The following is a 60997-nucleotide window of genomic DNA, read 5'->3' as shown; positions in this document are numbered from 1 at the left end:
AGAGGGGGGATGGCAGGAAGCGGAGCAAAGGTCGCACACACACACACACACACACACACAGAGAGAGAGAGACACACACACACACACACATACACACACACACACACACACACACACACAAACAGTAACACACACACACAGAGAGAGAGAGAGAGACACACACACACACAGAGAGAGAGACACACACACACACACCACACACACAGAGAGAGAGACACACACACACCACACACACACACACACACACACACACACACACACACACACACACACACAACACACACACACACACACACTGACCCATTTCTGAGCTCCTGGTCGGGGGTCCTGCAGGTCCTGCTTGTCCGGAGGTCTTGGACAGGCGGGTGGAGTTTAACTGCTTTATCATCAGCTCTCAGCCAATGGGAGAGGAGAGGGGGCGGGGTCAGATGAGGGGGGGCGGAGTCAGAGCGCTGCATGTTAACCCTATGTAGTGCTCAAATATCCAACAGACAGTGAACACACCACCCTGGACTTTCATCAATGAGAGAGGGACGGAGGGAGGAAGGAAAGGGAGGGAGGAAGGGAGGAAGGGAGGAACGAAGAAAGGAAGGGAGGGAGGTAGGAAGGAAGGAAGGGAGGAAGGTAGGGAGGAAGGAAGAAAGGAAGGGAGGGAGGTAGGAAGGAAGGAAGGGAGGAAGGAAGGAAGGAAAGGAGGGAAGGAAGGAAGGGAGGGAGGGAGGGAGGGAGGAAGAAAGGAAGGAAGGAAAGAAGGGAGGGAGGGAGGAAGGGAGGAAGGGAAGAAGGGAGGGAGGGAGGAAGGAAAGAAGGGAGGGAGGAAAGAAGGGTGGGAGGGAGGAAGGAAGAAAGGACAGATGGAAGGAAAGGAGGGAAGGAAGGAATGGAGGGAGGTAGGAAGGTAGGAAGGGAGGGAGGGAGGAAGGAAGAAAGGGAGGGAGGGAGGAATGAAGAAAGGAAGGGGGGAAAATAGGAAGGAAGGAAGGGAGGTAGGAAGGTAGGAAGGTAGGAAGGGAGGGAGGGAGGAAGGAAAGGAAGGAAGGGAGGAAGGAAGGAAGGAAAGGAGGGAAGGGAGGGAGGGAGTGAGGGAGGGAGGAAGAAAGGAAGGAAGGAAGAAGGGGAGGGAGGGAGGGAGGGAGGGAGGAAGGAAGGAAGGACCACTGATGATTATATTGAACTCCCTTCCTTTCTTCTGTCCTTCCTTCCTTCCTTCCTCCCTTCCTTTTTTCCTTTCTCCCTCCCTTGCTCGCTTCGACCTTCCTTCCTTCCTTCCTTCCTTCCTTCCTTCTTCCTCCCTTCCTTCCCTCCTTCCTTCCTCCCTCCTTTCTTTCTTTCCTTCCTTCCTTATTTCCTTTCCCTCCTTCCTTCCTTCCTTTCCTTCCGTCTTTCTTTCCTCCCCCCTACCTTTTTTCCTCTGTCCTTCCTTCTTTCCTTCCTCCCTTCCTCTTTTCCTTTCTCCCTCCCTCGCATCGCTCCCACCTTCCTTCTTTCTTCCGTCCTCCCTTCCTTCTTTCCTTCCTTCCTTCCTTCCTTTACTCCCTTCTTTCTTTCCTCCCCCCGCCTTCCTTCTTTCGTTCCTTCCTTCCTTCCTCTCTCCTTCCTACCTTCCTTCCTTATGTCCTTCCTTTCCTCCCTTCTTTCTTTCCTCCCCCCTACCTTCTTTCCTCTGTCCTTCTTTCTTTCCTTCCTCCCTTTCTCCTTTCCTTGCTTCTTCCTCCCTTCCTTCCTTCCTTCTTTCCTTCCTTCTTTCTCCCTTCCTTCCCTCCTTCCTTCCTTCCTTCTTCCTCCCTTCCTTTACTCCCTTCTTTCTTTCCTCCCCCCACCTTCTTTCCTCTGTCCTTCTTTCTTTCCTTTCTTTCCTCCCTTCCTCTCTCCTTCCTTCCCTCCTTCCTTCCTTCCTTCTTTCTGTCCTTCCCCTTACCTTCTTTCCTCTGTCCTTCTTTCTTTCCTTCCTCCCTTCCTCGCTCGCTCCTACCTTCCTTCTTTCCTCGGGTCCTCCCTCCCTCCCTCCTTCCTCCCTTCCTTCCTCCCTCATTTCCTTCCTTCTTCCGTCCTTACATCCTTCTGTCCTTCCTTCCTTCCCTCCTTCTTTCCTTCCTTCCTTCCTTTACTCCCTTCTTTCTTTTCTCCCCCCTACCTTCTTTCTTCTGTCCTTCTTTCTTTCCTTCCTCCCTTTCTTTTTTCCTTTCTCCCTCCCTTGCTCGCTCCTACCTTCCTTCTTTCCTCGGTCCCTCCCTTCCTCCCTCCTTTCCTTCCTTCTTCCTCCCTTCCGTCCTTCCTTCCTTTCCTCCCCCCTACTTTCTTTCCTTCCTCCCTTCCTTTTTTCCTTTCTCCCTCCCTTGCCTGCTCCTACCTTCCTTCTTTCCTCAGTCCTCCCTTCCCCCCTCCTTTCCTTCCTTCTTCCTCCCTTCCTTCCCTCCTTCCTTCCTCCCTTCTTTCTTTCCTCGCCCCTACCTTCTTTCCTCTGTCCTTCTTTCTTTCCTTTCTCCCTCCCTTACTCGCTCCTACCTTTCCTTCCTTCCTCCCTCCTTTCTTTCTTTCCTTCCTTCTTTCCTTCCTCTCTCCTCTCTCCTTCCTTCCTTATGTCCTTCCTTTCCTCCCTTCTTTCTTTCCTCCCCCCTACCTTCTTTCCTCTGTCCTTCTTCCTTCCTTCCTTCCTTCCTTCCTCCCTCCTTTCTTTCCTTCCTTCCTTCCTTCCTTCCTTCCTTCCCTCCTTCCTTCTGTCCTTCCTTCCTTTCCTCCCTTCTTTCTTTCCTCCCCCCTACCTTCTTTCCTCTGTCCTTCTTCCTTCCCTCCTTCCTTCCTTCCTTCCTCCTTACTAACAGTTATAACTATTGGAACATGATGAAGTCAGTTGGTCGGCTCCTTCCTTCTTTCTTTCTTTCCTTCCTTCCTCCTTTCCTTTCCTCCCTCCCTCCCTTCCTCCCTCCTCCCTCCCTCCTCCCTCCCTTCCTTCCCTCCTTCCTTCCTTCCTCCTTACTAACAGTTAGAACTATAGGAACATGATGAAGTCAGTTGGTGTGTTAACCAGCTGCAGAGAGAAAAGAGCTGATATCAATATATCAGTCTGCAGTGTGGTCACAGTCGTTATTACTCTTCCCCCCTCCTCCTCGCTCCCCCCTCCTTCTCCTCTCCTTCTCCTCTTCTCCTTCTCCTCCCCCCTCCTCCGGGTCGGGGGTGCTCCCTGTCATTCTTTTTGTTTCCACACATCTGGAACAAACTCCCAGAAGTCTGCAGGTATTCTCCCCTCCTCCTCCCTCCTCCTCTCCTCTCCCTCCTCCTCTCCTCCTCCTTCCTCCCTTCCTCCCTTCCGTCCTTCCTTCCTTCCTCCCCCCCACCTTCTTTCCTTCCTCCCTTCCTTTTTTCCTTTCTCCCTCCCTTGCCTGCTCCTACCTTTCTTTCTTTCCTTCCTTCCTCCTTTCCTTTCCTCCCTCCCTCCCTTCCTCCCTCCTCCCTCCCTTCCTTCCCCTCCTTCCTTTCCTCCGTCCTTACTAACAGTTTATAACTATAGGAACATGATGAAGTCAGTGGTCGGCTCCTTCCTTCTTTCTTTCTTTCCTTCCTTCCTCCTTTCCTTTCCTCCCTTCCTCCCTTCCTCCCTCCTCCCTCCCTTCCTTCCCTCCTTCCTTCCTCCCTCCTTACTAACAGTTAGAACTATAGGAACATGATGAAGTCAGTTGGTCGGCTCCTTCCTTCTTTCTTTCTTTCCTTCCTTCCTCCTTTCCTTTCCTCCCTTCCTCCCTTCCTCCCTCCTCCCTCCCTTCCTTCCCTCCTTCCTTCCTCCCTCCTTACTAACAGTTAGAACTATAGGAACATGATGAAGTCAGTTGGTCGGCTCCTTCCTTCTTTCTTTCTTTCCTTCCTTCCTCCTTTCCTTTCCTCCCTTCCTCCCTTCCTCCCTCCTCCCTCCCTTCCTTCCCTCCTTCCTTCCTTCCTCCCTCCTTACTAACAGTTAGAACTATAGGAACATGATGAAGTCAGTTGGTCGGCTCCTTCCTTCTTTCTTTCTTTCCTTCCTTCCTCCTTTCCTTTCCTCCCTTCCTCCCTTCCTCCCTCCTCCCTCCCTTCCTTCCCTCCTTCCTTCCTTCCTCCTTACTAACAGTTAGAACTATAGGAACATGATGAAGTCAGTTGGTGTGTTAACAGCTGCAGAGAGAAAAGAGCTGATATCAATATATCAGTCTGCAGTGTGGTCACAGTCGTTATTACTCCTCCCCCTCCTCTTCCCCCTCCTCCTCGCTCCCCCCCTCCTTCTTCCTCTCCTTCTCCTCTTCTTCTTCTCCTCCCCCCTCCTCGGGGTCGGGGGTGCTCCCTGTCATTCTTTTTGTTTCCACACATCTGGAACAAACTCCCAGAAGTCTGCAGGTATTCTCCCCTCCTCCTCCCTCCTCCTCTCCTCTCCCTCCTCCTCTCCTCCCCTTCCCCCCCCCCCCCCCCCCCCCCCCCCTCCTCCCGGGTCGGGGGTGCCTCCCAGGACAGTGCTGCTCTTCTTTATCAGTTTATTCTCTTCCTGTCAGTTTTTTTCTTTCCACACATCTGGAACAAAGTCCCAGACATGATGTAGGAGTGAGTGTTCCTTTCCTCCCTTCTTTCTTTCCTCTGTCCTTCTTTCTTTCCTTCCTCCCTTCCTTTTTTCGCTCCTACCACCTTCCATTCCTCTCTCCTTCCTTCCTTCCTTCCTTTAATCCCTCCTTTCATTCCTTCTTCTTCCCTTCCTCCCTCCTTCTTCCTCTCTTCCTTCCCTCCTCCCTTCCTCCCTCCTACCTTCCTTCCTTCCTCTCTCCTTCCTTATGTCCTTCCTTCCTCCCTCCCTCCCTCCCTCCTTTCCTCCCTTCCTTCCTCCCTTCCTTCCTCCCTCCTTACTAACAGTTATAACTATTGGAACATGATAAAGTCAGTTGGTCGGCTCCTTCCTTCTTTCTTTCTTTCTTTCCTTCCTTCCTTCCTTCCTTCTTGTGTTAAGTGTGAGTGTGAGCAAGTGAGTGCATGACTGAAAAGCTGTGCAGGTTGGTAACTTCATGGTCTGCATTCATTTTGTCAGAAAGGAAGGAAGGAAGGAAGGGAGGGAGGGAGGGAGGAAAGAAGGAAAGACAGAGGGAGGGAGGAAGGGAGGAAGGAAGGCGACGAGTGGAGGACTGAACCAGGATTTATGGACGAGGTGAGTAGATGCAGACGAGGCTCCATTGATTTCAGGTGTGCAGGTAAGTGTTCCAGCTCCGCCCAGGAAGGAAGGAAGGAAGGAAGGAAGGAAGGAAGGAAGGAAGGAAGGAAGGGAGGGAGGGAGGGAGGGAGGGAGGAAGGAAAGGAAGGAAGGAAGGAAGGAAGGAAGGGAGGGAGGGAGGGAGGGAGTAAGGAAGGGGAGGGAGGGAGGAAGGAAGAAAGGAAGGAAGGAAGGAAGGGAGGGAGGGAGGGAGGGAGGGAGGAAGGAAGGATGGAAGGGAGGGAGGGAGGGGAGGGAGGGAGTAAGGAAGGGAGGGAGGGAGGAAGAAAGGAAGAAAGGAAGGGAGAGAGGCAGGAAGGTAGGAAGTAAGGTAGGAAGGAAGGTAGGGAAGGAAGGAAGGGAGGAAGGAAAGGACGGAAGGACGGAAGGACGGAAGGACGGAAGGAAGGGAGGGAGGGAGGGAGGAAGAAAGGAAGGGAGGGAAGTAGGGAAGAAGGAAAGGAGGGAAGGAAGGAAGGGAGGGAGGAAGGAAGAAAGGAAGGAAGGAAGGAAGGAGTAATATATATATATATATCCTCGGTTCTCCCTCCCTTCCTTCCTTCCTCCCTCCCTTCCTTCCTTCCTCCCTCCTTACTAACAGTTATAACTATAGGAACATGATGAAGTCAGTTGGTCGGCTCCTTCCTTCTTTCTTTCTTTCCTTCCTTACTCCTTTCCTTTCCTCCCTCCCTTCCTCCCTCCTTCCTCCCTCCTTTCCTTCCTTTCCTTCCTCCCTCCTTACTAACAGTTAGAACTATAGGAACATGATGAAGTCAGTTGGTGGGTTAACAGCTGCAGAGAGAAAAGAGCTGATATCAATATATCAGTCTGCAGTGTGGTCACAGTCGTTATTCACCCCCCTCCTCCCCCTCCTGCTCCTCTTTTCCCCCTCCTTCTCCTCCTCCTCCTCTCCTCTTCCTCCCTCCTCCCCCTTCTGCTCCCCTCCTGCTCCCCCCTCTTCCTCGCCCTCTGCTCCTCCTCTCCTTCCTCTTCCTCCTCTCCTCGCTCCTCCTCCACCCCCTCCTCCTCTCCTTCTCCTCTTCTCCCTCCTCCCCCTCTGCTCCTCCTCCTCCCCTCCTTCTCCCCTCCCTCCTCCTCCACCCCCTCCTCTTCTCCTCCTCTCCTTCTCCTCTTCTCCCCCTCCCCTCCTCTTCCTCCCCCTCCTCCACCATCTTCCCCCTCATCCTCTCCTCTCCCCCTCCTCCTCCCCCCTCCCTCCTCCTCCAGGTCAGCTGCAACTCTTAATTTAATTTCCAATTTTACACTTTTAATCCTCCTCCTCTCCTCCTCCTCCCCTCCTTTTCTCCTCCTCCTCCTCCTCTCCTACCCCTCCTTCTCCTCCTCCTCTCCTTCTCCTCTTTTCCCTCCTCCTCCCTCCTCCTTCTCCTCTTCTCCTTCCTCCTCCTCCCCCTCCCCGCCTGCTTGTCTTGTTTTGGAGGATTATGGTGATGTTATCTACAGACACTCATCGTTGCCTCTGGTATGAAAGGCTTAGGGTTAGACACTGGTTCCTTCCTTCCTTTACTCCCTTCTTTCTTTCCTCCCCCCTACCTCCCTTCCTCCTTTCCTTCCTTCCTCGACTCTCTTATTGATCTTTTTTTAATACTGTCTTGCTGCCGCTGAGTTCAGTCTGAATTTATCTATAACCTTTGCGTCCTCCTCCCTTCTTTCTTTCCTCTCCCCTACCTTCTTTCCTTCCTCCCTTCCTCTTTTCCTTTCTCCCTTGCTCGCTCCTACCTTCCTTCTTTCCTCGGTCCTCCCTTCCTTCCTTCCTCCCTTCTTTCCTCCCCCCTACCTTCTTTCCTGTCCTTCCTTCCTTTCCTCCCCCTACCTTCTTTCTTTCCTTCCTCTTTTCCTTTCTCCCTCCCTTGCTCGCTCCTACCTTCCTTCTTTCCTCAGTCCTCCTTTCCTCCCTTCTTTCCTTCCTTTCTTTCCTCCCCCCTACCTTCTTTCCTCTGTCCTTCTTTCTTTCCTTCCTCCATTCCTTTTTTCCTTTCTCCCTCCCTTGCTCGCTCCTACCTTCCTTCTTTCCTCGGTCCTCCCTTCCTATATATGCTATATAGCATATATATATAGCATATAGCATATACAGGAACTGCTCAGGTATAGGCTGATATAAATATGATCATTTATGAGTGTTTATAGTTATACAGCGCTATAACATCATTATAACACATTATAAATATATTTATGATGCGTTATAGAGATAGGTGTCAAATAAAGTGTTACCGAAACATTTATTATAGATGTTAATAAACGACACCGTGCTGGAATCTGACTGCAGGTCTTTATTACACCAGTTTATTCAGGTAGCTGCAGCTGAAGATGAAATAGAAAAATATAGATTAAAACAGATGAGACATATTTTACTTCCAGACAGGTTTGTTGGAGAAAAGCAGGCGAGCAGAGATGATGGATGTGAAGTCACAGTTTTATAACAGATTCCAGTCAGAAGAAAAAAAAAGACTTTCAGGTGATTTGTGTTTGAGGAAGAGAATCTAATGTTTTCTGTACATCAGCACCGAGGCAACACGAAGCTGCAGATCAGGAGTCACTCATTCAAGTACCGATTCATTACACAACTGGACTCCTACGTGTTTCCATCCTCCTGTTTTTTATTCACACGTTTATTAAAAAAAACCTGAGTGGAAACACCGGCGATTAAAAGAAGAAGTGTTTGTAGTTGTCTGAGGTGTAAAACAATGCTATGGATAAAAAGAAAGAGTGAAACCGATTTTCTATGTTCCCCGCTTTGTATGTGACCGGGGAACATAGGGATGATCCCGTCTACAGTTAGCCGCCGAGCTAGCAACCGAGTAAGTCGCCGAGCTAGCAGCCAAATTAGGTTCAGTTGACAAGTCAAAAGTAAAATGCAACCTGTGTCAAACGGAGTTTAACTACCACCGGAGTACGTGGAGTTTGAGTTAGCACCTCCACGCTAAACACCCAGGTGCAGCCAAGCCAGCCTCAGCTCCACCAAAGGACCATTTTGGAGTGTGGGAGTCGCAGCAGAGCCGTGATTGATTCCCAGTTAAGACACTCTGGTAAGAAATGCTTTACATTATGGGCTTAAAACTGCCTTGAGGTTGAGGCTACAGTCCTCGTTGCAGGTGACCCCGGTTCGAATCACGAGCCGAGCGGTCTTATCCTGTGTGTCATTCCCCTCTCTCTGCCTGTTTCCTGTCTCTCTCCACTGTCCTGTACATTAAAGGCAAAAAAGCCCGAAAAATTGATCGCGATTAACTATGGAAACTGCAATTAATCGCAATTAAAAAAATTAAACTGAACCGTCTGGAAGTGTTTTAATCCTCCTGTTGTACTGGAAGGAAGGAAGAAGGAAGGGAGGGAGGAAGGAAAGGAGTAAGGACGAAAAGAGGAAGGAAGGAAGGAAGGAAAGGAGTAAGGACGAAAAGAGGAAGGAATTAAGGAGAGAAGGGAGGAAGGAAAGAAGTAAAGACGAAAAGAGGAAGCAATTAAGGAGAGAAGGGAGGAAGGAAGGAAGGAAAGGAGTAAGAACGAAAAGAGGAAGCAATTAAGGAGAGAAGGGAGGAAGGAAGGAAGGAAAGGAGTAAGAACGAAAAGAGGAAGGAATTAAGGAGAGAAGGCAGGAAGGAAAGGAGGAAGGAAGGAGGGAGGGAGGGAGGGAAAGAGGAAGGAAGTAAGGAGAGAAGGAAGGAAAGAAGGAAAGAAGAGATGGGGTCAAATTGACCCGGGAGGACGACACTTCCTTCCTTCTGTCCTTCCTTCCATCTTAAAACTGCCTTGAAATGTAAAATAACAGGATTTTAAACATGCGATTCAAAAACGCGATTAATCTCGATTAACTACGGAAAATCTGAGATTAATTGCGATTAAAAAAAATAATCGTTTGACAGCCCTAGATTAAACTTCTAACTGAACGATCAACTCGAACATTTAACATCAGCTGTTTGAAAGTGCGTCGTGTGAATTTTATGTTTCATCATTTCTTCTTTAAATCTGCTTTTCATCGTCAAACTAGCGTCACACCCCAGACAACGACTAACACTCGGTTTTACAGATATTTACATTTGTTGATTTTACAGAAATTTGAAAAGTTTTATTTTACAGGTCGCTTTATTTTATACTAATTTCCTGGAAACTTTCTGCGTGATTTTCTACCGATATGTAACAGCTAATTTTTAGGACAGTGTGCAGAAATCTGGTGCAATCTGAAATAGACAATTCTTTAACTGACAGAAAAAAACTAAATTTCTAGTGTGTAGTTTTGTGTGTCAAACTAAATATCGGCATATTACATTATATTCTCCAAATATGAAACAGACTACACCAACGTCAAAACCCATTTTTCTTATTTATTTTTTAACAAATTGCCTAAAATGTCTTGAAGATGAACCATTATCTCCAAAGTACAAAGAAAATTTCAAGGAAAAGAGTAGAAAGTCAAGTGACCTGAGCTGACTGAAGCTTCTTTCTTCTCGGTTAGCTCAGCTCTGAAACGGAAAATTCAGCATCTGGACATAAAACCAACAGCTGTAGTTCCTCTAATGCCCACCAGAGGCTGCTGTGAGGAATCTCTGACTGTATTGAAGTGAATGAGAAAAAACCTCCAACTTCTCTCCACACATACAGTCAGAACAGTTTATACGATAAATTCGGCTCTTGGCAGTCTGACGGCTGGATTTTGCGTAATCCAGTAACTCGTCTAATATTTAAGCTCCTGGTTTAGCTTTTCGCAGTCTCGCCGACATCTCCGTCGGCCTCGACACTTTCCGTCCTGCTTTTCACCGTTATCTTCCACTCATCACCCACCTCCTCTCCTATCACTATCCTGGTCTCACGTCTCTCCTTGCTCAAGTCCTTCCTGTCCTCCTCCACCACCGCCTTCCCTTCCTCCTCACTGTCCTCCTCTATCTCCTTAGTCTCCTCTTTCCTGTCCTCCTCAGTCTCCTTCCTATCGTCTTCCTTTTCTTTCAATGTGTCCTTTCCTTCTATTTCCATGTCCTCTTGCACACCTTGCTTCTCCTCTTTGTCTTCCTTTCTCTCCTCCTCCCTGTGCTTCCTTTTCTCCTCTTTGTCTTCCTCTCTCTCCTCCTCCCTGTCCTTCCCTTTCTCCTCTTTGTCTTCCTTTCTCTCCTCCTCCCTGTCCTTCCCTTTCTCCTCTTTGTCTTCCTTTCTCTCCTCCTCCCTGTCCTTCCCTTTCTCCTCTTTGTCTTCCTTTCTCTCCTCCTCCCTGTCCTTCCCTTTCTCCTCTTTGTCTTCCTTTCTCTCCTCCTCCCTGTCCTTCCTTTTCTCCTCTTTGTCTTCCTCTTTCTCCTCTGATGTCGCCGGTGTTTCGGCATCTTTTTTCTCCTCTGTGTCCTTTTCATCCTCCAGCTCCAGCAGATCAGGAGAATCCTCCTCCAAAGCTTCAGAGCCCAGAAGAGTCTCTGTCAGAGTCTTAAGGAGGTCCGCCTGGATCTCCTCTAAGTTCTGACTTGTGTCCTCCTCCTTCTCCTCCTCATCCTCCTGTTTACACCCTGGAATAAGGCCTGTCAGTTGGAAGGACTTCTTCCAAAGGTGAGGGAGTTTGTTGAGGTGTGTCAGAGCTTCGACCAGCCAGTCAACCAGCAGGTGTGCAACGTTTGCTTGGAGTCGGTTGGGTGATGTCTCCTCCAGCTCAGTCGGGTCTCCGGTGACAAATTTTGCCCATCGCGACAGCAGGAAACGCTGCAGCACCGGCCGAACGCAAACCTCCAGAGGCTGAAGGTGGAAGGAGCAGCCTCCGGGGATCACCGCTGGGAGGGTACCCGATCCGCTGATGGCGGTAAGGAACAAGTCTCCCATGTGTTCCCGGTGGCGATCCAACACCAGCAAGGATTTACTGTGCGGAGTTGGACCAGACACATGCTGCTGCCAAACCCTTTTAGTCCAGAGGTCCAAGGCATCTTCTACTAACAGACTCTCTGAGCCGGCCTCCAGCTGGATGAACTCTGGAAGGACTTTGTCATCCAGCTGCCTGTTTGCCAGCACCAGGGAGGGCAGCATGGTACCATCTGCCAGCGCTGTCAGGTACACAGTGACCAGAGGTACTGACCCGGTGAGCTCCAGAGCCTCTGCACGGCGAGACTTGTCCTGAACTATCCTCAAATCCACAAAGAGACAGAGCTCATCCATTGCAGCTATAGTGCAATCTGGGAGCTTGTGAACCTGGACGATCTTCTGGGTGAATTCCTTGAAGGATGTGACTTTGGACTCCAGGGATGGTGGCAATGTGCGAGCCAGCGTGGCCTCCCGTCCGACGCTCCGCAGACCGAGTCGGTACTGCAACATGAAGCTCACCGCCCAGTCATAAGAAATACGGAAAGAGTCGCTGAAATTTCCCTTTTTCTTCAGCGTAGAGGCTTTGTTGAAGAGGCTGCTCTCACTGATCGGAAGCTGCTGCTCACGCATGGCGAGCACCCATGCCACCATGCGTTCCCCACCGTCATCGTGGACCTTCTCTTCCTGTTCAGTCTGCCTCAAACGCTTCCTGGCCTCTTTCAGCCAGGAACGGATGAGCTGCGGCTCTGTCGCAAAGACTCGCGAGGCTTGGCGCAGGCCGTCACAAAGAGCGAACAGAGCTACTCTCAGCTGACGGGCAGTAAGGAAATCCTCACGCTCTTTAGATGCTGACGAAACTGTTGCCGATTGGCTGTGACTGTACGTTGCTGGCGGCAGGTGAGACGTGGGGCGTTTAACTTCTTTGTTAAATTCTTCCTTTATGTCTTCAGTTTCATCATCGATATCATCCAGATCCTCCATTCTTTCATCATCAGAAAAGTCAAAGTCCTCCACTGGTGCCATTGAACCGTCCACATTGGTATCAACCTCGTCCACCTCAACTTCTCCACTGCAGGAATCAATGTACATTTGTCAGTGAAACATCTACGATAAAAACATCTGCTAAAAATATATAGATGACAAATGATTAATAAAACACATGAAGACAAAACAGTCACCGGACAATTGCATTATATTAAAGAAAAGATGGAGTATTGCCAAGAAAGAATAGTTTACCTTAGTCTGTCCTTGAGGAACCCGATCTTTGTTGATCCTGTTGAAGACAGTTAAAGGCAGATTTTAATATAATAAGCAGAACTGACCCGGACTTTCAGAAATGACTGATTCAAAACACTGACCTTTGTTGAGAGGTGACAGACCGTGAAATTCCCAGAAACAGCATGGCTGTTTACACAGGTTGGCTTTACAGACGACACAGCCGTATACGCTCTCATGCCGGATGTTCTTCAAGTTGCAGTTCTTGCATCTCTTGGAGATGGAGCTGATCTTTACCATCCGGTGTCTCTGTTTAATGGGTATGTCTAACGCCTCCACCCTCATCCCGCGTGAGCTTGCGATCTCCATTGTCTCAAAGTATTTCTGGGCACACTTGGCGAGCTGGTTGCCCAGACGCTTGCGGAAGTTGACCTGAGTGAAAAGGCCGTCTTGCACCCAGGCCGGCGGGTTCTCTTTGCGGCTCTCTCGCAGCACAATGAAGGCATTCACAATGCTCAGGTTGACCAGGAACCAGAAAAGACTGCGCCAGTGTCTGTCCTGCGGGATTCCTCCCAGCGGGTTGCAGGCCAGCAGCTGTTTGCAGATGTCAACCCCGCGCATGTTCTCCTGTAGGAGATGGAAGGCCTCAGGGCGGTTGATGGGGTCCAGACCACCCACTTTGGTCTGAGACCTCCTCCACACAGTGTCCGGCTCACCTGGAGGTGCATTTGTTGACAGGCAGCCCATCTCCTTGGTGTCCCTCCAGCGGGTGGCCAGCAGGGGGCCAAACTGCCTCTGCAGAAAGTCCCCAGGTTTATCCAGCTGTCCCTCACCCCAGAGCTCTCTAGGCAGGATGGGGTTGGGTGGAGGGAAGGAGCTGGAGGCATAGATGCCCTGATCCAGGAGCTTCTGCATTAGTGGGACCGATGTGAGCGAGTTGGCCAGGTACAGCTGGTGGTGTTTGTCCTCCAGGCCCTTCACCAGCTCCGGCACCACAGTGAAGCCCGGGTCCTGGCCCGCCTTCTCACCCACTTGGATGAAGAAGCGGTGGCAGTAGCCAGACTTGGAGTCACAGAGCAGCCAGACCTGAGGCTGGGTCTTTGGGTTCCCCTTGACGTGGCAGCTCTCCTCCTCCAGGCTGGGTAGCAGCGCCCTGTCGATGGTCAGGCAGCAGTTTGGCTGGTAAGTGTTCCACACGGCTCCTCCCAGGATGTCCAGCATCGGCCTGAAGATGTGCAGCGAGTCGCTCGCGTTACTGTTGTGACGATAAACATCTGTGGCAAAGCTGCCCATGCGGATGTTAACGGAAATCTGCTTGAAGCGCTTGAAGCTCATGGCGCGGTAGAAGGTGTAGCTGTTGTCATAGTGACTCCAGGACCAGTAGTGCGACGGGTCGGGCAGGTTCTGAATCCCCATCAGAATCACCAGGCCGATAAAACCTTTGACCTCATGGGTGGTGACGGGGAACCAGTCTGCGCTGCAGGAGCCCAGGTGCTGGCAGGTCTTGGCATGGGCGTTGGTCTCATTGGTGATCAGCTCCACAAGCGCAGAGGGGAAGAGCAGGTTGAAGAAGTCAATGGCGTCGCTGTTCCTGGACAGGGAGTGCTGAGGTCCGCTGGTCTGCGTGAACGGGATGATTGAAGACTTGGCACTGTCGCTCTCTGTTGGCTTTTTCCAACAATCTGCTGACCTCCAGGACGGATCGGGTAAGTCCTTGTTCTGGACTGGTTCCTTCTCTCCTGGAGAAAGCTGCTCGTCATCACGGCAGAACTGGATGTCAGGTTCGACGTAGACTGAAAAGAAGAGAGAGGTTTTAACATCTTAAACACCATCATCACATATTTTTCAACAACTGAAACACATTAAGTGTCTTGAGGTCCAAAAAACACTTCACCGGCAGAGTGTGTTCAGAGTTCATTAAAATTGAGGTTGTTGTGTTTCAGCTGAAGGTTTAGCCAACTAAATATTTGTGTTCAAATGTAGTTTTTGATCAAGTGCAGCTGGTGTTATCAATCCTGATGATTAAAGTCACGTTGTTTCTATTTAGTTGTGTTGGGTTCCTACGGTGGCTGGCGAGTGCGACGCAACATTACAAAGTGTGAAACACTTTTACAAAGCTTGAGACAAATTTACATTTTAGAAAACAAATTCACAAATGACAATCTTCACGGAAATGTGCTCGAATGTACCAAATACCAGAAGTGATGTTTTCTGTAGAGTTTATACCAGGGGTGTCAAACATGAGGCCCGTGGGCCAGAACCGGCCCGCTGAGGGGTGAAATCCGGCCCACTTTCCTTCCTATGTTCTTTTCCTTCCTTCCATCTGTCCTTCCTTCCTTTTATCCTTTCTTCATTCCTTCCTTCCTTCTGTCCTTCCTACCTTTCTTCCTTCTGTCCTTCCTCCGTTTCTTCCTTCCTTCCTCCCTTTCTTTCCTCTGTCCTTCCTCCCTTTCTTCCTTCCTTCCTTCCTTCTGTCCTTCCTCCCTTTCTTCCTTCCATTTGTCCTTCCTCCGTTTCTTCCTTCCTTCCTTCCTTCCTTCCATCTGTCCTTCCTACCTTTCTTCCCTCCTTCCTTTTGCCTGTCTTTCCTTCCTTCCCTTCTTATTTCCTTCCTTCCTTCATTCCTTCCTTCTTTCCCTCCATCTTTTTAATAACCCGGCCCACATTAGATCAAATTGGTCTGTATGTGGCCCTTGAATGAAAATGAGTTTGACTCCTCTGTTTTGCTTTCCATGAGGATGGTCTCTAGACAGAAGGGCCAGATGTGCTGCATCACTGAAGACAATGTTTTAATGAAGGCCACTCGTATGCTGTAATCGTGGCCGTAATGTCAAGTGTACACAGTGTAAACATCAGCTTGAGGACTTTTAAGAGTAAACTGAACGAAGCCGGGTTGTAACACAGAAACGATTAGTCCTTCTCTCCTCCCTTCCTTCTTTCCTTCCTCCATCCCCCTTTCTTCTTCCCTCGTCCCTCCCTCCTTCTCTTTTTTCCTCCCCGATTAGTCCTTCTCTCCTTCCTTCCTTCCTGCCTTCTTTCTTCCCTTCCTCTTTTCCTTTCTCCCTCCCTCGTTCCTTATTTCCTCCTTTCCTTCCTCCCTTCCTCCATCCTGCCTTCTTCCCTTCCTCTTTTCCTTCATCCCTCCCTCGTTCCTTATTTCCTCCGTCCTTCCTTCCTTTCCTTACTTCCATCTGTCCTTCCTCCCTCCCTCCTTCTCTCCTCCCTTCCTTCTTTCCTTCCTCCATCCCCCTTTCTTCTTCCTTCCTTCCTTCTTTCTTCCCTTCCTCCCTCCCTCCTTCTCTTTTTTCCTCCCCCCTACCTTCCTTTCCTTCCTCCCTGCCTTCTTTCTTCCCTTCCTCTTTTCCTTTCTCCCTCCCTCGTTCCTCATTTCCTCCGTCCTTCCTTCCTTTCCTTACTTGTAACACAGAAACGATTAGTCCTCTACAAACACCATCAGAGTCCGCTGTCACTGGAGCTGATAGATAACACTATAACCAATGAGAGTGTCTCCACCGGGAACGTTTCTAACTCGCGACAAGCTCAACAGAGCAGATCGCACCAGACAGGAAGTCCGACACTGAATCGGCAGGAGTACTTGAGGACTTTTAAGTGTATGAATGTGTGTGTCTGTGTGTGTGTGTGTCTGTGTGTGTGCATGTGTTTGTGTGTGTCTGTGTGTCTATGTCTGTCTGTGTCTGTGTGTGTCTGTGTGTGTCTATGTGTGTGTCTGTGTGTCTATGTGTGTCTGTGTGCGTATGTGTGTCTGTGTGTATGTGTGTGTGTGTGAATGTGTCTATGTGTTTGTGTGTGTGTCTGTCTGTGTCTGTCTGTGTGTGTGTGTGTGTGTGTATGTGTGTGTCTGTGTGTGTGCGCTTTGAGTGGTCGCAAAGACTAAAAGACATTTACCAAACGTTGCTCTCTGTCTGAACATGTGTCACCAACAGCTTCATTGTTTCACTGAAAGGAGGGAGGAAGGAGGGAAGGAAGAAGGAAGTAGGGAGGAAGGAAATGAGGGAAGGAGGGAGGAAAGGAGGGAGGAAGGAGGGAATTAAGGAAAGGAGGAAGTAGGGAGGAAGGAAAGGAGGGAAGGAAATGAGGGAAGGAGGGAGGGAGGAGGGAATTAAGGAAAGGAGGGAAGGAGGAAGGAAGTAGGGAGGAAGGAAATGAGGGAAGGAGGGAGGAAGGAGCTTAATTGTTTCACAGTGAAATAAATGAATCAAAAACATAGTAAAGTAATATCTTTAGAGTATTTATTAAGTTGTGTTTCACATTATAAAAACAGCTTTAACAACAGCAGAGAACAAACAGAGTCTGAACTCTATGGGTCAGTCATGGGGTCCTACTTTCCTTCCTTCCTCCCTCCCTTCCTTCCTTTCCTTCAGTCATGTGGTTTAGAAAACAGCCAAATCCTGGACTACTCTGAAGTCCAAAGTCCATTGAAACACAATTTCAGTGAGTCTGAAAATGAAAATGTCCTTCCTTCCTTCCTTCCTCCCTCTCTCCCTTCCTTTCCTTCCTCCCTCCCTTCCTTCTTTTCCTTCCTCCCTGCCTTCTTTCTTCCCTTCCTCTTTTCCTTTCTCCCTCCCTCGTTCCTTATTTCCTCCGTCCTTCCTTCCTTCCATCTGTCCTTCCTCCCTCCCTCCTTCCTCCGTCCTTCCTTCCTTCCCTCCATCTGTCCTTCTTTCCTTCCTTCTTTCTTTCCTTCCTTTCTTCTTTCCTTCCTCCCTCCCTTGTAGCAATATTTTTTAAAGTTATATAAAGAGGGAAACATTTAATATATATGTGATCCTTTTTTCTTCCTTCCATCTGTCCTTCCTTCCTTCCTTCCCTCCATCTGTCCTTTCTTCCTTCCTCCCTCCCTTCCTTTCCTTCCTTCTTTCCTTTCCTTCCCTCTATCTGTCCTGCCTTCCTTCCTCCTTTCCTTCCTTTCCTTCCTTCCCTCCATCTGTTCTTCCTTCCTTCCTTCCTTTTGCCTGTCTTTCCTTCCTTCCCTTCTTATTTCCTTCCTTCCTTCCTTCAAACCTTCCTACCTTTCTTCCTTAGGTCCTTCCTTCCAACACGTCCAAAACTCAGCTGCCAGGGTTCTCACTCCAACTAAACCCTGGCTGCACATCAACCCGCCCGCCCGCCCGCCCACACACACACACACACACACACACACACACACACACACACACACACACACACACACACACACACACACACACACACACACACACACACACACACACACACACACACACACACACACCTGTGGGAGTCGTAACACCTGCAGCAAGCACGGCAACAAGAAAAGCTCTGCGCTCTGCTTCCTTCCTTCCTTCCCTCCATCTGTCCTTCCTTCCTTCCTTCTGTCCTTTCTTCCCTCTTTCCTTCCTTTCCTTCTTATTTCCTTCCTTCCCTCCATCTGTCCTTCCTTCTTTCCTTCCTTCCTTCCTTCTTTCCTTCCTTAAATGCAGGAAAATAGCTGCAAATACAACTTTAATCAGTAGTTTCCTGAGAATCCTGGTTAGAGATCTTCTAAAGCAGGGGAGTCAAACATGCGGCCTGCAGGCCAGAACCGGCCCGCCGAGGGGTGCAATCCGGCCCACTTTCCTGTATGTGGCCCTTGAATGACACAATGACTTCAAGATTTCTGATGTAAGACAGAAAAGCTGTGCCAGAGTGACAGAAACAGAGTCAGACTTTGAGGCTGCAGGAGGAAGGAATGTAAATGTTTCTTCTGGGTTTTTTTGTTGTATTGAAGTTAAACAGTCGAGTTCTGCCACCAGACAGGCTGAGATGATCGTAAACACATCGTCTCCTCTGTTGTTTGCTCTCAGTGTTAACACTCAGCCTTCACTCTTATTTACTTTGGCTCCGGCCGAAGCCAGAAAAACAAACTCCAACCCCTCCCACCCCCCCCCAACTCCAACTCTAACTCTAACTCCAACCCCTCCCTCGCTCCACAGGAAGTCCGGAGAGGAGCTGACTTCTCATTTACGTGCAGAAAAGGACAGATGATGAACAAAAGAAACTGACCTGAGCTTTAAATGAGATGGAAGGGAGGAAGGAAGGAAGGACAGAAGGATAGAAGGACAGAAGGAAGAGAGGAGGGAAAGAGGGAAGGAAGGAACAACAGAAAGGAAGGGAGGAAGGAAGGACAGAATGAAGGAGGAAGGACAGAAGCAAGAGAGGAGGGAAAGAGGGAAGGATGGAAAGAAGGAGAGAAGCAAGAGAGGAGGGAAAGAGGGAAGGATGAAAATAAGGAGAGAAGGAAGAGAGGAGGGAAAGAGGGAAGGAAGGAAGGACAGAAAAAAAGAAAGAAAGGACAGAAGGAAGGACAGAAGCAAGAGAGGAGGGAAAGAGGGAAGAAAGGACAGAAGGAAGGAAGGAAGGACAAATGGAAGAAAGACAGGAAGGAGGGAAGGACAAATGGAAGAAAGACAAGAAGGAGGGAAGGACATAAGGAAGGAAAGAAGGACAGAAGCAAGAGAGGAGGGAAAGAGGGAAGGATGGAAAGAAGGAGAGAAGGAAGAGAGGAGGAAAAGAGGGAAGGAAGGAAGGACAGAAAGGAAAGGAGGAAGGAAGGACAGAAAAAAGAAAGAAAGGACAGAAGAAAGGACAGAAGCAAGAGAGGAGGGAAAGAGGGAAGAAAGGACAGAAGGAAGGAAGGAAGGACAAATGGAAGAAAGACAGGAAGGGAGGAAGGAATGAAGGACAAATGGAAGAAAGACAGGAAGGAGGGGAGGACATAAGGAAGGAAAGAAGGACAGAAGCAAGAGAGGAGGGAAAGAGGGAAGGAAGGAAGGAAGGACAGAAGGAATGAAGGAGGAAGGAAGGACAGAAGGAAGGAAGGAAGGACAGAAGCAAGAGAGGAGGGAAAGAGGGAAGGATGGAAAGAAGGAGAGAAGGAAGAGAGGAGGGAAAGAGGGATGGAAGGAAGGAAGGACAGAAGTAATGAAGGAGGAAGGAAGGACAGAAGGAAGGAAGGAAGGACAGACAGAAGCAAGAGAGGAGGGAAAGAGGGAAGGATGGAAAGAAGGAGAGAAGGAAGAGAGGAGGGAAAGAGGGAAGGAAGGAAGGACATAAGGAAAGAAGGAAGGAAGGAAGGAATGAAGGAAGGAATGCAGCTTTTAATCATCTCAGCAGATTCTTATTGATTTCTTTTTGTCCTCTTTGTTCATCACAGTGAATATTTTTGCCTTCACTCTTATTTACTTTGGCTGCGGCCGAAGCCAGAAAAACAAACTCCAACCCCTCCCATCCCCCCCAACCCCAACCCCTCCCTCCCTCCACGGGAAGTCCGGACAGGAGCTGACTTCTCATTTACGTGCAGAAAAGGACAGACGCTGAACAAAGAAACTGACCTGAGCTTGGTCTTAATGACATCATATCTGCAGCTTTTAATCATCTCAGCAGATTCTTATTGATTTCCTTTTGTCCTCTTTTGTTCATCACAGTGAATATTTTTGAAGCAGACATGTTCCAACCTGTTCCCCCCCTGTTCAGTAAAGTCAAAATTGTTTACTTTTCTTACTCATTTACAGAAAATCCAGAACTGAAAATGAGATCCTGCAAGAACTGGAAAATTTAATCAGTAATTAAAACAAACTCAGATCATGTCATGATGTTATCATTCTAACACACTGTATCTGGGTCAGTGAGGTTTTAATCAGTGTTCATGTGGTTTAGTTTACATTTAAAGGATTAAAATGTGAAAATAAACGTATGAATAACCAAATTGGCCATTTGGACATCATCTGTGCCATTTAAAAATCTCTCAGGGACTCATTGTGAAACTCATTTATTTTTATTTACATGTTCCTTCCATCTAAATATAACTGTGTTTGGCTTTGTTAGACCTCTATACATGTTCCCAACCAAAGAAAACCATAGACAGTGAAGTTTAACTCAAAATGGAGCAGATTTATCACATTTTACATCCAAATACAAAATGAATATAACAATTTATATCTGTATGTATATATATATATATATAAAGTTCCAACTTCCATGGCTCTTAGGCTTACTATTCTGTCTTTCAAATATACATACATATATACAAACCCCTCCACACGGTCTCTCAGACAATATTTGAAAGAGACAACAGGAAGACTGAGTGCCAGGTTAAATGGAAATGTCAAGTCTTAACTGCTGTGCCAATCCATGAAGCAGTTTCTTTTAGAAGTTAAGCACAGCGAGACCTGGCACTTCATGCAGTACACAGGCGTCTTCATCCTTTTGATGCCAGCATTTTGGCACCTTTTGCAGTACCTCCTGCTCTGGGTGCCATCGTCTCCGTAGTACATAGGAACGCAGGATAATGGTGCTGGTGCTGGTGCTGGAAGCAGAGATGAAGGTGATGGAGGTTTGGGTGATGTTGGGGCTTTGGCACACTCATGCCAGTCCTTGAAGCAGTTTCTTTTCGGGGTGAAGCACAGAGAGACCTGGCACTTCATGCAGAACAAAGGTGTCTTCATCCTTTTGACGCCAGAGTCCTGACACCTTTTGCAGTACTTCCTCCATTGGGTGCCATTGTCTCCGTGGTACGCAGGCACACAGGAGGTTGATGCTGGAGGTGGTGGTGGCGTTGGTTTTGGAGCTGGTTTTAGAGTTGGTGTTGGAGTTGGTGTTGGAGGTGGTGCTGGAGATGATGCTGGAGGTGTAGGTGGAGGTGATACTGGGTCTTTGGCAAACTCAAACATCTCTGCAGCAAGCTTCTCCCTGAAGCGCTTCTGGGTCATGGGCAGCTTCTTCTTGAACAGTTCCTTATGGAGAAGGAAGCTGTTGACCACGGCGATGTCCATGAAATGATAGAGGAAGGTCTGGTACCATTTCATCGTTTTGTAGTACACGCTGTAGTAGCCAGTCAGAGCATCAAACAGACCCACACCATCCATGCTCTGATTATAGTCTAAAACAGGATCAGGAATGGGCACTGTCTTGCTTTGCCACACACCGTCCTCTTTAACTCTCCTCGTCACGGTCTGCTCGCTGAATGCTTTGTGCACAGTGGAGCAGATGGTTGCTACTTGCGCGTCCATCCATTTCACGAATAAAAGTTTATTTCGGCGTATCCACCGCATGTCTCCCCTTTTCGCACTTCCCGGCAGGTCGTTGTCTTTCGTCTTTGGGAAGCCAATTTGTTTTTTCCTGATTGTCCCGCACGCTCCGATGCTTCGCCGGGACAGCTCCTCAAAGAGCGCCGGGCTGGAGTCGGAACTGTCGAAAAACAGAGTGTAGCCTCGACCGAGCTGAGGGAATGACAGAAGGTCCAAAACTGATGTGGAGTCCAGACCTTGTCCTGGAGCCTGCACACTCTTCCCTTGATAGACAAACAAATTCCATGAGTAAGCCGTTGAGGAGTCGGCAAGGACAAATATTTTGTACCCCCACCTGGTGGGCTTTGCCTTCGTGTACCGCTTCACATTTATACGGAGCTTAGACGTCACAATCCGTTCATGAATGGCGATGTTCTGATGAGGCTGGAAGTGTGCTTTGCAGGCTTTGGCGATCTGCGTGTACAGGGGCTTGATCTTGAACAGTCTGTCGTAGCCCGCCGTGTTCCTCTTGCGGTCGTTGTGCTCGTCTCCTGCCGGGTCGCTCAGGTGCAGCATCCGCAAGATGGATTCAAAGCGATCTCGCGTCATCGTGTCGGAAGGGAACGGGAAGCGGTACGGCCGTTCCTTCCTCCAGTAGTCCCTCCCCTCGTTTACTTTCGCCAGCCCCGAGAAGATGACGATGGCCAGGAAGATGTAAAAATCGCTGACTGTCAGAGGTTTCCAAACAATCTTCAGTCCGGCCTGGAGTCTCACGGCCGCGTTTGCGTTGGTATTTGTGATGATGGTGCGGACAACGGAGCCGCTAAAGAACAGCTGGAAAAGGGAAAGGGGAGACAGTGAGGCGGAGGGGTCCAGGGTAGGGCCTGGCGGCCTGGCAGGCAGGAACCTGATGGGGTTTGGTCTCAGATCATTGTCCTCGCTGTTACACCACCTTTCCCCTTCATACTCGTTCCCTCTCAAAGGGCCGACTCGAGAGCGCTTCTTTGGACGTGCATCATCATCATCGTCATCGTCATAATCATCATCATCATCGTCATCATCATCATCATCGTCATCGTCATCATCATCATCATCGTCATCGTCATCGTCATCGTCATCATCATCATCATCATCATCATCATCGTCATCGTCATCATCCTTGTCCTCATCTCCACTGTGGAAACAAGACAGAAGAAGAAGAAAGAAGTCAGGATTTAAGAACTCATATCAGGCTCAGTGATGTCATGTGGTGTAATTTTAAATTTAAAGGGTTAAAATGTCTAAGTGGTGTAACCATAAAAACTTTGGAAGGAAGGGAGGGAGGAAGGGAGGAATGAAGGAAGGAGAATATATTAGAGGATTATGGCAAAAATGTAAGTGGTGTAACCATAAACACTTTGGAAGGAAGGAAAGGAGGGAAGGAAGGAAGGAAGGAAGGAAGGAAGGAAGGGAGGGAGGGAGGGAGGAAGGAGTGGTGTAACCATAGAAACTGTTAGATACCATACATACTGTTTAAGAGGAATGGACTCCAACACAGGACGCTCAGGGACAGACAGAGAGGGGGGAGCAGTGACTGATGAAGACCCAACATCAGGCTTCTCCTCCTCATCCTCATCATCCTCCTCATCATCATCATCCTCATCATCATCATCATCATCCTCCTCCTCCTTCTCCTCCTCCTCCTCACTTTGGAAACAAGAACAAAAGTCAGAATACAAACTAATTCAGTGGCTGGCCTAATAAAACTATTAATATATGGTGATTATGCTTTTAATCCATTTAGAGAGAATATATTAGAGGAAAATGTCTAAGTGGTGTAACCTTAAAAACAGTAAATAGTCAATAAAACACCATATCAACTAGTTTGGCATGATCTTACATCCTTCCTTCTGTCCTTCCGTCCTTCCTTCCTTCATTCCTACCTAACACCATATCAACTAGTCTGGCATGATCTTACATCCATCCTTCCTTCCGTCCTTCCTTCCTTCCTTCCTTCCTTCCTTCCTTCCTACCTAACACCATATCAACTAGTTTGGCATGATCTTACATCCTTCCTTCCTTCCTTCCTTCCTAACACCATATCAACTAGTTTGGCATGATCTTACATTATAACTTTTATATTAAATAAAGCTAATGGAATACTATTGTTCTAAATATCACATTATTTAATATTGATCATTCTTTTGTGGTTACACCTAGAGATGCACCGATCAATCGGCCGCCGATTAAAAAAGCCGGTTTTATATCCAATCAGCCCCAATCGGTGACCGGCCGGTCACTGTCGTAATTTCCGGTTTTCGGCCGATCAAACTGACCCGCATGCGCGGTGCGTAGCAGCTCAACGCGCCCAGAGCAAAACAGCTAAAAACTAGCAAGACTCAGGAAGAAAACTGAATGTTGTGGTCAGTGTTGAAAATAAATCTGCTCAGGAGGCACTGTTGAAACTCTCACTCTATTTCTTATTTGTGATGTTTTATTCTTGAAAAGGGGGGTTATGATAGCATATAGCCAACCACTAGTTGTGGTTTTAATTGCAGTTATATAAGCAGAATATTGTCTGGGAGAAGGGTACTCAAGCCAAACAAATATAGTGTCTATTATATGATTATAATTATTTCTTAGATAGAAAATCGGTATCGGGAAAAAACGATTTTGGCAGGTCAGACCTCCTTTAAAACCGGAAATCGGTATCGGCCAAGATTTCGCAATCGGTGCATCTCTAGTGGTCAAATGGTGTACATTTGACATTTTCAGGAGCATTCAGTCTTTGTTATTAATGTTTAGCTTTACAAATGTCAGTTTATAACTCTTGTTGTAGTAATAGATCAGCCCAGTTACACATGATAGTAATACTACTACTACTCTGCGTCTCTGATGTCACTCATGCAGCAGACTAAAGGTTAGAAGTCATTCCTGATGTGAACTTACTGTTTGACGGCAGCGTGCAGGACGAGGGAAGCATCGCCGTGGTCCGAGTCGGGGGGTTCAGCTTTAATCGGGTCGCCGTGGACTTCTTCTTCTTCTGTTTTGGGCGTTTTGGCGATTTTGGCAGTCCCGTCGTCCCGTTTAGTCAGAAGTTCTTCCACTTTTTCTGACACGGTGAAAATTTGTTTTTTCCGTTCTGGCAAGTAAAAAAGTTTCTCTTGTTGCTATCACTACTTTCCATCCGAGTTTAACAGGTTACAGAAGTACATAATGTCAACTCTACTCTACTCTACTCTACTCTGTCTACTCTACCACCCTCCCTGCCCCCACTGCCGCCCCTCCCACACTACTCAGTCCGCCCCTCCCACACTACTCAGCCCGCCCCCACTCCCGCCCCTCCCGCACTACTCAGCCCGCTCCCACTCCCGCCCCTCCCACACTACTCAGCCCGCCCCCACTGCCGCCCCTCCCATACTACTCAGCCGGCCCCCACTGCCGCCCCTCCCACACTACTCAGCCCGCCCACACTCCCGCTCCTCCCACACTGCTTAGCCCCCCCCTTTCCTTCGTCTGACGGAGTTTTGGAGAAAAACTTGGGACATTTATTTTTATCACAACCTTTGTTGATGCTTTTGAGATTTGCTTCAAATGTAAAATGCGTTACAAATTATTATTATATGTATTGACAATGAGGACGGCTAGCTGCGATTCTCTCCCTGTTTCCTTCCTTCCTCCCTTCCTCCCTTCCTTCCTTCCTTCCGGTCTTCTGTTCTTTCTTATCCCTCTTTTCCTTCCTTCCGTCTGTCCTTCCTACCTTTCTTTCTCCCTTCCTCCTTGTCTTTCTTTTCCTACCTTCCTTCCTTCCTTTCGGTCTTCTCTTCTCTTCCCTTCCTTCCTTCCTCCTTTCCTTCCCTCCCGTAGACGGCTCCTCTAGCTGTAGCGCTATGCTTTGAAGTGGCCTCCTGCAGTAAACCTACCGCGGCCCAGTTTCCTCCTTCCTTCCATCTTTCCTTTCTCTCTCCTTTCCTTCCTCCCTTCCTTCTTTCCTTTCTCTCTCCTTTCCTTCCTTCCTCCCTCCTTCTTTCCTTCCTTCCTGTTTTCCTTTCTCCCTCCCTCCTACCTTCCTTCCTCCCTTCCTTCCATCTTCCTCCCTTCATTTCATTTCCTCCCTCTTCTTTCCTTCCCTCCTACCTTCATCCCTTTCCCACCTTCCTCCCTTCCTCCCTCCCTCCCTCCTTCCTTCCTCCCTCCCTCCTTTCCTTCCTTTTTCCTTCCTCCCTTCCTCCCCCCTTTCCTTCCTTCTTTCCTTTCCTTTGCTCCCTTCCTTCTTCCTTCCTTCCAGGACAACAGGAGGGTTAAAACACTTCCAGACGGTTCAGTTGACAAGTCAAAAGTAAAATGCAACCTGTGTCAAACGGAGTTTAACTACCACCGGAGTACGTCGAGTTTGAGTTAGCACCTCCACGCTAAACACCCAGGTGCAGCCAAGCGAGCCTCAGCTCCACCAAAGGACCATTTTGGAGTGTGGGAGTCGCAGCAGAGCCGTGATTGATTCCCAGTTAAGACACTCTGGTAAGAAATGCTTTACATTATGGGCTTACAACTGCCTTCAAATGGAAAATAACAGGATTTTAAACATGCAATTCAAAACGCCATTAATCGCGATTAACTATGGAAACTCTGAGATTAATCTCGATTAAAAAAATGAATGGTTTGACAGCCCTAGATACTAAAGGTAAGACTTTACATCTGTTAAAGCTGTTAGAGGTGAGCACTGAGACAGGACACACTGTTACCACGGTGATGATAATGATGCCTGTGTGTGTGTGTGTGTGTGAGAGAGTGTGTGTGTGTGTGTGTGTGTTTTCTTACCTCTGGTCTGACAGGTGGCGCTGTGGTCCGGATGCTTCAGCAGGTGATCGGCCATCAGATCTGCAGACTGAGGCCTGAAGTCACACTCGGAGCACTGCAGCAGGAAGCGACTGAAACAGAAAACACACTTTTTAAGTTTTTTCCCTTCCTTCCTTCCTTCCTCCTTTCTTTCCTTCCTTCTTCCTCCCTCTCTCCCTCCTTTCCTTCCTTCCTTCCTCCCTCCTTTCTTTCTTTCCTCCTTCCTTCCTCTCTCCTTTCTTTCTTTCCTCCTCCCTCCCTTTCTTTCCTCCTCATACTTCTTGTTCTCTCTCTTTCTTTCTTTCTTTCTTTCTTTCTTCCTTCTTTCCTTCCTCCCTCCCTCCCTGCCTCCCTTCCTTCAGATGCTGAAGCTTCACATCAACTTTTAAATCCATGTTTCCTTCATCACTTCCACACACACACACACACACACACAAAAACACACACACACACACACACACACACACACACACCTGCTGTGATGTGACAGAATAAAAATGTTGTGTTGATGATGAGTGACACCTGCAGGTCACACAGAGAATAACTGGAAGCTTTTTACAAATCTCTTTTTTTTTTGCTCCTATTTTATTTTATTTATTTATTCCTTCCTTCCTTTCCTCCCGTCCTTCCTTCCTCCCTCCTTTCTTTCCCTTTCCTTTTTTTATTGCTCCTATTTTATTAAAGAAATGAATGAATTAATTAATTAATGTCTAAACAGCTTTCTTTTCTTCCTTCCTTCCTTTCCTCCCTTCCTACCTTCCTTCCTACCTCCCTTCCTTCCTTCCTACCTATAAGTTAAAGTAGTGAGTGTACAGCTTGTATAGCTTATAGATTTACTGTCCTCTGATAAAAACTCAACACACATCTATTAATGTCTAAACAGCTTTCCTTCCTTCCTTCCTTCCTTTCCTCCCGTCCTTCCTTCCTCCTGTCCACTAGTGAGTACAGCTCACAGTGAACATGTCCACATTGTGCCCAAACTGTCAGTATTTAGTGTGACTAGGCATGGGCCGGTATGAGATTCTTCCTTCCCTCCTTCCTTCCTTCCTTCCTTCCTTCCTTGACTCCTTTCTTTCCTTCCTTTCTGATGGTATGATAACCTTAGGTACAAATATCACGGTTTCACTGTATTATGAAATGTCTGTAGCCTATTTAAAAGCTAAAAAAAAAAGATTCAGCCATCATACAGCCTGCAGAGCTACCTGCTTGTAACAGCCAGCAGAGGAGTACGGGAGGGGTTGGACTTTACGCTGCAGCTGCACGCGACCGCTCATACCGCAGGAACGGTGTGACGGGACATTTTAGTGGTTTTGAAACTGTGACTTTTTCATACCGTGGTAAACCTTGGTAACCACGGTAACCGGCCCATGTCTAAGTGTGACCTCCATTATTATCCAGCACTGCCTTAACCCTTTGGGCATGGAGTTCACCAGAGCTTACTGTAAATTCAAGACTATACTATATACACTTTGAACACTGCGGCTTCTACTACGGTGCGGCTAATGCATGTTTATTTTTTTCCGTGGGGCCAAAAACATTTTGTTGTTACGTACTTTATTATTTTTTCATTTTGCTTCATGTTTGATACACGTTGTTGTTGTCCGACTCGTTCATAGGAGAGAACGGGAGAGTTTGCTCAGTAGGTAACCCTAACCCTGACAGAACCAGGTAGATTACTCCAGTAAGACTTAGTTTAATGACTTAGAAGTCGCCAAATGACTTACTTTAACGAATGTCGTTAGTTTATATAATGAAGATTAGTAAAATATTACTTTTATGAGGGTCACAGTCACAGACTATTAAGACTATAGCCTATTCATTATAATGTTGATAGACATAAATTGAGTTATTTTGCCTTAATAATGATAAAATATACACAAAAAATGGTCGGATTGGGAACCATATATGCATAATGTCTCCACGTTCCATTTAGGGTTGCTTGAAATGACCCGAACCCTAACCCGGGGCTCAGCTAGTGTTGCCTTTTAAAAAATCTTCTCTAAAAAACTTCTTCTCCCTCAAGCACAGTACACTAGCACTCACACTAGCCAAATCATCCGGACTTTAGGGGGCAAACGTGTTTGGGCACGGTATGATTAGACACCCCATCGGCGATGCCTGACAGCCATCGCCGGACCAACCCGAGCTAATACATATATATATATATAAACTGAGCTTCATCAGAGTGGAAACAGACAGACTGAGCAGCAGATTGTTACAGATTGAAATGTAAAGTCTCACCATGGAGGATGCTGTCTGTGCAGAGGGAGAGCTGGGCCTCTGGACTGCGGCACGTGGTGGCTGCAATAATCAATCACAGAATAATCAATCAGAGAATAATCAATCACACAATAATCAATCACACAATAATCAATCCCAGAGTAATCAATCACACAATAATCAATCACAGAATAATCAATCACACAATAATCAATCACAGAGTAATCAATCACAGAATAATCAATCACACAATAATCAATCACAACTATCAATAATCTTTAAATGGGATCACTTTACCCACAAATAAAGTAGTAGTAGTATTAGTGTAGTATATTACTCTTCCTCTCTCTCCTCTCCTTCCTCTCTTCTAACCTTCCCCTCTCCTTCCTCTCTCTCCTCTCCTTCCCCTCTCCTCTCCTTCCTCTCTCTCCTCTCCTTCCTCTCTCTCCTCTCCTTCCTCTCTCTCTCTCCTCTCCTTCCTCTCTCTCCTCTCCTTCCTCTCTCTCTCTCCTTCCTTCCTTCCTTCCTTTCTCTCTCTCCTCTCCTTCCTCTCTCTCTTCTCCTTCCTCTCTCTCTCTCCTTCCTCTCTCTCTCTCTCCTCATCTAGTAATACTACAGTAATACTGCAGTATTAGTGTAGTATTACTGCAGTATTAGTGAAGTACTACTGCAGTATTAGTGAAGTATTAGTGTAGTATTGTTCGTACTGGATCATGTGAGCAGCGTAGGCTCTGGAGCAGCAGCTGCTGTAAGGACACAGCAGGCAGTGGACGTGCGTCGGGTAATGGGCGGAGAAGTCGGAGGCTTCGGTTCCACACTCGAGACAAACGAGCCGCTCGCCATCGAGGGACGAACTCCTGCACAGGAAACAGGAAACAGGAAACAGAGACGGACGGTCAGAGTGTCTGTGGCACAGTGTCAGATGTCCCTAACGGGCCACCGTACAGGTTAGGGTTAGGGGTGTCAAACTCATCTTCATTCAAGGGCCACATACAGAACAATTTGATCTAATGTGGGCCGGATCATTAAAAGGAAGGAAGGAAGGAGGGAGGAAGGAAGGAAGGAAGGACAGATGGAAGGAAGAGAAGAGAAGACAAGAAGGAAGGGAAAGAAGGAAGGAAGGAAGGAAGGAAGGAAGGAAGGAAGGAAGGAAGGGAAGTCAGATGGAAGGAAGGAAGGAAAAGAAGGAAGGAAGGAAAGAAGGAAGGAAGGACAGATGGAAGGAAGAGAAGAGAAGACAAGAAGGAAGGGAAAGAAGGAAGGAAGGAAGGAAGGAAGGGAAGTCAGATGGAAGGAAGGAAGGAAGGAAGGAAAAGAAGGCAGGAAGGAAAGAAGGAAGGAAGGGAAGACAGATGGAAGGAAAGAAGTAAGGAAGGAAGGAAGGAAAAGAGGAAGAAGGAAACTGGGCCGGATTGGACCTCTCGGCGGGCCGGTTCTGGCCCACGGGCCGCATGTTTGACACCCCTGGGTTAGGGTTATGAACAGCTGACCTGTTGCCGTGGGAGCGGCGGGTGGCACCCCTCTTGGTGGGGGATCGGGGGGGGTTCCTGTGGGGCGGAGACCTCGGCTCCGTCTTGATGTTGATTGGCTGGATGAGAGGGGAGGGGCTATGGAGGAGCTGGGACCCCGATGATGTAATCACGGACCGGACCTTCCCATAGGTCCTGATGGTCACCTGGAAACACACAACACACGGATCATTGGAAAGGAAGGAAGGAAGGAAGGACGGAGGAAGGAAAGAAGGAAGGGAGGAGAGAAGGAGGGAGGGAGGAAGGACAGATGGAAGTAAGGAAAGGAAGGAAGGACGGAGGAAATAAGGAACGAGGGAGGGAGAAAGGAAAAGAGGAAGGGAAAAAAGAAGGCAGGGAGGAAGGAAGGAAGGAAGGAAGGAAGGAAGATATTTTGGGATATTTAGGGATATTTACAGAAGTCATTAAAGGGCCACATACAGCCCAATTTCATCTGATGTGGGCCGGATCATTAAAAAGATGGAGAGAAGGAAAAGAAGGAGGGAAGAAAGGAAGGAAGGAAGGAAGGAAGGAGGGAAGAAAGGTAGGAAGGACAGATGGAAGGAAGAACAGAAGAAAGGAAGGAAGGACAGATGGAAGGAAGAATAGAAGGAAGAAAGGTAGGAAGGACAGATGGAAGGAAGGAAGAACAGAAGAAAGGAAGGAAGGACAGATGGGAGGAAGGAAGGAAGGAAGGAAAGACAGGCAAATGGAAGGGAAGAAAGGACAGAAGGAAGCGGTCGTCATGGAGACCTGACCTTTGACCCTGGCGGCAGGCCCTCCAGCTTGGCCGGTCTGCGGATGCTGCGATGGTTCTCCAGTTTGTGCTGCATTTTATCTTTAAGGAAGACGAACTGCAGACGGCACCGGTTACAGTGGAAGGCCTGGTTAATCTGAGAGAGGACAGGTGGTCAACAGGTGTGTGTGTGTGTGGTCAACAGGTGTGTGTGTGTGGTCAACAGGTGTGTGTGTGTGTGTGTGTGAGGTCAACAGGTGTGTGTGTGTGTGGTCAACAGGTGTGTGTGTGTGTGTGTGTGTGTGTGTGGTCAACAGGTGTGTGTGTGTGTGTGGTCAACAGGTGTGTGTGTGTGTGTGTGTGTGGTCAACAGGTGTGTGTGGTCAACTGGTGTGTGTGGTCAACAGGTGTGTGAGGCCAACTGGTGTGTGTGGTCAACAGGTGTGTGTGTGAGGTCACCTGGTGTGTGTGGTCAACAGGTGTGTGTGTGTGTGTGTGTGTGTGTGGTCAACAGGTGTGTGAGGTCACCAGATGTGTGTGTCTGTGTGTGTGGTCAACAGGTGTGTGTCTGTGTGTGTGGTCAACAGGTGTGTGTCTGTGTGTGTGGTCAACAGGTGTGTGTCTGTGTGTGTGGTCAACAGGTGTGTGTGTGTGTGTGGTCAACAGGTGTGTGTGTGTGGTCAACAGGTGTGTGTGTGTGGTCAACAGGTGTGTGTGTGTGTGTGTGTGTGTGTGTGTGTGTGGTCAACAGGTGTGTGTGTGTGTGTGTGGTCAACAGGTGTGTGTCTGTGTGTGTGGTCAACAGGTGTGTGTGTGTGTGTGTGTGGTCAACAGGTGTGTGTGTGTGGTCAACAGGTGTGTGTGTGTGTGTGTGTGGTCAACAGGTGTGTGTGTGTGTGAGGTCAACAGGTGTGTGTGTGTGTGTGGTCAACAGGTGTGTGTGTGTGTGTGTGGTCAACAGGTGTGTGTGTGTGTGTGGTCAACAGGTGTGTGTGTGTGTGGTCAACAGGTGTGTGTGTGTGTGTGTGTGTGGTCAACAGGTGTGTGTGGTCAACTGGTGTGTGTGTGTGTGAGGTCAACAGGTGTGTGTGTGTGTGTGGTCAACAGGTGTGTGTGTGTGTGTGGTCAACAGGTGTGTGAGGCCAACTGGTGTGTGTGGTCAACAGGTGTGTGTGTGAGGTCACCTGGTGTGTGTGGTCAACAGGTGTGTGTGTGTGTGTGTGTGGTCAACAGGTGTGTGAGGTTACCAGGTGTGTGTGTGTGTGGTCACCAGATGTGTGTGTGAGGTCAACAGGTGTGTGAGGTCAACAGGTGTGTGTGTCTGTGTGTGTGGTCAACAGGTGTGTGTCTGTGTGTGTGGTCAACAGGTGTGTGTGTGTGTGTGGTCAACAGGTGTGTGTGTGTGGTCAACAGGTGTGTGTGTGTGTGTGTGTGTGTGTGTGTGGTCAACAGGTGTGTGTGTGTGTGTGTGTGTGTGTGTGGTCAACAGGTGTGTGTGTGTGTGTGTGGTCAACAGGTGTGTGTCTGTGTGTGTGGTCAACAGGTGTGTGTCTGTGTGTGTGGTCAACAGGTGTGTGTGTGTGTGTGGTCAACAGGTGTGTGTGTGTGTGTGTGTGTGTGTGGTCAACAGGTGTGTGTGTGTGGTCAACAGGTGTGTGTGTGTGTGTGTGTGGTCAACAGGTGTGTGTGTGTGTGAGGTCAACAGGTGTGTGTGTGTGTGTGGTCAACAGGTGTGTGTGTGTGTGTGTGGTCAACAGGTGTGTGTGTGTGTGTGGTCAACAGGTGTGTGTGTGTGTGTGAGGTCAACAGGTGTGTGTGTGTGTGTGAGGTCAACAGGTGTGTGTGTGTGTGGTCAACAGGTGTGTGTGTGTGTGTGTGTGTGGTCAACAGGTGTGTGTGTGTGTGAGGTCAACAGGTGTGTGTGTGTGGTCAACACGTGTGTTTGTGTGTGTGTGTGTGGTCAACAGGTGTGTGTGTGTGTGTGTGGTCAACAGGTGTGTGTGTGTGTGTGTGTGAGGTCAACTGGTGTGTGTGGTCAACAGGTGTGTGTGTGAGGTCACCAGGTGTGTGTGGTCAACAGGTGTGTGAGGTTACCAGGTGTGTGTGAGGTCACCAGGTGTGTGTGGTCACCAGGTGTGTGTGGTTACTAGGTGTGTGAAGTCACCAGGTGTGTGTGTGAGGTCACCAGGTATGTGTGGTTACTAGGTGTGTGAAGTCACCAGGTGTGTGTGAGGTCACCAGGTGTGTGTGGTCACCAGGTGTGTGAGGTCACCAGGTGTGTGTGTGAGGTCACCAGGTGTGTGAGGTCACCAGGTGTATGAGGTCACCAGGTGTGTGTGTGAGGTCACCAGGTGTGTGTGGTCACTAGGTGTGTGAGGTCAACAGGTGTGTGTGTGAGGTCAACAGGTGTGTGTGTGAGGTCACCAGGTGTGTGTGGTCACCAGGTGTGTGTGGTCACCAGGTGTGTGAGGTCACCAGGTGTATGAGGTCACCAGGTGTGTGTGTGAGGTCACCAGGTGTGTGTGTGTGGTCACCAGGTGTGTGAGGTCACCAGGTGTGTGTGTGAGGTCACCAGGTGTGTGTGTGAGGTCACCAGGTGTGTGAGGTCAACAGGTGTGTGTGGTCACCAGGTGTGTGTGTGAGGTCACCAGGTGTGTGAGGTTACTAGGTGTGTGAGGTTACCAGGTGTGTGTGTGAGGTCACCAGGTGTGTGTGGTTACTAGGTGTGTGAAGTCACCAGGTGTGTGTGGTTACTAGGTGTGTGAAGTCACCAGGTGTGTGTGGTCACCAGGTGTGTGAGGTCACCAGGTGTATGAGGTCACCGGGTGTGTGAGGTCAACAGGTGTGTGTGGTCACCAGGTGTGTGAGGTCAACAGGTGTGTGTGGTCAACAGGTGTGTGAGGTCACCAGGTGTATGAGGTCACCGGGTGTGTGGTTTCTAGGTGTATGAAGTCACCAGGTGTGTGAGGTTACCTGGTGCCGCAGCAGGTGCTCCTGGTAGCTGGTTGGATGCTTCGTCACCTTCAGGCAGAAAACACAGAGCAGGAAGCGAGAGTCTCTGTGGAAGCTGGCGAAATGCTGCAAGACGTCCGAGTAGAAGGACGAGCGATACGAGCACACCTGCAAATCAGCACACCTGAGTCAGCACACCGTAATTACTGTAGTAGCTAGTCTACCGTAATTACTGTAGTAGCTAGTCTACCGTAATTACTGTAGTAGCTAGTCTACCGTAATTACTGTAGTAGCTAGTCTGCTGTAATTACTGTAGTAGCTAGTCTACTGTAATTACTGTAGTAGCTAGTCTACCGTAATGACTGTAGTAGCTAGTCTACCGTAATTACTGTAGTAGCTAGTCTACAGTAATTACTGTAGTAGCTAGTCTACTGTAATTACTGTAGTAGCTAGTCTACCGTAATTACTGTAGTAGTAGCTAGTCGACTGTAATTACTGTAGTAGCTAGTCTACCGATATTACTGTAGTAGCTAGTCTACCGTAATTACTGTTGTAGCTAGTCTACCAATATTACTGTAGTAGCTAGTCTACCGTAATTACTGTAGTAGCAGCTAGTCTAACGTAATTACTGTAGCAGCTAGTCTAACGTAATTACTGTAGTAGCTAGTCTACCGTATTTCCTGTAGTAGGTAGTCTGCAGTAATTACTGTAGTAGCTAGTCTACCGTAATTACTGTAGTAGTAGCTAGTCGACTGTAATTACTGTAGTAGCTAGTCTACCGATATTACTGTAATAGCTAGTCTACTGTAATTACTGTAGTAGGTAGTCTACTGTAATTACTGTAGTAGCTAGTCTGCAGTAATTACTGTAGTAGCTAGTCTACCGTAATTACTGTAGTAGCTAGTCTACCGTAATTACGGGACGTTCCCGGTGGAAACACTCTCATTGATTATAGCGGTATCTATCAGCTCCGGTGACAGCGGCGAGGTCAGACTCACCTGGCAGACGTAGGGCATCTCTCCTGGTTTGTGGTTGGACTTCATGTGGTTCAAGAAGGCCGGCTCGTTCTCAAATGCCCACTCACATATCCGACACATACCTGAGAGACAGACAGGTGACAGGTGGGACAGGTGAGAAAACTGCTAACTCAGGTCGGGTCTGAGTCAACACAGGTAAGACCCGCCCAGAGAGGTAAGTTAACTCCAAGCTAGGACCTGGATCACAGATAGATACAGGTGTTCAGGTGTGTGTTCAGGTGTGTGAGCAGGTGTGTTTCTTACAGGAGGAGAGGGCGGGGCCGTGAACCTGCTCCTGGTGACTCTGAAGCTGAGCCGGAGTCGAGAACTGACGGTAACACGATCTGCAGCACTTCCTGTCGTCACCTTCTGCTCCACTGATCAGCTCCGAGTGTTGAAGCATGTGCTGCATCAGCCTGCACACACACACACACACACACACACACACACACACACAGGTGAACATTCAGACCACTGCAGCTGCATCCAGACAGTACAGGTGAGTACAGGTTTGTAAAGGTGAGGACAGGTGAGTAAAGGTGAGGACAGGTGAGGACAGGTGAGTAAAGGTGAGTACAGGTGTGTAAAGGTGAGGACAGGTGTGTAAAGGTGAGGACAGGTGTGTACAGATGAGGACAGGTGAGTACAGGTGAGTACAGGTGAGTACAGGTGTGTAAAGGTGTGTACAGGTGAGTACAGGTGTGTACAGGTGTGTACAGGTGAGTACAGGTGAGTAGTACAGGTGAGTAAAGGTGAGTAAAGGTGAGTAAAGGTGAGTCCAGGTGAGTCTTACCTGAGGTTGTTGTCCGCCAGGTGTGAGCAGATGTGGCAGGTGAAGGTGGAGGTCTTGATGCCCAGTGGGTGGGGCTTCCTCAGATTCAGGTTGCCCTCGTCCGTCCCGTAATAAAACTCCTCCACGCTCATCACCACCTTGGCGGGGTCAGACGTCGGCGCCGGGGGGGCGGGGGTTGGAGCTGCTGGACCAGAGGAGAGCGGTAACCATGGTAACTGAGCAAGAGTGACTTCCCGTAGCTCTTTCACAGTAAAACGTCGGCATGCTTTTATTTTATCTACATGAAAAAAAAAAGAACCATGCGTCGTACCGATGCTGAGGGGGGGCTTCACCCTGCTGACGGCGCTGGCCGAGCCCGAGGGGAGGACGGGGGACCCCACCAGCTTAGCCCCGCCCACCTGGGTCATCTGCAGGTTAACTGGAGGAGGAACACATCAATCAATACAGAGGAGAGAGAGGGAGAGAGAGAGAGAGAGAGAGAGAGAGAGAGAGAGAGAGAGAGAGAGACAGAGACAGAGAGAGAGACTGACCGGGTCCAGGCGTGCCGGTGCGGATGGTCAGCGTGGCAGGAAGCTGCATGGCGGTGAAACCCGAGCCGGGAGGGGCGGGGCCTCTGGAGGGGGCGTGGCCCGGTCGCACCTGCACCGAGGACACGCCCACACCTGGTCGCACCAGCTGACTCAGGGACGAGGCTGCGGGGACAGGAAGCAGCGGATCAATAATGTGATGCTAGATTAATACCTGGGGGGGGGGGGGGTTAGGTTTAGGGTTTGGGGGGGGGGGGGGGGGGGGGGCACCTACACTGGATCAAGGTGAGCGGCTGGACCGTCTGACCCGGCTGCAGGTTCAGCAGCAGAGGAGTCCCTGCATTCATCACCGGGAAACCCTGCAGAGGAGACATGATACGTGATGTCACAGTGATGTCACACGTAGAAAGACCACCTAACGTCGTGTGACGCGTCACCATGGTTACCTGTGTGGTGAGGAGGAAGGGGTGGCCACCGCCGGCCCCGGGGGCTGCTGGGAGGAGGAACGTCCCACCTGCCGTCTGCGTCAGGAAGAGGGGCTGACCCTGAGCCATGAGGGGGGGAGCGGGCGTTAACGTGGAGACGGGGAGGCGGGGAACAGAGGAGGACGAGGTAATGATGGAGGGGGGGGGAGGAGGAGGGGGAGGAGGAGGCATCACAGAGGAGCAGACCATCTGTACAGGTGAGGAAGCTGAGGATGAAGAAAACACACACCTGTTACCTGGAGGCTCTGACACACACACACACACACACACACACACACACACACACACACACACACTCTGTCTGTGAATACACACACACACGTATACACACCTGTTGGAGCAGGTATGATGGGTGGGGGGGTTTGGGGGGGCGGAGTCTCCGAGGCTGGAAGAGGAGACGAGGAATCCTCCACTGCAGAGAGAGGGAGTGTGTTACTGTGTGTGTGTGTTACTATGTGTGTGTGTGTGTGTTACTGTGTGTGTGTGTGTGTGTGTTACTGTGTTGCTGTGTGTGTGTGTGTGTGTGTGTGTGTGTTACTGTGTGTGTGTGTGTGTTACTGTGTTGCTGTGTGTGTGTGTGTGTGTGTGTGTGTGTCTCTGTCTGTGTGTGTGTGTGTGTGTCTGTGTGTGTGTGTGTGTTACTGTGTGTGTGTGTGTGTTACTATGTGTGTGTGTGTGTGTGTTACTGTGTGTGTGTGTGTTACTGTGTTGCTGTGTGTTGCTGTGTGTGTGTGTGTGTGTGTGTCTCTGTCTGTGTGTGTGTGTGTCTGTCAGTGTCAGGGGCGACCGTCTCTATACAAGTCAATGGAGAAGTAACTTAGAGCTGCATTCTATCAAAAGGCCACCATTGGAGACTTTGAATGATAGATCCTCAAGAGATTTTGTTCCAGTTAATTGTAAATCCAGAGAATTGACCAAATAATTTGATCAGATCAAGTAGGGGGGGGGGGGGCAGGGATGACCTAACATCTGATAGGGTCAGGACTACATCATCTGCATAGAAGCCTATGGTACACTCAGATGTGCCACAATTTATTCCACTGATTTGAGGGATGGCTCTAATGTGTGTATGTGTGTGTGTGTGTGTGTATGTGTTACTCTGTGTGTTACTGTGTGTATATGTGTGTTACTGTGTGTGTGTGTGTGTGTGTGTGTATATGTGTGTTACTGTGTTACTGTGTGTGTGTGTGTGTGTGTGTTACTGTGTGTGTATATGTGTGTTACTGTGTTACTGTGTGTGTGTGTGTGTGTCTCACTCGGCTCGCAGTAGTTGTCGTAGAAGTCCATGTCGTCTTCCTCCACGCTGTCGTCCACCTGTTGCCATGGCTCCAGCTCCTCCTCCTCACACTCCATGAACAGCTGTACATCCATGTTGCTATGGAAACCACAACCAAATAACAGCGTCACTATGGGATGTCATAACGTTGAAAACACACACACTGTAACACATATACACGGTAACACACACAGTAACACACACACACACACAGTAACACAGTAACACACACACACAGTAACAAACACACACACACACAGTAACACACACACACAGTAACAAACACACACACACACACACAGTAACACAGTAACACACACACACACACACACACAGTAACACAGTAACACACACACACACACAGTAACACACACACACACACACACACACACACAGTAACACATATACACACACACAGTAACACACACACACAGTAACACACACACACATACACACACACACACAGTAACACAAACACACACACAGTAACACACACAGTAACACACACACAGTAACACACACACAGTAACACACACATACACACAGACACACACACATACACATACACAGTAACACACACACACACTGTGGCCCCTCTGCACACACACAGTAACACACAGTAACACACACACACACAGTAACACACACACACACACAGTAATACACAGTAACACACACACACAGTAACACACACACACATACACACACACACACATACACACAAACACACACATAGTAACACACACACAGTAACACACACAGTAACACACACACAGTAACACACACACACACTGTGGCCCCTCTGCACACACACAGTAACACACAGTAACACACACACACACACACAGTAACACACACACACACAGTAATACACACACACACACACCCCCACAGTAATACACACACACACACACACACACACACACACACAGTAACACACACAGTAACACACACACACACAGTAATACACACACACACACACCCCCACAGTAATACACACACACACACACACACACACACACACACACAGTAACACACACAGTAACACACACAGTAACACACACAGTAACACACACAGTAACACACACAGTAACACACACAGTAGCTTCCATACTGTGACGTAGCTCCGCGGTTCTGATGTGATCAACCAATCAGAGGTGTGTTTGGTCAGCTGATCCATGAAACACAACAAAGACCCTGAAACTCACCCCCCCCCCGCCCCCCCCCCTCTCTCTCTGCCCCCCCCCCTTCCTACCCACCCCCCCCCCCTCCCCACCTCTCTCTCTGTAGCGTTTGTTTGCAGCATGCTTGCACCGCCCCGCCGGCAGCAGCTTGTACCAAACCGAGCGCTTCCTAAACGTCGCTGCGGGACTCTGCGGGTCTTACCTGGTGCGGTGCGCTCCGGTGCGGGTCGGTGCGGGTCTCTGCGGGACTCTGCGGAGCCGCGCGGGGACGGTGTGCTCTGTTTGTCTCCGGGCGCGCTCCAGTCCAACACGCGGAGGCGGGACTTCCTGTTACTTTTTGGTGTCCGCGCCGCCGACTGGTCCACACCACTGTACGTCACTTCCTGTCCAGAAGCCTCTGATTGGTCGGTAGGAATGTTTCTAGAAGGGACGGAGCGGCGCGTGTTTTGGTGGCGGGGTCGTTATTACCGGTAAACACGGTCCGAGTCGCGCGGACAGGCTGAAGTAAACCGCAGCCACGCGCACACATTGCAACAACGAGTCAGCAGCACGCGCGCCCCATCTGAGGGACGCCATTTTGTGTGGTTTTTTTTTGTTGTTGTTTAGGGGCGGGGCTTCACGTGTGACGTCACCGGAAACTGAAGATTTATTTAAATGTGTGTGTGGTTTTTTTTAAGGTATTAAAATAATGAAAGTTAAGTTTTTATTACAACAAAAATATAAAAGTTTAGTTAATAAATTTAGTTTTGATAATTAAAAATTCTGTGTGTGTGTGTGTTATTGTGTGTTATTGTGTGTGTGTTACTGTGTGTGTGTGTTATTGTGTGTGTGTGTGTGTGTCTGTATATGTGTATGTGTGTCAGCATGAATGTTATCATGAATGAACATTGTAGCTAACAGAAGGGCTTAATTTTTTTTCTTTTTGTTTCTTCTCTTCATACCTGTTAAAGGAAAACATAGAATGACTAAGAGTTTTAAACATTTCATTTCAGATTCACCCTGGTAGTAATAGTAGTAGTAATATTACTATGCTGGTTGTGGCCTAGACTTTCAACCTCTGCTATAGCTGTGTCTGTCCTATGTGAACTGGCATGATCTATTTACTTTTTACTTAGTATGTGACACACGGACTGTCAGAATTGTGTTATTCGTCAACCACCCGTATATGTGTGTGTGTTACTGTGTGTATATGTGTTACTGTGTGTGTGTGTGTGTTACTGTGTGTGTGTATATGTGTTACTGTGTGTATATGTGTTAATGTGTGTGTGTGTGTGTGTGTCTGTATATATATGTGTATGTGTATCTGTATATGTGTGTATGTGTGTCTGTATATGTGTGTTACTGTGTGTGTGTGTGTGTGTGTTACTGTGTGTATGTGTGTCTGTATATGTGTGTGTGTGCGTGTGTTACTGTGTATGTGTGTGTTACTGTGTGTGTGTGTCTGTATATGTGTGTCTGTATATGTGTGTGTGTGTGTGTGTTACTGTGTATGTGTGTGTTACTGTGTGTGTGTGTGTGTGTGTGTTACTGTGTGTGTGTGTGTGTGTGTGTGTGTTACTGTGTGTGTGTGTTACTGTGTGTGTATGTGTTACTGTGTGTGTGTCTTATCTCAAACCCTTCCTTCCTTCCTTCTTTCCTTTCTTCCTTCCTTCCTTCCATCTGTCTATCCTTCCTTCCTTTCTTCCTTCCTTTCTTCCTTCCTTCCAACTGTCTATCCTTCCTTCCTTCCTTCCTTTCCTCATCTATCTATACATGTGATCTGAGGCAGGTTGTTTGTTCCCTGGAGAGTTGACAGTTGCAGGTTGTTGGTTATAAACTGACCTCAGAGCAGCAGTGTGGGGGATAATCTGCCCCTAATCTCAGTTAATCTGCCCCCCCTCCCCCCCCCCCCTTCCTCCCCCCCTCCCCTCTCCCCCTCTCTCTACTGCTCAGCCCGGCTCTCTGCAGTCTGTTTCTGAGCTGCTGTGATGAAGGCTGAGGCTGCGGGAGGAGGCTTCCTGGTGCTGCCGTGGCCCGGTGCCGGTGCTGGTGCCGGTTCTGGTGCTGGTGCCTCGGACCCCGAGGTGCAGGAGGTGCTGGAGGGCCGGGGGGGGCTGCTGCTGAAGGCTGGAGCTCTGCTGGGAGTCACTCTGATCTGTAAGATTTTACTTCTGGTTCCTTCCTGTCGTCCTCCCGGGTCAAACTGACCCCGTCTGACCCCATCTGTTTTGACCAGTGTTGGGCACGTTACTTTTAAAAAGTAATTAGTTATAGTTACAGTTACTTCTCCCAAAAAGTAACTGAGTTAGTAACTGAATTACTCCATTATAAAAGTAACTAGTTACCAGGGAAAGTAACTATTGCGTTACTTTAAAAAATAATAATATGTTTTTTTAAAAGTATAAATATGTCTGTGTTTTTGGCCACAAGTTTTGGTTAGAGTTGCTTGTAACGGACACTCTGATACATAATGTACATTTCACATGTATGTTCCTGCCATTTACTTCAAGGAGATTAAAGTAGTGTCTGTACTTCCTGTTTAAAAACACAACCTTTTCCTCCCAACTCGCCATGCTGCAGCTTCTGCTAGTTTGTGTGTGTTAACCAAACATCATCACTGTTGTCCCGCCCCTCCCTTCTTTTGTGGCTGAGAGCAAAGTTGGATGAGAACAGGTTCACTGAGTAGATTAGCTTCAGTTACATTACCCATTACTGAAAAAAGTAAGGCCGTTAGTAACTGGTTTTGACTGTTCCTTCTTTCCATCCTTCCTTCCTTCCTTCCTTCCTTCCTTCCTTCCTTCCTTCCTCCCTCCCTCCTTCTCTTTCTTTCCATCCTCTCTTTCCTTCCTTCCTTCCTTCCTTCCTCCTTCTCTCTTTCTTTCCATCCTCTCTTTCCTTCCTTCCTTCCTTCCCTCCTCCCTCCTTCCTTCCTTCCTTCCTTCCTTCCATCCTTCCTTCCTTCCTTCCTTCCTCCTTCCTTCTCTCTTTCTTTCAATCCTCTCTTTCCTTCCTTCCTTCTTTCCTTCCTTTCTTCCTTTCCTTCCTCCTTTCCTTCTTTCCTCTGTCCTTCTTTCCTTCCTTTCTCCCTTCCTCTTTTCTTCCCTCCCTCCTTCTCTCTTTCGTACCATCCTCTCTTTCCTTCCTTCCTTTCCTTCCTCCCTTCCTTCTTTCCTCTGTCCTTCTTTCCTTCCTTCATTCCTTTCCTTCCTCCTTTCCTTCTTTCCTCTGTCCTTCTTTCCTTCCTTTCTCCCTTCCTCTTTTCCTCCCTCCCTCCTTCCTTCCTTTCCTTCCTTCATTCCTTCCTCCCTCTTGTCCTTCCTTCTTCCCTCCTTCCTTCTTTCCTCTGTCCTTCTTTCCTTCCTTCCTCCTCCCCTCCTTCCTTCTTTCCTCTGTCCTTCTTTCCTTCCTTCCTCCTTCCCTCCTTTCTTCTTTCCCCTGTCCTTCTTTCCTCCCAACTCGCCATGCTGCAGCTTCTGCTAGTTTGTGTGTGTTAACCAATCATCATCACTGTTGTCCCGCCCCTCCCTTCTTTTGTGGCTGAGAGCAAAGTTGGGTTACTGAAAAAAGTAACGCCGTTAGTAACTGGTTTTGACTGTTCCTTCTTTCCCCCCTTCCTTCCTTCCTTCCTTCCTTCCTTCCTTCCTCCCTCCCTTCCTCCCTCCCTTGCTTCCTCCCTCCCTTCCTTCCTTCCTTCCTTCCTTCCTTCCTTCCTCCCTCCCTCCTTCTCTCTTTCTTTCCATCCTCTCTTTCCTTCCTTCCTTCCTTTCCTTCCTCCCTTCCTTCTTTCCTTCCTTCCTTCCTTCCTCCCTCCCTCCCTCCTTCCTTCCTTCCTTCCTTCCTTCCTTCCATCCTTCCTTCCTTCCTTCCTTCCTTCCTTCTTTCCTCTGTCCTTCTTTCCTTCTTTCCTCCCTTCCTTCCTGCTTCATTCCTTCCTTTCCTTCCTCCCTCTCTTCCTTCTTTCCTTTCCTCCCTTCCTTCTCTCTGTTCTTCTCTCCTTCCTTCCTCCTTTCCTTCCTTCTTTCCTCACTTCCTTTTCTCTGTCTTTCCTTCCTCTCTCTTTTCTCCCTTCCTTCTTTCCTCCCTCCATCATCTTTTCTTCCTTCCTTCTGTCCTTCCTTCCTCCCTCCCTTTTTCTTCCCTCCTTCCTTCTTTCCTATGTCCTTCTTTCCTTCCTTCCTCCTCCCCTCCTTCCTTCTTTCCTCTGTCCTTCTTTCCTTCCTTCCTCCTCCCCTCCTTCCTTCTTTCCTCTGTCCTTCTTTCCTTCCTTCCTCCTTCCCTCCTTTCTTCTTTCCCCTGTCCTTCTTTCCTCCCAACTCGCCATGCTGCAGCTTCTGCTAGTTTGTGTGTGTTAACCAATCATCATCACTGTTGTCCCGCCCCTCCCTTCTTTTGTGGCTGAGAGCAAAGTTGGGTTACTGAAAAAAGTAACGCCGTTAGTAACTGGTTTTGACTGTTCCTTCTTTCCCCCCTTCCTTCCTTCCTTCCTTCCTTCCTTCCTTCCTTCCTTCCTTCCTCCCTCCCTTCCTCCCTCCCTTCCTTCCTCCCTCCCTTCCTTCCTTCCTTCCTTCCTTCCTTCCTTCCTTCCTCCCTCCCTCCTTCTCTCTTTCTTTCCATCCTCTTTCCTTCCTTCCTTCCTTTCCTTCCTCCCTTCCTTCCTTCCTTCCTTCCTTCCTTCCTTCCATCCTTCCTTCCTTCCTTCCTTCCTTCCTTCCTTCCTTCCTTCTTTCCTCTGTCCTTCTTTCCTTCTTTCCTCCTCCCTTCCTTCCTGCTTCATTCCTTCCTTTCCTTCCTCCCTCTCTTCCTTCTTTCCTTTCCTCCCTTCCTTCTCTCTGTTCTTCTCTCCTTCCTTCCTCCTTTCCTTCCTTCTTTCCTCACTTCCTTTTCTCTGTCTTTCCTTCCTCTCTCTTTTCTCCCTTCCTTCTTTCCTCCCTCCATCATCTTTTCTTCCTTCCTTCTGTCCTTCCTTCCTCCCTCCCTTTTTCTTCCCTCCTTCCTTCTTTCCTATGTCCTTCTTTCCTTCCTTCCTCCTCCCCTCCTTCCTTCTTTCCTCTGTCCTTCTTTCCTTCCTGCCTCCTCCCCTCCTTCCTTCTTTCCTCTGTCTTTCTTTCCTTCCTTCCTCCTTCCCTCCTTTCTTCTTTCCCCTGTCCTTCTTTCCTCCCAACTCGCCATGCTGCAGCTTCTGCTAGTTTGTGTGTGTTAACCAATCATCATCACTGTTGTCCCGCCCCTCCCTTCTTTTGTGGCTGAGAGCAAAGTTGGGTTACTGAAAAAAGTAACGCCGTTAGTAACTGGTTTTGACTGTTCCTTCTTTCCCCCCTTCCTTCCTTCCTTCCTTCCTTCCTTCCTTCCTTCCTCCCTCCCTTCCTCCCTCCCTTCCTTCCTCCCTCCCTTCCTTCCTTCCTTCCTTCCTTCCTTCCTTCCTTCCTCCCTCCCTCCTTCTCTCTTTCTTTCCATCCTCTTTCCTTCCTTCCTTCCTTTCCTTCCTCCCTTCCTTCCTTCCTTCCTTCCTTCCTTCCTTCCTTCCTTCCATCCTTCCTTCCTTCCTTCCTTCCTTCCTTCTTTCCTCTGTCCTTCTTTCCTTCTTTCCTCCCTTCCTTCCTGCTTCATTCCTTCCTTTCCTTCCTCCCTCTCTTCCTTCTTTCCTTTCCTCCCTTCCTTCTCTCTGTTCTTCTCTCCTTCCTTCCTCCTTTCCTTCCTTCTTTCCTCACTTCCTTTTCTCTGTCTTTCCTTCCTCTCTCTTTTCTCCCTTCCTTCTTTCCTCCCTCCATCATCTTTTCTTCCTTCCTTCTGTCCTTCCTTCCTCCCTCCCTTTTTCTTCCCTCCTTCCTTCTTTCCTATGTCCTTCTTTCCTTCCTTCCTCCTCCCCTCCTTCCTTCTTTCCTCTGTCCTTCTTTCCTTCCTTCCTCCTCCCCTCCTTCCTTCTTTCCTCTGTCCTTCTTTCCTTCCTTCCTCCTTCCCTCCTTTCTTCTTTCCCCTGTCCTTCTTTCCTCCCAACTCGCCATGCTGCAGCTTCTGCTAGTTTGTGTGTGTTAACCAATCATCATCACTGTTGTCCCGCCCCTCCCTTCTTTTGTGGCTGAGAGCAAAGTTGGGTTACTGAAAAAAGTAACGCCGTTAGTAACTGGTTTTGACTGTTCCTTCTTTCCCCCCTTCCTTCCTTCCTTCCTTCCTTCCTTCCTTCCTCCCTCCCTTCCTCCCTCCCTTCCTTCCTCCCTCCCTTCCTTCCTCCCTCCCTTCCTTCCTTCCTTCCTTCCTTCCTTCCTTCCTTCCTCCCTCCCTCCTTCTCTCTTTCTTTCCATCCTCTTTCCTTCCTTCCTTCCTTTCCTTCCTCCCTTCCTTCCTTCCTTCCTTCCTTCCTTCCTTCCTTCCTTCCATCCTTCCTTCCTTCCTTCCTTCCTTCCTTCCTTCTTTCCTCTGTCCTTCTTTCCTTCTTTCCTCCCTTCCTTCCTGCTTCATTCCTTCCTTTCCTTCCTCCCTCTCTTCCTTCTTTCCTTTCCTCCCTTCCTTCTCTCTGTTCTTCTCTCCTTCCTTCCTCCTTTCCTTCCTTCTTTCCTCACTTCCTTTTCTCTGTCTTTCCTTCCTCTCTCTTTTTCTCCCTTCCTTCTTTCCTCCCTCCATCATCTTTTCTTCCTTCCTTCTGTCCTTCCTTCCTCCCTCCCTTTTTCTTCCCTCCTTCCTTCTTTCCTATGTCCTTCTTTCCTTCCTTCCTCCTCCCCTCCTTCCTTCTTTCCTCTGTCCTTCTTTCCTTCCTTCCTCCTCCCCTCCTTCCTTCTTTCCTCTGTCCTTCTTTCCTTCCTTCCTCCTTCCCTCCTTTCTTCTTTCCCCTGTCCTTCTTTCCTCCCAACTCGCCATGCTGCAGCTTCTGCTAGTTTGTGTGTGTTAACCAATCATCATCACTGTTGTCCCGCCCCTCCCTTCTTTTGTGGCTGAGAGCAAAGTTGGGTTACTGAAAAAAGTAACGCCGTTAGTAACTGGTTTTGACTGTTCCTTCTTTCCCCCCTTCCTTCCTTCCTTCCTTCCTTCCTTCCTTCCTTCCTCCCTCCCTTCCTTCCTCCCTCCCTTCCTTCCTTCCTTCCTTCCTTCCTTCCTTCCTTCCTCCCTCCCTCCTTCTCTCTTTCTTTCCATCCTCTTTCCTTCCTTCCTTCCTTTCCTTCCTCCCTTCCTTCCTTCCTTCCTTCCTTCCTTCCTTCCTTCCTTCCATCCTTCCTTCCTTCCTTCCTTCCTTCCTTCTTTCCTCTGTCCTTCTTTCCTTCTTTCCTCCCTTCCTTCCTGCTTCATTCCTTCCTTTCCTTCCTCCCTCTCTTCCTTCTTTCCTTTCCTCCCTTCCTTCTCTCTGTTCTTCTCTCCTTCCTTCCTCCTTTCCTTCCTTCTTTCCTCACTTCCTTTTCTCTGTCTTTCCTTCCTCTCTCTTTTCTCCCTTCCTTCTTTCCTCCCTCCATCATCTTTTCTTCCTTCCTTCTGTCCTTCCTTCCTCCCTCCCTTTTTCTTCCCTCCTTCCTTCTTTCCTATGTCCTTCTTTCCTTCCTTCCTCCTCCCCTCCTTCCTTCTTTCCTCTGTCCTTCTTTCCTTCCTTCCTCCTCCCCTCCTTCCTTCTTTCCTCTGTCCTTCTTTCCTTCCTTCCTCCTTCCCTCCTTTCTTCTTTCCCCTGTCCTTCTTTCCTCCCAACTCGCCATGCTGCAGCTTCTGCTAGTTTGTGTGTGTTAACCAATCATCATCACTGTTGTCCCGCCCCTCCCTTCTTTTGTGGCTGAGAGCAAAGTTGGGTTACTGAAAAAAGTAACGCCGTTAGTAACTGGTTTTGACTGTTCCTTCTTTCCCCCCTTCCTTCCTTCCTTCCTTCCTTCCTTCCTTCCTTCCTTCCTTCCTCCCTCCCTTCCTCCCTCCCTTCCTTCCTCCCTCCCTTCCTTCCTCCCTCCCTTCCTTCCTTCCTTCCTTCCTTCCTTCCTTCCTTCCTCCCTCCCTCCTTCTCTCTTTCTTTCCATCCTCTTTCCTTCCTTCCTTCCTTTCCTTCCTCCCTTCCTTCCTTCCTTCCTTCCTTCCTTCCTTCCTTCCTTCCATCCTTCCTTCCTTCCTTCCTTCCTTCCTTCCTTCTTTCCTCTGTCCTTCTTTCCTTCTTTCCTCCCTTCCTTCCTGCTTCATTCCTTCCTTTCCTTCCTCCCTCTCTTCCTTCTTTCCTTTCCTCCCTTCCTTCTCTCTGTTCTTCTCTCCTTCCTTCCTCCTTTCCTTCCTTCTTTCCTCACTTCCTTTTCTCTGTCTTTCCTTCCTCTCTCTTTTCTCCCTTCCTTCTTTCCTCCCTCCATCATCTTTTCTTCCTTCCTTCTGTCCTTCCTTCCTCCCTCCCTTTTTCTTCCCTCCTTCCTTCTTTCCTATGTCCTTCTTTCCTTCCTTCCTCCTCCCCTCCTTCCTTCTTTCCTCTGTCCTTCTTTCCTTCCTTCCTCCTCCCCTCCTTCCTTCTTTCCTCTGTCCTTCTTTCCTTCCTTCCTCCTTCCCTCCTTTCTTCTTTCCCCTGTCCTTCTTTCCTCCCAACTCGCCATGCTGCAGCTTCTGCTAGTTTGTGTGTGTTAACCAATCATCATCACTGTTGTCCCGCCCCTCCCTTCTTTTGTGGCTGAGAGCAAAGTTGGGTTACTGAAAAAAGTAACGCCGTTAGTAACTGGTTTTGACTGTTCCTTCTTTCCCCCCTTCCTTCCTTCCTTCCTTCCTTCCTTCCTTCCTTCCTTCCTTCCTTCCTCCCTCCCTTCCTCCCTCCCTTCCTTCCTCCCTCCCTTCCTTCCTTCCTTCCTTCCTTCCTTCCTTCCTTCCTTCCTCCCTCCCTCCTTCTCTCTTTCTTTCCATCCTCTTTCCTTCCTTCCTTCCTTTCCTTCCTCCCTTCCTTCCTTCCTTCCTTCCTTCCTTCCTTCCATCCTTCCTTCCTTCCTTCCTTCCTTCCTTCCTTCTTTCCTCTGTCCTTCTTTCCTTCTTTCCTCCCTTCCTTCCTGCTTCATTCCTTCCTTTCCTTCCTCCCTCTCTTCCTACTTTCCTTTCCTCCCTTCCTTCTCTCTGTTCTTCTCTCCTTCCTTCCTCCTTTCCTTCCTTCTTTCCTCACTTCCTTTTCTCTGTCTTTCCTTCCTCTCTCTTTTCTCCCTTCCTTCTTTCCTCCCTCCATCATCTTTTCTTCCTTCCTTCTGTCCTTCCTTCCTCCCTCCCTTTTTCTTCCCTCCTTCCTTCTTTCCTATGTCCTTCTTTCCTTCCTTCCTCCTCCCCTCCTTCCTTCTTTCCTCTGTCCTTCTTTCCTTCCTTCCTCCTCCCCTCCTTCCTTCTTTCCTCTGTCCTTCTTTCCTTCCTTCGTCCTTCCCTCCTTCCTTCTATCCCCTGTCCTGCTTTCCTCTGTCCTTCTTTGCTCAGTCCTTCTTTCCTTCCTTCCTCCTCCCCTCCTTCCTTCTTTCCTCTGTCCTTCTTTCCTTCTTTCCTCCCTTCCTGCTTCATTCCTTCCTTTCCTTCCTCCTTTCCTTCCTTCGTCCTCCCTTCCTTCCTTGACTCGAGGGAGGTAAGGAAAAGAGTAAGGAGGTAGGGAGGTAGGAAAAAGAGGAAGGAAGTAAGGAGAGAAGGAAGGAAGGAAGGAAGGAAGGAAGGAAGGAAGGAAAGGAGGGAGGAAGGAAGCAAGGAAGGATGGAAGGAAATGAGGAACAGTCAAAAAGAGATGGGGTCAGTTTGACCCGGGAGGACGACAGGAGGGTTAATGATGTAAAGATGAAAGAAACTACTGACACACACACACACACACACACACACACACACACAGACACACACACACACACACACACACACACACACACACACACACACACAGAGTTAAAGCTGATTATCAGGATTCAACATTCCTGTTTAAAGACCCAACAATGAAATGTCCTCACAAGTGATGTAAACATGACTGTGTGTGTGTGTGTGTGTGTGTGTGTGTGTGTGTGTGTGTGTGTGTGTGTGTGTGTGTGTGTGTGTGTGTGTGTGTGCAGGTGTGGCGGTGCTGAGGAGGTGGATAGCAGGAGGAGTGTGTCACACCTCGGTGCGTCTGGACGGGAAGACGGTCGTGATCACCGGAGCGAACACCGGCATCGGCAGAGAGACCAGCAAAGACCTGGCACGCAGAGGTATACTCAATTCCTTCCTTCCTTCCTTACTTCCTTTCCTTCCTTCCTTTCCTTCCTTCCTTTCCTTCCTTCCTTGTTTCCTCCCTCCTTTCCTTTCTTCCTTCCTTCCTTCCTTCCTTCCTTCTTTCCTCCCTCCTTTCCTTCCATTATATGCAAATTGACCCCATCTCTTTTGACTGTTCCTCACTTCCTTCCTTCTCTCCTTACTTCCTTCCTCTTTTCCTCCTTTCTTCCTTCCTTCGTTACTTCCTTCCTTCCCTCCCTCTTTTCCTCCCTTCCTTCGTTCCTTCCTCATTTCCTTCTTTCCCCACTTCCTTCCTAACTCTTTTCCTCTTTCCTCCCTTCCTTCTTTCCTTCCTCATTTCCTTCTTTGCTTCCTTCCTTCCTTCTTTCCTTCTTTCCTTCCTTCAATCCTTCTTTCTTTCCTTCCTTCCTTCCTTCCTTCCTCACTTACTTCCTTCTCTCTTTCCTTCCTTCCTTCCTTCCTTCCTTCCTTCCTCCCTTCCTCCCACCGGCATCGGCAGAGAGACCAGCAAAGACCGGGCACGCAGAGGTATACTCACTTCCTTCCTTCTCTCCTTACTTCCTTTCCTTCCTTCCTACCTTCCTTCCTTACTTCCTTACTTCCTTACTTCCTTCCAACCTTCGTTATTTCCTTCCTTCCTCAGAGAGACCAGCAAAGACCTGGCACACAGAGGTATACTCACTTCCTTCCTTCTCTCCTTCCTTCCTTTCCTTCCTTCCTACCTTCCTTCCTTACTTCCTTACTTCCTTCCTTCCTTCCAACCTTCGTTACTTCCTTCCTTCCTCAGAGAGACCAGCAAAGACCTGGCACGCAGAGGTATACTCACTTCTTTCCTTCTCTCCTTACTTCCTTTCCTTCCTTCCTTCCTTCCTTCTCTCCTTCCTTCCTTCCTTCCTTCCTTCCTTCCTCAGAGAGACCAGCAAAGACCTGGCACGCAGAGGTATACTCACTTCCTTCCTTCTCTCCTTACTTCCTTTCCTTCCTTCCTTCTTTCCTCTCTTCTTACTTCCTTCTTTCCTTCCTTCCTCTTTTCCTCCATCTTTCCTTCCTTCTTTCCTCCCTCCTTTCCTTCCTCCCTTCCTTCCTTCTTTCCTTCTTTATTTCCTTCCTTCTTTCCTTCCTTCCTTCCTTCCTTCTTTCCTTCTTTATTTTCTTCCTTCCTTCTTTCCTCCCTCTTTTCCTCTCTTCCTTCCTTCCTTCCTTCCTTCCTTCTTTCCTTCCTCATTTCGTTCCATCCTTCCTCCCTCTTTTCCTCCCTGCCTACATTCCTTCCTCATTTCCTTCTTTCCCCACTTCCTTGAGAAGAAACACACACACACACACACACACACATAGACAGACACACACACACACACACACACTTAGAGCATGATGAGGTCAGAGGTCGCTGTGACGCTCTGTAAACCTCTGAGCTGATTACAGGATTAATACTTCCTGTTACAGTGTGAGTCGAATCAAACGCACCCGTCACCACCCGGGCCCCTGCAACAGTGACTGGTGCGTTTGGTTTGTTGTTGCAGGGGCCTGGGTGGTGACGGGTGCGTTTGGTTTGTTGTTGCAGGGGCCCGGGTGGTGACGGGTGGTGACGGGTGCGTTTGGTTTGTTGTTGCAGGGGCCCGGGTGGTGACGGGTGGTGACAGGTGCGTTTGGTTTGTTGTTGCAGGGGCCCGGGTGGTGATGGGTGCGTTTGGTTTGTTGTTGCAGGGGCCCGGGTGGTGACGGGTGCGTTTGGTTTGTTGTTGCAGGGGCCCGGGTGGTGATGGGTGCGTTTGGTTTGTTGTTGCAGGGGCCCGGGTGGTGACGGGTGCGTTTGGTTTGTTGTTGCAGGGGCCCGGGTGGTGATGGGTGGTGACGGGTGCGTTTGGTTTGTTGTTGCAGGGGCCCGGGTGGTGTCGGGTGGTGACGGGTGCGTTTGGTTTGTTGTTGCAGGGGCCCGGGTGGTGACGGGTGGTGACGGGTGGTGATGGGTGCGTTTGGTTTGTTGTTGCAGGGGCCCGGGTGGTGACGGGTGGTGACTGGTGCGTTTGGTTTGTTGTTGCAGGGGCCCGGGTGGTGATGGGTGCGTTTGGTTTGTTGTTGCAGGGGCCCGGGTGGTGATGGCGTGCAGGGACCTGGCCCGGGCGGAGTTAGCGGCGGAGGAAATTCGTAAGTCGACAGGAAACGGGAACGTGGTGATCCGACATCTGGACCTAGCGTCGCTGCTCTCCGTCTCGACGTTCGCTAAAGAATTCATCGAGAGTGAAGACAGACTGGACATCCTGATCAATAACGCTGGTACCTGTCTGTCTGCTCACCTGTCTGTCTGTCTGTCTGTCTGTCTGTCTGTTCAACTGTCTGTCTGTCTCCTCACTTTACTGTATCTGCTCACCTGTCTGCTCACCTGTCTGTCTCCTCACCTGTCTGTCTGTCTGCTCACCTGTCTGTCTGCTCGTCTGTCTGTCTCCTCAACTGTCTGTCTCCTCACCTGTCTGTCTGCTCGTCTGTCTGTCTGCTCACCTGTCTGTCTCCTCACTTGTCTGTATCTGCTCACCTGTCTGTCTCCACACCTGTCTGTCTCCACACCTGTCTGTCTGCTCACCTGTCTGTCTGTCTGCTCACCTGTCTGTCTCCTCACTTTACTGTATCTGCTCACCTGTCTGTCTCCTCACCTGTCTGTCTGTCTGTCTCCTCAACTGTCTGTCTCCTCACCTGTCTGTCTGCTCGTCTGTCTGTCTGCTCACCTGTCTCTCTCTCTACCTGTCTCTCTCTCCACCTGTCTCTCTCTCTCTCTACCTGTCTCTCTCTCCACCTGTCTCTCTCTCTACCTGTATCTCTCTCCACCTGTCTCTCTCTCCACCTGTCTCTCTCTCCCCACCTGTCTCTCTCTCTCTCCACCTGTCTGCCTGCTCACCTGTCTCTCTCTCTCTCTCTCCTCTCTCTCCACTTGTCTCTCTCTCTCCACCTGTCTCTCTCTCTCTCCCCCTGTCTCTCTCTCCACCTGTCTCTCTCTCCACCTGTCTCTCTCTCCACCTGTCTCTCTCTCTCTCCACCTGTCTCTCTCTCTCTCCACCTGTCTCTCTCTCTCTCCCCCTGTCTCTCTCTCCACCTGTCTCTCTCTCCACCTGTCTCTCTCTCTCTCAGGGGTGATGATGTGTCCTAAGTGGTTGACTGAAGATGGTTTTGAGACTCAGCTGGCTGTCAATCATCTGGGTCACTTCCTGTTGACCAATCTGCTGGTGCCCAAACTGAAGAGCTCCGCCCCCAGCCGTGTGGTCACGGTGTCGTCCATCGCCCACCGCGGAGGTACGACCCCTGACCCTTGACCTCTGACCCCTGACCCCTGACCTCTGACACCTGACACCTAACCTCTGACCCCTGACATCTGACCCCTGACCTCTGACCCCTGTGTGCCCTGACCCCTAACCTCTAACCTCTGACCCCTGTGAGCCCTGACCCCTAATCTCTAACCTCTGACCCCTGTGAGCCCTGACCCCTAATCTCTAACCTCTAACCTCTGTGAGCCCTGACCCCTAACCTCTAACCTCTGACCCCTGTGAGCCCTGACCCCTAACCTCTGACCTCTGACCTTTCTGCAGGTCGGATCGACTTTGACGACCTCTTCTTCGACAAGCGTCCGTATTCTTCTCTGCAGAGCTACAGACAGAGCAAGCTGGCTAATGTCCTGTTCTCCAGGGAGCTGGCACGCCGTCTCCATGGTAACACACACACAGTAACACACACACACACACACACACACACAGTAACACACACACACAGACACACACAGTAACACACACACACACACACGCACACACACACAAAGTAACACAGTAACACACACACACACAATAACACAGTAACACACACAGTAACACAGTAACACACACACACACAGTAACACAGTAACACACACACACACACACACACAGTAACACACACACACACACACACACACACACACACACACACACACACACACACAGTAACACAGTAACACACACAGTAACACACACACACAGTAACATACACACACACACACAGTAACACACTCACACACACACACACACACACACACACACACACACACACACACACACACACACACTAACACAAACAGTAACACACACACAGTAACACACACACAGTAACACACACTCACCCCCCGCAGGCTCAGGCGTGTCCTCCTTCTGTCTCCACCCGGGTGTGATCCGGACGGAGTTGGGTCGTCATGTGACCGGCTGGTTCCCGCTGCTCGGAGCGCTGCTCAGCCTCCCCTCCGTCATGCTCATGAAGACCCCCACCCAAGGGTGCCAGACCACGCTGCACTGCGCCCTCACACCTGGGCTGGACGGCCAGTCAGGACGCTACTTCAGGTGTGTGTTACTGTGTGTGTGTGTGTGTGTGTTTGTTTGTTTTTCTATCCTGGTGGGGACCGACTCCTGGTTTCCATGGGAACGAGCATTGGAATCAATAGCAAACAGCCTCCTGATAGGCCCGGTCCCCACAAGGTTGGTTTTCCTGACTGTGTGTGTTACTGTGTGTGTGTGTGTGTGTGTGTGTGTGTGTGTTACTGTGTGTGTGTGTGTGTTACTGTGTGTTACTATCTGTGTGTGGGTGTGTGTTACTGTGTGTGTGTGGGTGTGTGTGTGTGTTACTGTGTGTGTGTGTTACTGTGTGTGTGTGTGTGTTACTGTGTGTTACTATGTGTGTGTGTGTGTGTGTGAGTGTGTGTTACTGTGTGTGTGAGAGAGTGTGTGTTACTGTGTGTGTGTGAGAGTGTGTATTACTGTGTGTGTGTGAGAGTGTGTGTTTCTGTGTGTGTGTGTGTTTTACTGTGTGTGTGTGTTACACACGGTACTGCAGTGTGGGGACCTTTTCCTGACCAAGTGTGTATATTAGCATATTAGCTTAGCGATTAGCCCCCTGGTTTTCAATCCAACATTTGTTCAAATACTGAATATGAATTGTACTGTAGCTAACAGTGATGTGAACTGTATGCTAATAGCCGTTAGCATTACGGGTCCCAACGAGGGGGGGGGCAACATTCAGGTTTCAGGTTTATGTGAGTTTCCCAGTCAGGGTCCCTACCAGGTAGTAAAACAGGAATGTGTGTGTGTGTGTGGTTCAGAACTGAAAAAGAATGAATGAAAAACGGCAGATATTAAAGCTGATACCTGATTGGCTGTTTTCTCAGTGACTGCGAGGAGAAGGAAGTGGCTCCGGAGGGGCGGGACGACGCAGTGGCGAGGAAGCTGTGGGAGGAGAGCGCACGATTGGTCGGATTAAAGGACACGTGTTGACCTCTGACCTCAGCCCTGATGGAGACAGGAAGTGACAGAGCGAGAGGCTGTATGTCAGTCGGTTCGTTAGTTTAAATAATTTAATGAATAATTATCGGATCGAAACTCGTCACTTTAAAATAAACTGTGAATAAACTCGTGTTGCTGTTTAGAGGAGCCTGATTGGTCGACACGCAGTGATGTCACAGATGTGTTCAAAGTTTAAATAAAGTTTCAGATTTCAAGTTTTTTTTGGTTTCCAGATTCAGTTTCTATCAAAAACGTGTTCCCTTCATGTTCCCTTAATGTTCCCTCCATGTTCCCTTCATGTTCCCTTCAAGTTCCCTCCATGTTCCCTCCAAGTTACCTCCATGTTCCCTCAATGTTCCCTTCATGTTCTCTTAATGTTCCCTCCATGTTCCCTCCATGTTCCCTTCAAGTTCCCTTCATGTTCCCTTCATGTTCCCTTTAAGTTCTCTTCATGTTCCCTCCTAGTTCCCTTCATGTTCCCTCCATGTTCCCTTCATGTTCCCTTCAAGTTCACTCCATGTTCCCTCCAAGTTACCTCCATGTTCCCTCAATGTTCCCTTCATGTTCTCTTAATGTTCCCTCCATGTTCCCTCCATGTTCCCTTCATGTTCCCTCCATGTTCCCTTCATGTTCCCTCCATGTTCCCTCCAAGTTACCTCCATGTTCCCTCAATGTTCCCTTCATGTTCCCTCCATGTTCCCTCCATGTTCCCTTCATGTTCCCTCCATGTTCCCTTCATGTTCCCTCCATGTTCCCTTCATGTTCCCTCCATGTTCCCTTCATCTTCCCTCCATGTTCCCTCCATGTTCCCTCCATGTTCCCTTCATCTTCCCTCCATGTTCCCTTCATCTTCCCTTCAAGTTCCCTTCAAGTTCCCTTCATGTTCCCTCCATGTTCCCTTCATGTTCCCTCCATGTTCCCTGCATGTTCCCTTCAAGTTCCCTGCATGTTCCCTCTATGTTCCCTCCATGTTCCCTTCATGTTCCCTTCAAGTTCCCTTCAAGTTCCCTTCATGTTCCCTCCATGTTCCCTTCATCTTCCCTCCATGTTCCCTTCAAGTTCCCTTCGTGTTCCCTTAATGTTCCCTCCATGTTCCCTCCATGTTCCCTTCATCTTCCCTCCATGTTCCCTCCATGTTCCCTCCATGTTCCCTTCATCTTCCCTCCATGTTCCCTCCATCTTCCCTTCAAGTTCCCTTTATATTCCCTTCAAGTTCCCTTCATGTTCCCTACATGTTCCCTTCATCTTCCCTCCATGTTCCCTTCAAGTTCCCTTCGTGTTCCCTTAATGTTCCCTCCATGTTCCCTCCATGTTCCCTTCAAGTTCCCTGGGGGAAGTTTTATAGTGTGTGTGTGTGTGTGTGTTTTATAGTGTGTGTGTGTGTGTGTGTGTGTGTGTGTGTGTTTTATAGTGTGTGTGTGTGTGTGTGTGTTTTATAGTGTGTGTGTGTGTGTTTTATAGTGTGTGTGTGTGTGTGTGTGTGTGTGTGTGTGTTTTATAGTGTGTGTGTTATAGTGTGTGTGTGTGTGTGTGTGTGTGTGTGTGTGTGTTTTATAGTGTGTGTGTGTGTGTGTGTGTTTTATAGTGTGTGTGTGTGTGTTTTATAGTGTGTGTGTGTGTGTGTGTGTGTGTGTGTGTGTGTGTGTTTTATAGTGTGTGTGTTATAGTGTGTGTGTAGATAATCTCTGACCCACTTTGCTGACCTCTTCTTGGTGAAACTGATTCCAGATCAGATCAAACAGCAAACATCCAGATTACACTGATCCAGACCCCCCCCCCAATCACCCTCACCCCCCCCCCCCCCCATCACCACAGACCCCCCCCCAATAACCCTCACCCCCCCCACCGCCCCCCCATCACCACAGACCCCCCCCCCCATCACCCCAGCAGGTTAGCCGTTTAACATCAGTTACCATGGTGATTTACTCTGGAACAGGTTAGCTTGTTCATCACAGACCGCCCCCCCCCCCATCACCCCCCCTCACCACAGACCCCCCCATCACCCTTCCATCACCACTGACCGCCCCCCCCCCCCCCATCACCCCCCCTCACCACAGCCTGCCCCATCACCCCTCCATCGCCCCCCCCCCCCCCCCCCCCCCCCACTCAGGGAATCACACAACAGTACTGGATACACCCCATAATACTACACACAACACACACACACACACACATACACACACAGAGGTGAGACACACACACATACACACACACACACACATACACACACACAGAGGTGAGACACACACACACACACACACACACACACAGAGGTGAGACACACACACACACACACACACACACACACACACACACAATTCTGTGCATGTCCACTTCATGGCCGGTAGGGGGCGCAGCGGTTCTGCCGAGGAGCCGCTGAGCCAGCGGGGAGTCGCGTGGGTGGGGGGGGGGGCTATGTGGTGGAGGAGGAGGAGATGAGATGGAGGGGGGGGAGGAGGGGGAGTAACCGGACACCGGCTCACGCGCAGAGTCAGACCGAGCAGCAGACACTGAGGAGCGGGGAGCTTGAGGCGGAGGCTCCGGTCCTCTCTGCGGGACTTTCACAGCTTTCTATCCGCCGGGCGGCAGCTGTTTTCCGGGGAGTGAACGGAGCAAGCATCGGTCCTCCAGCTCCAGCCAACATGAAGAAGAGCAGCTCTGACACACGGGTGAGTTTTACCGGCTGCTGTCCCGGGCCGCTGACGCTGAAACGGTAAACCGGAGCGCGAGGAACAAAAGCCCAAAAGCCCAAATTACTCTCAGACTTTTATTCTGAAGGGGCAACAGTCTGCGTCCGTTTTTTTTCAAAATAACGGCGTTTTGGTTAAATATTAAATAAATAAAAATTAATTAAAACTTTAATAGACTCTCTCTCTCTCTCTCTCTCTCTCTCTCTCTCTCTCTCTCTCTCTCTGTCAGACACACACGCACGCACACGCACTGACCACATCTGCTTTTAACTTCCTGTCTGACAGTTTGGTCATCTCTGTCTCTCTCTTCCTCTTTTCTTTCAGCAGCAGCTTCATCACTAGTTTCATTAACAGTGTTCTTGTGTTCTTGTGTTCTTGTGTTCTAGTGTTCTTGTGTTCTTGTGTTCTAGTGTTCTTGTGTTCTAGTGACACTGGAGCCTGTAAAGCACATTTGAATCAGGATTTGAATGTTAAAGCTTCTTTCATTCATTCCTTCCTTCCTCCCTTTCTTCCCTCCTTCCTTTTGCCTGTCTTCAGAGGCGGACAGAGTACACAGCTTCCTTACTTGAGTAACAGTACAGATACCCCTTGCTAAATTTTACTCAAGTACAAGTAAAAGTACTACGGTCAGATGTCTACTTAAGTAAAAGTACTACGGTCAGATGTCTACTCAAGTAAAAGTACTACGGTCAGATGTCTACTGAAGTAAAAGTACTACGGTCAGATGTCTACTTGAGTAAAAGTACTACGGTCAGATGTCTACTTAAGTAAAAGTACTACGGTCAGATGTCTACTCAAGTAAAAGTACTACGGTCAGATGTCTACTGAAGTAAAAGTACTACGGTCAGATGTCTACTTGAGTAAAAGTACTACGGTCAGATGTCTACTGAAGTAAAAGTACTACGGTCAGATGTCTACTTGAGTAAAAGTACTACGGTCAGATGTCTACTGAAGTAAAAGTACTACGGTCAGATGTCTACTTGAGTAAAAGTACTACGGTCAGATGTCTACTTAAGTAAAAGTACTACGGTCAGATGTCTACTTGAGTAAAAGTACTACGGTCAGATGTCTACTGAAGTAAAAGTACTACGGTCAGATGTCTACTTAAGTAAAAGTACTACGGTCAGATGTCTACTTGAGTAAAAGTACTACGGTCAGATGTCTACTGAAGTAAAAGTACTACGGTCAGATGTCTACTTAAGTAAAAGTACTACGGTCAGATGTCTACTGAAGTAAAAGTACTACGGTCAGATGTCTACTTGAGTAAAAGTACTACGGTCAGATGTCTACTTGAGTAAAAGTACTACGGTCAGATGTCTACTTAAGTAAAAGTAAAAGTACTACGGTCAGATGTCTACTTAAGTAAAAGTAAAAGTACTACAACTGTTAAATTGTTAAATAATTTAATTAACAGTATTTATTTAAAATAAAGCGATTGCATGCAACCCCTCCCGCGGCTACTCTGACGCTGCTCATTTAGCGCACATCGTACCATGCCAAACCACGTTTGCCCCCTAAAGTCCAGATTATTTGGCTACACACATAGACACACACACTCACACACACACACACACACACACACACACACACACACACACACATAGACACACACACACACACATACATAGACACACACACACAGACGTGCACACACACACACACACACACACACACACACACACACATAGACACACATAGAGACACACACACACACACACACACACACAGACGCGCACACACACACACACACACACACACACACACACACACACACTGTCACTTAAACTTCATTTTATTTTATTAAATTATTTCATGTCACTTTTTACCTTGAGCTCACCTGTCCTCACCTGCTCTGACAGCTTCCTGTTTCCTGTTTCAGGGTCCGCAGGACTCGGCGCCGCAGCAGCCCGATAAAGCCGGCTGGATCCGGAAGTTCTGCAGGAAGGGGGTCTTCAGAGAGATCTGGAAGAACCGCTTCCTGGTTCTCAGAGGAGAACAGCTGTTCATCAGTGAGAAGGAGGTGAGTCCTTCCTTCCTTCCTTCCTTCCTCCTTCCTACCTTCCCTTCTTCCTTCCTTCCATCTGTCCTTCCTTCCTTCCCTTTTTCCTTTCTCCCTCACTCCCTCCTACCTTCCATCCTTCTGTCCTTTCTTCCTCCCTTTCTTCCTTCTGTCCTTCCTCCCTTTCTTCCCTCCTTACTTTTGCCTGTCTTTCCTTCCTTCCCTTCTTCCTTCCTTCCTTCCCTCCTTCCTTCTTTCCTTCCTTCCTTCTTACCTTTCCCTTCTGTCCTTCCTACTTTTCTTCCTTCTGTCCTTCCTTCCTTCCTTCCATCTGTCCTTCCTCCCTTTCTTTCCTCCTTCTTTTTGCCTGTCTTTCCTTCCTTCCCTTCTTATTTCCTTCCTTCCCTCCTTCCTTCTTTCCTTCCTTCCTTCTTACCTTTCTTCCTTCTGTCCTTCCTACTTTTCTTCCTTCTGTCCTTCCTTCCTTCCTTCCATCTGTCCTTCCTCCCTTTCTTTCCTCCTTCTTTTTGCCTGTCTTTCCTTCCTTCCCTTCTTATTTCCTTCCTTCCTTCCTTCCTTCCTTCCTTCCTGTCTTATTTTCCTTCCTTCCTTCTTTCCTTCCTTCCTTCCTTCTTTCCTTTCTTCCTTCCTTCCTTCCTGTCTTATTTTCCTTCAGCAGAACATGGGAGAACCTTTGGGTTCTGTGTGTTTTGGTTCTAACTGCAAACAGAAAGTTTCTCTTCCACTTTCTAAAGTGACGTTCTGCAGGAGTCGAGTTTCAGTCTCCACACAGAGAGCTCCGGTTTCACTGCTGCACCTCCCAGAGTGGAACGTCCTCATAGAACCGCCCGCTCACACACAGAACGTCCTCATAGAACCGCCGTCTCACACACAGAACGTCCTCATAGAACCGCTGTCTCACACACAGAACGTCCTCATAGAACCGCCGTCTCACACACAGAACGTCCTCATAGAACCGCCGTCTCACACACAGAACGTCCTCATAGAACCGCCGTCTCACACACAGAACGTCCTCATAGAACCGCCGTCTCACACACAGAACGTCCTCATAGAACCGCCGTCTCACACACAGAACGTCCTCATAGAACCGCCGTCTCACACACAGAACGTCCTCATAGAACCGCCGTCTCACACACAGAACGTCCTCATAGAACCGCCGTCTCACACACAGAACGTCCTCATAGAACCGCCGTCTCACACACAGAACGTCCTCATAGAACCGCCGTCTCACACACAGAACGTCCTCATAGAACCGCCGTCTCACACACAGAACGTCCTCATAGAACCGCCGTCTCACACACAGAACGTCCTCATAGAACCGCCGTCTCACACACAGAATGTCCTCATAGAAGCGCCGTCTCACACACAGAACGTCTTCATAGAACCGCTGTCTCACACACAGAACGTCCTCATAGAACCGCCGTCTCACACACAGAACGTCCTCATAGAACCGCCGTCTCACACACAGAACGTCTTCATAGACCCGCCGTCTCACACACAGAACGTCCTCATAGAACCGCCGTCTCACACACAGAACGTCTTCATAGAACCGCCGTCTCACACACAGAACGTCCTCATAGAACCGCCGTCTCACACACAGAACGTCCTCATAGAACCGCCGTCTCACATACAGAACGTCCTCATAGAACCGCCGTCTCACACACAGAACGTCCTCATAGAACCGCCGTCTCACACACAGAACGTCCTCATAGAACCGCCGTCTCACACACAGAACGTCCTCATAGAACCGCCGTCTCACACACAGAATGTCCTCATAGAAGCGCCGTCTCACACACAGAACGTCTTCATAGAACCGCTGTCTCACACACAGAACGTCCTCATAGAACCGCCGTCTCACACACAGAACGTCCTCATAGAACCGCCGTCTCACACACAGAACGTCTTCATAGACCCGCCGTCTCACACACAGAACGTCCTCATAGAACCGCCGTCTCACACACAGAACGTCTTCATAGAACCGCCGTCTCACACACAGAACGTCCTCATAGAACCGCCGTCTCACACACAGAACGTCCTCATAGAACCGCCGTCTCACACACAGAACGTCTTCATAGAACCGCCGTCTCGCACACAGAACGTCTTCATAGAACCGCTGTCTCACACACAGAACCTCTAGAAC

At 48.9% G+C, this 60997-nt stretch overlaps 3 protein-coding genes across 3 annotated transcripts in view; 2 read left to right on the top strand and 1 right to left on the bottom strand.

The window, feature by feature from the left end:
• Window positions 1-9897: 9897 nt before the first annotated feature.
• On the bottom strand, window positions 9898-37639 carry LOC128367003 (uncharacterized). The gene is made up of 17 exons (XM_053327761.1): window positions 37525-37639; window positions 36230-36474; window positions 36058-36142; window positions 35787-35948; window positions 35567-35674; window positions 35257-35437; window positions 34728-34879; window positions 34446-34546; window positions 33469-33615; window positions 30518-30652; window positions 29742-29926; window positions 28959-29108; window positions 28273-28332; window positions 26014-26123; window positions 12337-13986; window positions 12215-12251; window positions 9898-12047 (listed from the first exon to the last, which is right to left on the bottom strand). The coding sequence occupies exons 1-17, from the start codon at window positions 37637-37639 to the stop codon at window positions 9902-9904; spliced, it is 5769 nt and encodes a 1922-aa protein (XP_053183736.1). The 3' UTR covers window positions 9898-9901.
• A 3056-nt stretch (window positions 37640-40695) lies between these two features.
• Window positions 40696-54138, top strand: si:dkey-23o4.6 (retinol dehydrogenase 12). The gene is made up of 7 exons (XM_053327848.1): window positions 40696-40864; window positions 48700-48834; window positions 50942-51133; window positions 51980-52141; window positions 52435-52554; window positions 53007-53211; window positions 54033-54138. Exons 1-7 carry the CDS (start codon window positions 40696-40698, stop codon window positions 54136-54138), a joined length of 1089 nt encoding a protein of 362 aa, XP_053183823.1.
• Window positions 54139-56735: 2597 nt separating this feature from the next.
• LOC128367063 (pleckstrin homology domain-containing family O member 1-like) overlaps window positions 56736-60997 on the top strand; it is a 14187-nt gene continuing 9925 nt past the window's right edge. The window contains 2 exon segments of the mRNA XM_053327864.1: window positions 56736-56816; window positions 58717-58857. Of these exon segments, the coding sequence (XP_053183839.1) occupies window positions 56790-56816; window positions 58717-58857 (168 nt within the window). The 5' untranslated portion in view covers window positions 56736-56789.

This window comes from Scomber japonicus, chromosome 10, assembly GCF_027409825.1.
Source record: "Scomber japonicus isolate fScoJap1 chromosome 10, fScoJap1.pri, whole genome shotgun sequence".
NCBI lineage: Eukaryota > Metazoa > Chordata > Actinopteri > Scombriformes > Scombridae > Scomber > Scomber japonicus.
Note: the sequence above shows the minus strand (reverse complement) of the source record. Positions and strands in the feature narration are given on the sequence as shown.

Coding starts and splice junctions, on each gene's coding strand:
- LOC128367003 (XM_053327761.1), bottom strand. CDS start 37,639: ATGGATGTACAGCTGTTCATGGAGTGTGAGGAGGAGGAGCTGGAGCCA. Junction 28,333..28,958: donor TACGCTGCTCACATGATCCA/GTACGAACAATA, acceptor TGATTATTGCAG/CCACCACGTGCCGCAGTCCA. Junction 26,124..28,272: donor CACAGACAGCATCCTCCATG/GTGAGACTTTAC, acceptor TTTCTGTTTCAG/TCGCTTCCTGCTGCAGTGCT.
- si:dkey-23o4.6 (XM_053327848.1), top strand. CDS start 40,696: ATGAAGGCTGAGGCTGCGGGAGGAGGCTTCCTGGTGCTGCCGTGGCCC. Junction 52,555..53,006: donor GCTGGCACGCCGTCTCCATG/GTAACACACACA, acceptor CACCCCCCGCAG/GCTCAGGCGTGTCCTCCTTC. Junction 53,212..54,032: donor CAGTCAGGACGCTACTTCAG/GTGTGTGTTACT, acceptor CTGTTTTCTCAG/TGACTGCGAGGAGAAGGAAG.